This window comes from Ornithodoros turicata, chromosome 1 (assembly GCF_037126465.1).
Source record: "Ornithodoros turicata isolate Travis chromosome 1, ASM3712646v1, whole genome shotgun sequence".
NCBI classification, from domain to species: Eukaryota; Metazoa; Arthropoda; class Arachnida; order Ixodida; family Argasidae; genus Ornithodoros; species Ornithodoros turicata.
In genome coordinates this window covers 204,815,148-204,887,236 of record NC_088201.1, presented here as the reverse complement: position 1 = coordinate 204,887,236, position 72,089 = coordinate 204,815,148, and the positions used below count along the sequence as shown (strand labels likewise).

The 72,089-nt window shown below is 45.0% G+C and overlaps 1 protein-coding gene across 1 annotated transcript; it reads right to left on the bottom strand.

The window, feature by feature from the left end:
• Positions 1–43,752: 43,752 nt before the first annotated feature.
• Positions 43,753–58,051, bottom strand: LOC135375678 (uncharacterized). Its single transcript, XM_064608340.1, has 4 exons — positions 58,006–58,051; positions 47,584–47,799; positions 43,997–47,517; positions 43,753–43,938 (listed from the first exon to the last, which is right to left on the bottom strand). The coding sequence occupies exons 3-4, from the start codon at positions 46,425–46,427 to the stop codon at positions 43,916–43,918; spliced, it is 2,454 nt and encodes an 817-aa protein (XP_064464410.1). The 5' UTR covers positions 46,428–47,517; positions 47,584–47,799; positions 58,006–58,051; the 3' UTR covers positions 43,753–43,915.
• Between the last annotated feature and the right edge of the window lie 14,038 nt (positions 58,052–72,089).

Below are 72,089 nucleotides of genomic sequence, written 5' to 3'. Positions count from 1 at the left end.
ATCGTTTGCGCTTCATGGCATTATCCACGGAATGGTGTGACCGCACCTGATCGTGTGAGCGGGAACGGAGCTTGGACAGGTGTGCTCGCGTTTGGTGTTCAGTGTTTGTTCTTTTACGGGTATGGATCCGTTAAGCAGCTAAAGTTTATTAATTATCTCATTAAGCGGTCTTAATAACGGTAGCACCTCCGACGCGTCCCTTCGAAAGCGGATGCAATCGGTGGCGTGCTAGCGCTGTAACCCTTGGTCTTTTGATTAGGATTTGTCCATTTCTCGCCGTACGAAATGCGATACAACTGACAACGTGAAGGAATGAGATATGCATTAAACTGCTCGAGGTTCAACTTTAATGAAAGGCGATGTCCATAGCATATACATTAGCGACATCATACATTCGATATTATTTACGATAAAAAACGGATGGAACATGAACGGACAGGTAATTGTAGTGAACAAAAGTGTAAACACGACGAGACTCGCGTTTTGAGTTCGAAAGTTCGAGCTCTGGTTATCACATGGTCGTGTTTAAAAACAGTATCTTCGACACCTTTGACAATGTAAGTGTGCTTCTCCGTTCTGTTATGACATGGCCACGTTTTGAAAAGATTCGTTCGCAGGGAACGCTTGTCTCTGGGACGCACAGTATCGTTAAGGTTGGTCCTCACTGATGCGTTTTAACGCATTGGCATGTGTTGCGTTGGCATGTATCCGTCAGCTACCATGGCAACGAGCCGACGGAGAACTACCACGCACGCATGGAACCAAGTTCGCCGCGGTCCAACTTTTCTGGATGGCGAAGCGTTCGACGGAACACTGGCGCATGCGCACGACCGACGGTCCGAATCTTGGGCATGCGCAGTTGCTTGTGGCTTGCTGAGCAGCAATGGCGGTTCCTGCGCCCGCGTCGACCGTGCCAGTTATGTCGTCAAATTCGTTCAGTTCTTCCAGCACAACAATGCAAGAAATGCTCTGCGTGGAAATTGAAAGGTATCCGTGGCTTTACGATAAAAGCAGACCCGAATACAAGGACTCTATAAAGCGTGAAAACGCATGGCAAGCTATTGCTCGAACCCTGACGCTTCACGGTAAGTTAATTTTGTTGTTATCTCGAGAGACGTATGTTTCACAAACATTTAACCTCGTTCTCTGTAATTGATCGCAGTGGAAGAGTGCAAAAAGCAGTGGAGGACCATCAGTGATAGATATGCCCGAGAAAACCGGCATCTAAAAGACGATGGACCAAGAAGTGGTGCCGGCGGTGATGAAGTTGTCACTTCAAGATGGGCCCTGTACAAATACTTGGGGTTCCTCAAGCCCCATTTAAAGAGCAAAAAGTAAGTATTACTGCAGCAATATTCCTCCTGAAACTAATTACAGCCAGCTTGTGTAACTACGTCCCACTTACGCGAGTGATTGTTTAATTTCAACTATGTTACTTGCACAGCAAGAACCGTTCACATTGAGCACAAAGTTATGCGGAATTTCTGTCACAAACTTCTTCCCTACGGAATTACAATGACAAAGTGTAGACTTCACAGCTACCACCTTATAGATGGCATTTGTCGGAAAGTGTACTTTCTTAGGATAACGTAGTAATATTTTCTTTATATAGGACATTTTAATGAAAGTGCTCGACAGTTGAAACATGGTCTCCTTGAAGTTGTGAATACAAACCTTTTTATATAGCAAGCATTAAAAAAAAGTAATCATGTTCTGTGGATAACCAGGCTAATAGAACAGAACACTGTGGACGACGGGAACACTTCGGAGCATCACAGTGGAGCCACTCCAGAAGGTATCTACACAACACAGTGTTAGGTGAAAGTAAGAATGCAGTAAACGATAGATGAGGTTAGATGACTACAGTAATCATATATTTACATTACAAGCAACACATAAAATTATACAATTGCACAAAACTAGTAAGTGTACCTTTGGTAGTTGTCCTGCTTGTATGAGCATGCTTTTGCGCAGAATGTTGGTTTTTCCCATTAGCTGGTATTTCGGAAAAGATGCAAGCGTAAAAGTGCGGAACTAAAAAGTAGATAACTAAGTAATCCATTTTCATATTACTCTCTCAATCATTTGCTGTATGTATTTGCTGTTCCCATGTACCACAACATAATTTTGTACAATGCTTTGTTATGCAGGCATTCTCCTCTCAATGATTCATGAGGAGCCATCTGCTTCACCTGATGAAGCAAGCAACAAAGAGAACACCAGCGAGGTGAGATCTCTCACACATAATTTGCTATGTGATACAGAATACCTATACAATACAATATCGCTGTCCTTCTCCTAGAGGAGCTCAGGCCAAACCTTTGAGGTGTTCGACGCGTTCCGAGGATTGAGAAATCAAGAGGAAAGGAATGAATCTCCCAGCATTCGACCACACAGGCCAACAAAACGGAAAACAGTGTCAGACAGAAGTTACTTGACACAGGCACTGGCCGCAGCAACTAAAGAGATGGCAAGCGGTCGCAGCACACGCCTGCAGATCGATGCAGGTGACTGTGATGCAATGTTTTTACTGAGTTTGAGAGACAGGTTTAAGGCCCTAACGAACAAAAAAAAAAAAAAAGCTCGCACAACTACAAATTCAGAAGACACTCTTCGACTTGGAATTTGGGGAAGATAGTGAGCAGGAACAATAAACTTAGAATTTACTTTCTGGTGATGAGTGATATATCGTGTCCTAATCCAACACTCTTTCGTAATACATGGTACAGCTAAAGACGACCCTCTGTAGACTGTACACGAACAATGCAGCGCTACTATAGTCTTCCAAGGCGAGTTCTGGGCAAACCTTTGAAGAATCTGACACATACACAGGTTTAAAAAATCAGGAAGAAATGAAAAACATCCTACTGTCCCAACACACAGACCGTCTAAACTGAAGGCATCAGGGGATACAAGTCTGACAAACGCCCTGGCTGTGGCTACTGGGACGCACAGCCGATACCTCATGTTAATGCAGATGATGATGACACGAAGTTTTTATTGAACCACAGGGGCAACATGAAAGCACTGTCGAACGAAAAAAAAAGAAGCTCGCGAATACAAGAGGTCCTTTTCGGCCTTGAGTTTGATGACAATGAATGCAATCAATAAATACTGGTTTGAGATACAATATGCAACATCATGGAAACAAGGTTAGACACAGTTTAAGTTAGACACAGATACTCAGTTTATAAGTACTTGACAAAAACAGGACAGGACAAACCTGGCAAGTCTGTCTCCACAAAAGCAACCTCAGTGGAAGAAACGATTAGACTTCTGGCTAACATTAACATAACTAGTACTCAAAGTGTTGCTGCAACACTTTCGGGTGACGAACCATGGAGAACTATCCTGTACTGCCATTCAACTTCACCAGTCTTTGAACAAAAAAAGTTTGCAAATGTGTTTCGAACTTCTCTGGCGTTCCCAGCATACATGTTACTGCCCTGACGTCGTACACTAGCAAGGCTACCATCTTTTCACCATAGTCCATCGTGCACTGTTCCATCCCTCTCTTCATAATTAACATATCCTCGTGGGCAATATGGGCTAGCCCTCTCTTCTATGTCACGTGCCCTTAAGAAATTATGCAGGCACACAGTGGCCCAGACAATATCATTAATCGCCTCCAGCGATGCTTGAATTGGTTGTCTCAAGATCGTCCACCTGGAGACCAATATTCCAAAAATGTTCTCCGCAATGCGACGTGCCCTTGACAAACGGTAGTTAAATACCTTTTTCTGAAGAGGCAGGTTAGTGCCGGGGTATGGCCTCATCAAATTTGTCATGAGCGGAATTGCAGCGTTCCCCACTACAACAAGTGACATTTTGACATCCGACTCTGGGAGCTCTTTGTAAGAAGGAATTGAGAAGCCACCTGACTTCAGCTTCTTTCCCATTTCGCAGTCTCGAAATACCCCACCGTCACTCCAGGACCCACACTCCCCAACGTCTACCATTATAAACCTGTACTTTGCATCGCACAAAGCTAGCAAAATGACACTGTGGCTGCCCTTGTAGTTGAAAAATGCAGAACCCTCATTTGGGGGAGCCTGTATTAAAATGTGCTTGCCGTCTATGGCTCCGATGCAGTTAGGGAAATCCCACAACTGCCAAAAATCTTCAGCAATCGCCGTCCATGTTCGTGCTGTTGGTTCCTGCAGTACACAACAGAGCAATGTTTGACCACTCTCTGTAGCAAGTATGACACACATGGAACTACCACGAAACCTGCTATCTGCTAAAATTTACTCTAATAAGGATGCACGTACCGGCATGTAAATTGGCATCAATACCTTCCTCAAGACCTTACATGTGTCCCTCACAATGGAACTTGCTGCTGTTGTGCTAATTCGGTAATTCTTTGCGATTATCCTCATTGAAGATCCATGAGCCAGGTAGCTGCAACAAGAACGTTTGAAAGGCATATTTAGGAAAAGGCTGAAGCAATGGTAGCCATATCAACACTTTTTCTTTTTTGAAACGGTCTACCCGAATTTAGTGGCGGAATCGGACTGCCATTTCGGTTAAGATTTGATGGCAGTCGCTAGAGATTCAAACAGAGGTGAGGAGAATGCTATAGCCATGGGTTTTGCACACTGGTGATTGGAGGTACGTGGAAGAGTGTCTGACGTTATTACCGTAGTGTGAAAGATAGTCGTTCCTCTGGGGAGATGGACTCGCGGAACTGAGTGTTCTGGCGCCGAATTAGTGGGTCCACCAGGGAACAGATGGTGTCAAACCTGTGAAATTCCAAACGTGCGTTTGCAGTAAGGAGCATAACATTACGGGTGTAGAGACTACTTCAGCTCACTGTGGAACCAAGAAATTGAGAATGACATACCTTTCTTCTGACATCCTATAGTATTCGAAGAAGTCCTTATTACTATCGCGCATGTCTTTCACGAGGTGGTGGTATTCACCGTACGGCTTTCTTTTGCGCAGAATGCTCCCCACCCATGTTCTGGTTTGTTTTAACTTCTGCTGTAGGAGCAAGGCAGCGGAGGTGTACTGCGCTACAGCGGCCCAATTTATGTTGTCGGATGTCTCAATATATGGACCGTGCGACACCTACAGGGGGCGCGCTGCTCCGTCGCGACAGCGCCGCCAGTGGCGGTCTTGGACGTATCCGACGTGATACCACGCCGCCCGTTCTATGCATTCTCAAGTGGAACCGTAGCTTGCGTGGCGACCTCCGTAATTAGAAGGGCAAATTTTTGAAGTGCAAATAATGTGGAACCTTTCTGGGGCGCGAACGAAGAGAATGGAGACAAACTGCACAGAAGCAACCACCGTATTTATAATGCATCTAACAGTACGGAAGTACGGAAACAGCCACTCGCGTCTGCCCGGTCAAAACACCTGTAAGTGATACGTCGAGAGGATGGATATTTGACTCCTCACAAAATGGCTTGCTAGCGAAGGCTATATACGTGTATTCCTCTGACTCCAGCCATTTGTAATATGTTTTTGACTGAGTCTTGTATTCCTTTCGTCGTCTTTGCACACACATAGCTTCGTCACTGAAATTTACATCGTGCGTCCGTTTTATCCATACAAATAAACACGTGGGGTCACAACTTATTGCCTGAACTTGTACTGCAGTTTTTCCAGTATCTTCAGATACAATAACTCTAAAGAGATCCTCAAAGAAGAAAGTATGTGAGTTTTTACCTCAGCTTGCGGGACGAGAGCTGTGAAATGGTCGGTGAGTAAATACTAAACCTTTTGGACAACATAGAACTTCTGTTCTCACTGTGAGACTCGTCATACCGAGAGCAATATCGGCTCTGGGCACTGGCGATGAAACACCTCAATCATTATCTCGAAATAGGTTGCCGTTTGGTCGGTGCATTTGATGGTGATACAGTATCCAGCGGCGTTTCACCGTCACGAAAGTGGCAACTGTAAATCATTGATCATTTTGCAGGTCCTCATTCAGTTTCATTGAAACTAGAACAAAAGAAATAGAATATATTCGCTCATGTTGTGCACACCTCATGCAATGGCCGAACGCGCGTCACAAACGCTATTCGCTGCGAGTCTAGTGACCTCGGTGGTATCGGAAGCGTAGAAATCACGAGAAATGAAACATCTGGTCCCTAATGAAGAGTTCTTTTAGGTGCTGGCACAGTTAGCGATGCTGTGGCAAAAAAGATACCCGCACTTCACATGTAAACAAAGCTGGCTACCCGGCGGCTATCACGCAAGGTACTTTCTCCGGAGGCCGCATCGCGGCGCCACCAGTTTGTCGCACAATCCCTATAGCTCACAAGAAAACCAGCGAAAGCATCACTGAGCGTTTGGCCTTTTATATCTGCCATATCGTGGAGCAACAGAACGCGAAACGCTCGCTGAGCATGCGCAGAAGCAATGTGGGGGCGTTGGTTGTTGTTAATTCGGCCGACGGACGCACGTCCATACGTGCTAGTGTGGACATGCCGACGGATGAACTTACGTCTGCTACGTCGTGGAACGTACGGGCATGTTGCACGCATCGGTGCGCGACGCAACAGTGAGGACCAACCTTTAGGATCACTTGGTACAGGTGTGGATACATGTCTTTCCGTTCCCTCCACCAAGCAAGCGGGTCGCATGATCGAGGGACGAGAGGTTCTTGCGAGTACCTGTCAACCTCTACTATTCCCGCTGCTGTGGCCTTTGCGCTCTGGGTGAGGCTTGACACTTCTGTGCCAAATGAGCATGAACCGCAACCATGAAGATTGATGGTTGTGAGCTTCTCTGCCTGTGTGCGGAAGGGGTGGTGTTCACTGCCACTAGGCGTCCTTCATCAGATCCTGGCAAAAAAAAAAAAAATCGCAAGCTCTACGATAGAGAGACTGCTTCGTAGCTTCCGCCGCCTTGGTGTTTTGAAAGCCGCGAGTGTTGAAACGGAGATCAAGCAGTGTACCTTCGGCCACTCTGCTGTTAACCTCGACATCGATGGATTTTCTTTCCATCTTCTCGCTGAGAACGTCTACCACACGGTTAACGATGTCATTCACATGGTAGCCCTTCAATTGTTTTACAAGTTTTTGTAGTGCTAGACTGAGTAGCGGAACCTTGGACACTGTCACAGCCTTTTCACTGCTTACTTCTTCTGTAACCTCAATGAAGGCTTGGAGCACGTCGCAAACTTTCCGTATCGCGTTCCACTCATTTGTAGTCGGTGCATGAATGTCGCAATTTACCGGTGGCAGAGTTGCTAATACTGCATCCCTGATTTTCTGCGTTCTCATAAACATGTCTCAAGTAGAGTTCCATCTGGTTGGGACATCCTGCTTCAGATTCAGCTCTGGTTGTCCCGTGTGCCTTTGCATGCTTTGAAGCTTGGCTGCTGCATGTGTGCTTGTTTTGAAGTACTGCAGAATTACCTTTACTTTGGAGTGCACCGCGCCTATTTCTTCCACACCGGATTGCACCGCTAAGTTCAACGAATGCGCAAACCACGGGAGATGTCGCCAAAGACACAGTCTCACAGCTGCCATAACATTCGCGGCATTATCCCTCACAGTTGCGGTCACCTTCTCAAAGATGCCCCATTCGGCCAATATTCTCTTCAGTTCGCTTCCTAGGTTCTCAGCAGTATGACGTTCGTCGTGCGATAGGTCATCCGACGAAATCTGTAATTTGCTCTTGGGTCCTGCTAGAGGAAGATGTCGTTGGCAAGATGTCAGCCTGGTGGGCTGGTGCAGGACAGTTTGACAGGAGTTCAGGTGCCGTCACTGCTCGTGGTTCTGCTGATGATGTTGGTGGTGCTCCCAACTCCATGGAGTGATCATCAATGTCATCCGTTACCTCTGGATGACTGGTAGTGGTTAGACTTGACCGTGGGAGCGACAAGGACATGTAGGAGCCTGAGTGCTTGAGGCTTCACGCCTAGGAGCAAGTTTGTTGTAGGTCCATCACGAGTCGAACGGATAGCATTACATATCCCGCATTTCGCCTTGTCAGTGCTGGTTGACATGAACAGTCTCCAGAGCATGCTGTGCCTTTGTGAGCCATAAGGGCAGCAAACAGCCAGCGTCGCAGGCGACTCACCAGCTGGAAATCCTTCCAAGCTTTGGTGCTCGACCACCCGAAGTTGCCCGCACTGCATGAGAAAACTTTAAGAGGTACTTCGCCAGTGAACGTAGTGAAGTTTTCAATGCAGGACAAGTACCTGGACTCCCACTGAATGTAAGAAAATTTCTAAGCAAAGTATCATGCCGCTTCGTTATCAGCTTCACAGTAGTACAGTAAACTTTGACGAAGTAAAATAGTGATTAAAGGTAGTGTCCGGACAAAAACCGCAGTTGAACTGAAGGTACGATCGCAATGCACGTAACCGGAATATTTCGTATTGAAACAGTCGGAGTGATTAGAAAAAGAATTTAATCAGATTCTGTAGCTGGCTACGCGCTCCCGGCGGAATTCGGGCAACAGTGTGCGAGTCGACGTCACTGGACCTTGCATCACTGGTGCGTGCAGCGCGCGCCATACCGGCGCTTGTCTTGTTTTGGTTTGACACGTTTGTGTGATCCTGCGACTATCCAGCTATCGAGTGTTATCCATACCGCAATCTGCAATCATCGTTCATCCCAAGCATGACTGGTACGACTTGTGCTGCTGATGACTGTAAGAGGACATCGGTGAAAGATCCCACTCTCTCATTTTTTCGTTTCCCAAAAAAGGCGGAATTACGCAAAACATGGTTAGATGCTTTAGGGAAATCGCATGACTGGAAGCGTGCGAAGACGGGCAGAATATGTTCTGCGCATTTCTCAAGCGATAGCTTTGAATTAGCTGATCGTTTGAAGTTGGAGTTCGGATTGGGAAAATTTGGGAGAACACTGAAGACTGACGCCGTTCCTGTTCGTAGTAGTGAGCTTTGTCCAGAAGACGAAGGTGTCAGGCTCACAAAACGGAGACGCAAAGAGGTAAGATCGACATTTTTTATGCTTTGTTCTCGAGTTACGACAACTGCCATTATTGCAGCTCGTCGAGAAGGCACTCGTAGACATAACTTGTCTAGCGGTGACGTGGAAATGTCGGAAGACGATGTTCAAACAGGTAAGGTTACGCTTTGTGAAGCTTCAATGCTGATAGGAGTGGATTTGTAGCTTCTGCTTCTGATAGGAGTGACATAGTTCTTCCTGTGTGATCGTACAATATAGCAGTAACAATTTGAAAATATTGTCAGTGACATGAGGAACATGGTATAACAGTAGAGTGACAGACATTGCAACCGGTGTGGTTGCTGTTTGTGTACAGTACAAAAATGGTTATCTTCACTGTAAGAATAAACAATTAGACAAAATTATCTCTCGCTTTCTGCAGTGCTGATGGAAGTACATGCAGGTTAACAGTGGACCGTCAGCAACCCTTCGAGCTGCCAGCCAGTTTGATGACATTGCCCACACAACGGATCTGTCAGGGGGAGAGCATGACAGCAGCTGAGACGTCGCACGTTGCCTTCTTGACTCCTCCAGTACACCCTCCTGTTCAGTGTACTCTTCGAACAGCTGCATCCTTGCCTGCCCCGTGTCACAAATACACATGTGACAAAGGGACACAGACGTATCTCAAGAAAAGGAACAAAGGTATATGAGCCACGGTGTAGTCTTTGCACGAGATGATACTGACATATCTTCCTTTTGTGCATTTCACTGGTACTTATCACCATTAACTCAAGACAAACACATTACGTGTTGGCTATGTGTCATGGAATACTCCCCAGAATTGTTTTGCCCTGGCATGTCGCTCGTGACCAACAGAACACAAAATTCATATAATGAAACTATTTTGTGTAATTTGGTTGTGTATGCTTTAGGCATACAGACTAAGTCATGCACACATCACAAGGAAGTGCACACATGCGACATCCCAGCTGACCCTGTACTCCGAAGCTCAAGGCCTATACCAGCCAATGAATCCTACGACTGGAACGAAGACAGCACAGTAGAGTAGGCTTTTCAGCAGGAACATTATTTACAAATACAACATTTCTATGTCGAAAGTTAGAGGAGCTTATAGTCATAATTCATTTCAGGATACGAGATCTTGATGACACTACATATGAGCCTAACCAAAGTGACCTGAATGCGTATGTTGAGCTCCTGCTTTTCAATTAGGGTTGCCAATGATCAGAAGCTTATTGCAGTTCATGTCCCTATTACAGGACTGCAGACACCTCATTATTTGAAAAGTCTTTCAGTGAACACTACGAGCCAGTCGGGGTTGAGTAAGTATACAAGTGCACTCCTGCTTTTGCTGCATTAGCACTACATTCATTCACACACTCACAATTTCAGGCAGATGGCTGAAAGCAGCCAGGATGCAAGTGCTCAGTCTGGTGGTGATGTTCAGAATGAAAAGTCTACTGAAGATGAGAGGTATGTTTGCGTCCCTAACTGGCCAAGATCATGTATTACACAACAGTTAACAATATCTGTAATTGCAGGTCCAAGGGTAAACACACTGATTTCGGTGGGTTTCGAGAAAACATGTATATGGTGTAAGAGTCCTGCCTCCTGGAGCTACTGAAAACTTGCCCAGAATGTTTGACAGAGAAGACAGTGGCAGAGCTCAACTGCAAGGGCTCATGCCTACGTGTAGCTGTAACGTGCCAGAACGATCACACTAGGGTGTGGTATATAGCCAGCGCTCACATGGAGGAAAACGCATAAGGAACATCTTGATGTGTGCTGCAATACTGTTCTCTGGGTGCAGCCCTACAAAAGTGTTGAGAATGTGGCAGTTTCTGAAGGTTGTAAGCATGAAGAAGACACAGTATTTCAAGATGCAACACTGCTACCTCTTTCCTGCTGTTCGTGAGGCAGGGCAATTCATGTCTATACAGATTATCATTTTTTTAAATTATAGAAAACATGTTATTAAACTGCAGACATCACAGACCATTTGTTGTTCAGAAGAACTGCCATTCAAAGTGTCATTATCTCTTTATGTTCTTCACAACTGTCAAATGATACCTACCCCAGAAAGCAGATATATGACAATAACGTCATGCGTGATATCCACTCTTTTTAGGCATGGAAATCTGAACAAGAAACCCTTGTGTGCAGCCTGGAGGAGAAGCCACTAAACCTAGCAGGTGATGCCAGGTGCGATTCACCGGGACATTGTGCTTTGATGGGGACATACACACTCCTCGAGACTTCGGTTAATAAGATTATCCACTTTGAGCTACTAATGGTAATTCAAGGCGGCATATTTATATTGTATTGTTGAAACAAAAACATCCAGTTTACCAGTACCTCCTACATTACAGTCACCAAAAGTCAGTTCTAGCAACCAAATGGAGAAAAGTAGACTTGAGCAAGCTTTGGACTACCTTGAACAACAACAACTGAAAACTGAAATGCTCATCACCGACAGGCATACTGGGGTAAAGGCATTAATGAAGACAAAGGCCTTAAGCATCGATTTGATGCCTGACACGTTGCAAAAGGCAAGTTCAAGGACGTAAAAAGTGACGTACATACAATAATTTCAAATCTTAACCTTAAGGGATTAAGAAGAAAATTGCTGCTGCAGCACAGACCAAGACACACAAAGTATTAGGCATGTGGTGCGAAAGCATCATAAGGCACTTATACTGGTGTGCGAAGACCAGTTCAGACAATGCTGGGGAGCTGTTGGCTAAATGGACCTCGATCAGGCGGCATGTGGTTAACGTTCATACACACCCCAATGCACTGCACCCAGTATGCTTTCACGGTGACCTCGGGGATAGACTGTGGCTTCATGAAGGTAATTGTAGTGCAGCTAAAGTGTGTCCACGTTCTTCGCTCTTGTCACAGCTACCCCGAATTATGTACCAGGCACTGAAATATTCACCAAGCTCCACAGTATACTCATGTCGAAGCATCTCCTGGCCGACATACCGAAACTGTCCCCACGTGAGCAGACCTACGGACTCGAAGCCTTCCACAGCATTCTCATACATTTTGCTCCGAAGTCTCACACCTTTACATTCGATGGAATGCAAGCAAGGTACTGGAAGTTTGATATCATACCATTTATCATCACCATGAATGCTACTTGCAGTGTTTGCCATTCAGTATTTCCGTTGCTACATGTTTCAAGCAATAATGAATGAGAGTACTGAACCACATGCCCAACCGGACCCAGATTGCTGCACTGCACTGCAATTTTAACAGTGCAAGGGTTGTGCTGAAGAATGACGATGGAACCGACAAATATATACTCAAAGGGTCAAAACCAAAGAAGCAGTGGGTGGTAGTCCCATTGAAAGAAACTGCATCGTATGGTAAGTACACCCAGGGTTTTCCACCTTCTGTGCTTTGTAGAACCGAAAGCTTAAAAAACAAACTTTCATATTTTTCAGGCTATTAGACAAGCTCTTTGTGGAGCTTTTTAAATGCCTTGACAGATGGCCAACATACGAAGATGCCGAGAAAGCAAACCCATACGTGAAACGACAGTCACTGTGCAGCTCTTATGGAGAGAAGCCGGTCATCCTAGAAGCAAGGCGAAATCATTGGAGACGCTTTCAGGACTGAATAGATACCTACGTGTAAGGCAAATGGACATAGGTAAATGGAAATATGATATGCCACTGATAAAATAATATGCTGCCCAACAGGTGAACTTTGAAAAATGCCACCTCACGAACAAAGACAGAGGTGATGTTTTTACTGCTTCAGTCATGAATGCCCACATGTGAGACACCTTGTAAATGGAAATATGATATGCCACTGACGAAATTGTATGGGGAGTTTCATGAGTGATCATGACGGTGGTACTGCCTCAGTTACAGATGTCTATGTGTATGTCATGAAACACACAGGCGATTGTCGGACATGGTTCTTGATGCAAAAGATTAGTATTCCATGATATATGTGGAAATTGATATGTCATACCGCATTGATATGATTATGCATTGTCCAACTTAGGTAAACTGAAAGGACGACACCTTGTAAACAATGCAGGCATCATGATGCTGTTAAGTGTTTTAATCATGGATGTCTACGTATATGATGTATGCCAGGAGCTACGTGGCAGATTGTTGGAGCTGGTTCTTGATACAGAAGATGAGTATTCCATTAAATACTTCTAACTTGAGACAGCATGCGGCATTGATATGATTATGCATTGCCCAATTTAGGTAAACTGAAGGGACGACACCTTGTAAACAATGACAGGCATCATGATGCTGTTAGTGTTTTAATCATGGATGTCTAAATGTATGATGTATCCCAGGAGCTACGTGGCGGATTGTTGGAGCTGGTTCTTGATGCAGAAGATGAGTATTCCATTAAATACTTCTAACTTGGAAACAGCATGTGGCATTGATATGATTATGCATTGCCCAATTTAGGTAAACTGAAGGAACGACACCTTGTAAACAATGACAGGCATCATGATGCTGTTACTGTTTTAATCATGAATGTCTGCATGTATGATGTATGCCAGAAGCTATGTGGGGGATTGTTGGAGCAGGTTCTTGATGCAGAAGATGAGTATTCCATTAAATACTTCTAACTTGAGACAGCATGCAGCATTTATATGATTATGCATTGCCCAATTTAGGTAAACTGAAGGGACGACACCTTGTGAACAATGACAGGTATCATGATGCTGTTAGTGTTTTAATCATGGATGTCTACATGTATGATGTATGCCGGGAGCTACGTAGCGGATTGCTGGAGCTGGTTCTTGATGCAGAAGGTGAGTATTCCATTAAATACTTCTAACTTGAAAGAGCATCCGGCATTGATATGATTATGCGTTGTGCAATATAGCTAAACTGTCAGGAGACAATAGCTGGTGAACAATGACATGGACACAATAAGGGAGTAGATTACATGTGAGGTGAGTGGGCCCATATTTGTGTGGTGATATTCCGCGGGTAGGGCAACGGATAATTTGAACAATTTTTGTTCCTTTGGAGTGCACCAGAAATTTTCAACATAAGACGCTGGAAGCAATCTTTACTTCCCACACGTCGTACAGTCCTCTGAAGAATGAGACGTATGATCACTTTTCTAGTCATGGCTATGTGAATAATGCAAAGAAAGATGTTCATACAAGCAGAACACTATTATGAATGACAAAATCAGAAAATAAGACAGGATATGTGTGTAATATGACAGTGAGTTGATGTATAGTTGATATTGGCAACATATCTCTGAGTCTTTGGGAAAAGACAAATGAACCGAACACTTGAACGCAAGAAATGAATGAACACTTCTTTGTCCTTTCCCCAGACTCTGGGATACCTTGCAAAGGTAAAAAAATATGTTAATTACCTATCATATGTGCTTCCCAATTTGTATTCGTTTGAACATTGTGCCCATCATAATTACATAGCTTCCTGCTTGGATGTTGGTTTGTGAAGGAGTTGCAGATCGAAGTCATTGGAGAAGACAGAGTTCAAAATCCACTGGCAGCTGAACCGAACTATTTGAGAAGAGTATCAAATCACTGTCAAATTCTATTTATATATTATGAGCAATTACAGATTAACAATTCAACCTCAAAACGTGTAAAAAACATTAGTACATTAGAGTTTATAGATTATATGAAGGTTTCTTCAAATATTTGTTACGAGGCCTGGTTTTGGATCCTGAAAAATGAGTGACTTTGTATGTTTACCTGTGTACATGTTGAGAGACCATGCTGCCAAATGTAATGAAGTTCTAGAATAAATTTAAATCGCAGTATGCTTGGATATATCTCTATGAATAATCTGCTATAGCATGCTTTTAGCTTCAAAACAACAACCACCGGCACCGCGGACCACTGGATTGCATCCAGCCGCGGAACAGCGAACACTAGAACGTACGTGGTGTACTGACATGTTTTTGATAGTTGTGAATGACATGCCACATACATGACATCATTTACCACGTTTTTTGCAACAAGCATTGTCTCAGAATTCAAAAGTTGCCTAAAACCAACATCCCCATACTGTATATACACGCACTGTACTGTATTGTATGTGTGTGCGTTGGACGAGGTCCTGCTCCAAACCACGCAAGATATATCATTACGAAAATAATAATATATGTTTGTAAAGAATGAATGTAGTACGATGGAACAAAGGCTCCATTACGTACTCGACGTCTTCTGTGTCAGACAGTGCCCCGACGTAGCGGCAGCATAGTCACTGGTCCGTCTCGGCAGTACTACCAGCAAGCACCCAATTACCTACATAATTGTGAACATTTTTAGAGTCTAAACTGAGTCAAATTGCAGGAAAAAAAACAAGGTGGAGGAGCTGTTTCAAGCTGTTTCGATGATGCAGCTTGGGTGCATATACACGAGTACAAGAAAATGCCTGAGTCGCTGAAGACCACTGCATTAGTGGCAATCTTTATTTGACGTCTTGAATGATAATTGTTGAAAAATGCCTAAAAAATACCGTGAATAGAGATGACAAGAGGGATCAGTGAAAAGAACTGTTATCTACAGTTCTGCATGCTATATACACTGTTTACATCACATTAAGGGAGGAGTAGGAAGTATGAAACAGTAGATGTAGTCCCTGCTAAAGACGCTGCTGTTTACTGCCCTTGCATTTCCGAGACTATGTACTGGGGGTCTACCAACCTGGAAAACCGCAAACTTGCCAGGGAATTTTGATGTTGCTGGAAAAGTAACGGGATTGGCAGGGAATTTGCCAAAAATCAGCTGAAGTTAGGGAAAACCGCAGTGCCCACGCCGCAGTCAGGCGCCGTAGCAACCGCATAACTCCTGTCACGCATGACGGAGTTCGTGAACCTTCCATTTTTCTGCAACCGGTCTGTAGCCTAGATCACTACGTTCACATAATCCCCTCCACACTCTAACAAAGCAGCCATTCACTCCCGCCGTAAAAACCCGCACGGACCTTTCTTCCCTCCGGGCTGTTGAGCCACAATTCGCATGAACCTTTAAACACGTCACACCTAACCCTTTAAATACCATGCCAATGATGAGGACGGTGCCCAGAAGAAGAACAGTCTCTGTTCGAAATATCGGCGGCTTCTGTCCTGAGGCAACTCCCTTCCTACATCTCTACCGGTTCGCTGGATTTCTACCCATCTATGACGGAGTTGTGTTCGTTAGTGGTTCAACGCGTTGATGCCGGGTCGGTTTCGCCGCCACAGGCACAAGCGCCTCTGCGACTTAACTTACTGGTGCCCACCTTGTCGGGTTACACCGATAAGAAGTGTGTTGGCGATTTCCTGGACGACGGTACCTCTCGATGACGAGTATGGGAATTTCAGACGAAGTTCTAACCAACGCATCCTGCAGGTTGCTTTGGTGGGAGACGCCGCCCGCATGGCTTCGGTTGCAATCGGAGTTTAAGTTCCCCCGGATTACGAATACCGTCTCCTAGAGGAATTGCATAAGCGTACTCAACATCCTGAGAAAAGAATATCTGAATTCATTCGGGCATTGCAATATCTGTACAGCAAAGAGGATCCCACTGCTACGGAAGAGGAGCGCGTTGCACGGGCTATCCGTCGGTGCCACCCGCTCTTCCGGCCCCATTTAAGAGCCCATCCCATTACCCATGAGACGTTGGCCCAGGAGGCTTGTTCAATACAAGGCGACCTGCTTGCAGAGCTCGAATACCGGCCCCCTTCGCCCCCGGAGCTTGCGTTGGCACTGCGCTGTGCGTGGTCGGGAGGAGCCGCACCGGTCGAAAGCCTGCATGCAGCAGGTTTGGGTGACAATCCCAGTAATTCATACAATGCGGAGTCATCCCACCGAGCCCTACGTCCCTTCCTCTATGACCAGAGGATGCCTGCAGGAGTGAGCCTTGACAGACTCGTCCCGCCCCAAAGTCGCGGTCAACCTGGCCTTTCCGCTAGCGGAACCCACGGCAGCGGGGCGACATCCTCCTGCGCCCCCGAAGCCACGAGCGCCCAACGGCTGTTGGAATTGCGGCAGCCCTGACCATTTTCGTCAGGAATGCCTGCGACAGCGACCAAACTTCCGTAATGTGCCGTCGGGGGAAACGATCGCAGCCGACGTCCATGAATGCTCGCTCAACGACGTCGGCATTTGCGAAGAAAGTGAGCAAACGGTTACTAACCGTGGCCTTGATCAGTCAAAAACTAGCTTTCCAAGCAGTAAGATAACACAAATAGATGCTTTGGTTCCTCCCAAGCAGCACAACCCAAGCAGCAAAATGTACTGAAAGTCGAGTGCAATAGGGGTGGGCGGGTAGGTGGAAGGCCTTGAAAAAAACTCGTGAAAATACAGAACACTGATAAGACACATACCGTCCACCCCTATTGCACCCGACTTTCAGTACATTGTGCTGCTTGGGAATATACTGATAGTCGAGTGCAATAGGGGTGGATGGGTAGGTGGAAGGCCTTGAACAGGCTCGTGCAACTAAAGAACGTTGATAAGACACATACCGTCCTCCCCTATTGCACTCGACTTTCAGTACACTGTGCTGCTTGGGCTCTCGCTTTTTCTGTCCGAGATTTCATCGAGGATAAGGAACCAAACATCGCCGTTCGAATTTTGGGCAGAGATTACATCGCCGTATTCGACACGGGAAGTACGCTTTCCCTTATCAGGGACATTGTTTACGAACATTGCCTATTAGGGCATGTACTGCTCGCGACACGGTTGTCTGAAATCTGCGAGCGCGTGTCAGGCTGGTGTAGCGAACCGAGGTCGTCAGTTAGCACCGCCTTTGCCTCACTTCCGTGACTAGTAGGGCACCCTAGCGGTGACTACGCTGTGACAACGCCACCAGACGTGAGAGATGGTCTGATAATGTCGCGTCGTCTGCAAGCTTTTCCTCGTGCGCTCTGTTCAGGAGGACATTATCAGACCATCTCTCCCGTCTGGTGGCGTTGTCACAGCGTAGTCACCGCTAGGGTGCCCTACTAGTCACGGAAGTGAGGCGAAGGCGGTGCTAACTGACGACCTCGGTTCGCTACACCAGCCTGACACGCGCTCGCAGATTTCAGACAACCGTGTCGCGAGCAGTACAACTGCAATCCACAAATATGCCACTCTACGTCTTGCTTCCAATGACGCCGTTCCAGCAAAGGCTGCAGTTGTGCTCTGGACACGTTTCGATGGGAGACGACGAAAGCAGCGCTTCGTGCACCTTCCTGGCATGGCAGTTCCTGTTATCGTGGCCAGAGACTTCATCATCCGGGAGAAGTTGGTGCTGGACCTGCCCAATGGACGATATGTTTACCACGACTTGTCGGGATTTTTCTGCCTCGACACAGCACGGGAACGCTGCACAGCACACGAAGCTGTGGCGACTGCCTTGGGGCCATTCCATGGTCTTGAGGAGCAGCGCCGTCACCTTGAACAAGTACTGCGGCAGTTTGACGGAGTCTTTACGGATAAACCGGGTAGGTCGTCTGTGTTGCAGCATTGGATAGACACTAGACATAGACGCTAGACCCTGGCGTTGTAATCCGATACCATTGAGTGTGCATAAGCGTGCCTTGTTATATGCTGCTCTTGACGAAATGCACCAAACTGGTGCAGTACAAAGGTCCCGTAGCCCTTGGGCCTTTCCTGTTGTTCTGGCTCCGAAACGTGATGGTACGGCTAGGTTATGCGTCGACAACCGTCCACTTAACGCAGTAACAGTAAGGGACTCTTACCCCTTCCCGTCCATTAAGTCAATAATGCATTCCCTGGGCAATGCAACTGTGTTTTCAACGCTTGAGTGTAGCAGAGGATTTTTGGAAATCCAAGTTGCCCCGGAGGATGTCCCTAAAATAGCCTTTACGAATCATAGAGGTTTGTTTGAATTTGTACAAATGCCTTTCGGTCTGTCTAATTCACCCGCCAGTTTCCAGCGGTTGATGGATACAGTGTTGGAAGATGCAAAGTAAAATTTCCCAATGGCATACATGGATGATGTCGTAGTGTAGAAAATGTCGTAGAAATTTTCAGGAACACTTGGAACTGGAACACCTTCCTTCCTGGTCAACCGTCCTTGCAAGTGTGAATGAAGGGGGCATTACGATCAATCCCCTCAAGGTGCAGCTGGCATCGTCTAGGATCAGCCTTCTCGGCTTTGTAGTGTACGGAGGCACCACCCGTCCTAACCACGACAAGCTAAAGGCGACAACGGAGTTTCCGGTTCCTGGTAACGTCGAAGCCTTTAGCGCTTTCTAGGTATGGTTGGTTTTTAGAGACAATCCATTCCTAATTGTGCTGAGCTAGCGTAGCCGCTTAACCAGTTGATGCGCAAGGACACGCGCTGGAATTGGGGAAAAGAGCAGGAACGATCATTTCGAGCCCTATCACAAGCAGTCGCTGATACTGCAAGGCTTTATCTGCCCGACCTTAACAAACCATTTGCTGTGCAAACAGATGCAAGCCATTATGGCGTTGGATCAGTTGTCTTGCAGGAGCATGACGCTATTCTTTGTCCAGTGGCTATTGCAAGTCGCACCCTGAATGCGGCAGAACGGAATTACTTCGTGACGGAAAAGGAGTGCTTCCTTTTTTCGCTTTCAGGAAGTTCGACCTCTACCAGGACGGCAGTACCTTCACTGTCTGACTGACCACCAGGCACTTTCCTGACACCCCTCCACCCCTGACACTGCAAGGCTACTCCTTCAACGTGGAGTACAGGCGGGGCTCGCGGAGAACGCGGTAGCAGAAGCGCTATCCCGCGCGCCTCTACCGGAGGGGAAAGACGAAGGCACCGAGGCGCCTTCTCAACTCCTGGCAGCAGCACAAGTGGCACGAGACACATCTTGGTCTTGGGGCACGGCCGTGAGCAGAGACGCTCAGAGAACGAACGGCCTTTGTCACCGGGTGTATGCAATGGATAGCTGAGCAAATCTCGGCGGACATCGGAACGACTGACGGACAGCACGACTCCTATCTGCTGGGAAAAGATGGCATCCTGTTCAGATACGTACCCCAGGCGGTGACGACGACGGCTCATCTCCGTTCAGAGTCGTGTTGCTACGGATGTTGCGTAAGTCTTTCATACGTTACTTTCATGATTCGGCCTTGGCAGGTCACAGCAGCTTCAGGAAAACTTATGAAAAGTTGTGTCCTGTTGCGACATGGCCAGGAATGAGGCAGACCGTAACAAAGTATGTTGGCACTTGTCCCGGACGCCAGAGAGCAAAACCTCATGGTGGTTTACCGCCTGGGCGCTCTCAACCTGTTCAGAGCAATAGACTGCAGCAGATAGTTGCTCCTGATGTGATGCGACCATTTCCCCGAATTCCTAGAGGTAACCAGTATTTGTGCTCGGGGGCTTTCTGCCCCAGTTGCTCAGCGGAACCCATTCCTATCCTTATCACTAGTTTCCGGGCGCTCAGTTCTGCAGATCGCTGAAGAGTACTGCGCACGTCTCACGCTCTCAGCCTCTGCGCTGTCCTCTGCACGTGATATCCATATCATGCTGGATTCATCTTCAGACCCTGCCTTGGACGTACCTTTCTCGCTTGTTGGCTTGAATCTGCCCTGAGGAATTCCCCCCAACACACCTCGCCTGGAGCTGACCAAGTGACGTACAAAGCCCTCCGGAATCTCCCCTTATGTGGGCGTCGGCTCCTCTTGAGGCTCTTTAACAGAACCTGGCGGACAGGTGAAGTTCCAGGCGGATGGAAAACTGCAATGGTTGTTCCTCTCCTGAAACCAGGCAGGTTGGGGCATAATATTGATTCCTTTCGCCCGATTGCCCTCACAAGCTACGTTGCGAAGACAATGGAGCGCATGGTTTTCCGCCGCTTGAACTGGTACCTGGAAAGCACGCGCTTTTTCCCTGAGGTGATGGCAGGCTTTCGTCAGGGACGTTCAGCAATTGGCAACGTACTCGATCTCGTCGCTGAAGTCCAACAAGCAAAGGCTGAAGGCAACCTCACCGGTGCAGTTTTTCTCGACGTAGAGAAAGCTTATGACAACGTGTTGCACAGCACCATCGTCGCGACGCTACAAGAGGCGGAAATAGGAGGTTGCGCCGCCTCATGGATCCAGGGCTTTCTAGCTGACCGACGCATCTTCGTGCGCACAATGGAAGGTGACACTGTTTTCCATCCAGTCCGTCGTGGTGTCCCACAGGGAAGTGTATTGAGCCCTCTCCTCTTTAATGTTATAATGGCTTCGCTTCCCGCCCAGCTTCGTGATCATACCCGCATCACTTTGTACGCAGACGACATCTGCATATGGACATCTGCCACCCGTCGAGACACCATCCAACGCCGGTTACAATGCGCCTTGGATTCTATTGTAGAATACCTTGCCGACCGAGGCTTATCGGTCTCTCCTGCTAAGACCGTTGCCATGGCTTTCACCCGACGCTCATTCCAGAGGTATCCACTGTTCGTCAGTGGGACACTGCTGGACTTTGTGCCTCATTGCAAGTACCTTGGCGTGATATTAGACAGAGGCATGACGTGGCCCCGGCACGTGAAAACAATAGCCACCAAGACCAGCGGTTTTGTAAATGCTCTACGTTGCATTGCTGGATCGTCGTGGGGCCCTTCATGCGCTGACCTCCGTCACGTGCACACAGCGTTGATTCTGAGCACATTGCGGTACAGCCTGCCTATTCTACACGGCCTCAGCATATCCGGAGAGCGTGAGCTTCTCAATATTCAGGCCCGAAGCCTCCGCGTCTGTTTGGGAGTTCCTAGAACGACAGTGACCTATTCTGTCCTGGCAGAGGCACGCGAAACACCAGCAGGCGTCCTACGAGACGTGGAAATACTCCGGATATATGCGCGGTACCTCACACAACATCCTTACCATCATCTTCGGCTCATTGATATTGACTGTCCGGACTCCAGCATTGGTATTGCTGTTGACCGCCTGAAAGTGCACCTCCCCACCACACCATCAGTGCTTTCCTATGCCCCGCCGATGTGGACTCTTCGCAGGCCTCCTGTATGTGATCACATTCCTGGTCTTCTGAAGAAAAACTCTCTACCTCCCGTTGTTGCTCACCAACTTACACTGGAGCACCTTAACTGAGCGTACTCTCAACGACTCCCTGTGTACACTGACGGATCAGTGTCTCAAGGCGGATCTACTGCAGCCTTTTATATGCCAAATGAAAGCCTTGAAGTGACGCACAAGCTCACCTACGAAACGTCATCTACCGAGTCCGAGCTCTTCGCCATACTGACCGCGTTGAGCCACATAGCGGTATCACCGCCTGGCGCTTGGGTTGTGTTCACGGACAGTAAGGTGGCGCTAGAAGTTCTAGCAAATCATTGTTCCAGAACAATCGGCGGCCTAGACACCATGATAGTCGCAATATACAACCGACTTCTATCTTTGGGTCATAGCCTGCGTTTCCAATGGGTACCCAGTCACACCGGCCTGCACGGAAACACCCGCGCAGACCACTGATCTCGATTGTAAAAGGCTGGATCGGGGATTGGGAGCGCGAGCGTGAAGAAACCGGCCGCCATCTTACTGTACCCACAACAGTTGCCGCAGCGATCATGGCAACTTCTTGCAATTACGGTCGTACCAACCGTACTGGCAAGGTTACAGGGCCTAAATTTGTACAGGTGAGTCACTCTTCATCAAGGAATAAATAGGCGTCCATTCTGTATATTTAGTTGACCATTATGAAGTGTTTTTTTGCCCAAAACCAGCACTGGATGCAGGTTGCTTGATCGCTCTTCCGACGTTCAATCGAGCACACTTGCATTTTACCCGCCGGCAAATACAGTTTGAGTGCATAATATGCTTGAAAGAACATGTTACACTACACAGGTAGTGTTGTCATCAATATATGTGCAAGCACTCGAGCGCTTTTTTGCATGCATTGCTAGCATGGTACACGGTGTTCTCTGCGGAAGCAAGTGCCACATTCATTTCTTTGAATTACCTTCGCGCACAAGTTCGGTATTACGTCATAATGAGACCAAGATTGTCACCTTTTTTCATGTATTGGTATTGTTTTGTGCCTTGGTTTGATTTGTGACAAAGAATCCTACGTAACCGTGGTGTGGCGCGACTTGAATAACGCCTTTGTGTCTGAGCTGTATCGTCAGCTTGTTACGATAGTAATAATCTGTAGCGTGTCGTGCTATTTGTAGCAGTTTTTAAGGCAAAAGTGGTCTCTCAATACAGGTTTCGTCATGAGGGCTACCCAGTGAATAATCTGTGCAGTGTGATACGGCTGGGTGTACAGGTAAGTATCACGTTCCTCATCCACTGGTTTCTACTTTATAGGGAGGAACAACCTCAGTGCACGCACTGTGGTTAGCCTCTCTCAGTTTTGCATATTTTCTTACATGTTCACATCAGAAACACACCTTAGACTTTAGGCTCCTTCACCCAGCAATATAATAATTAGAGATTATCAATTCTTTTTAGAAGAGTTCCCCATATTCTTTTTAGAATATTTTTTAATCTTTTTAATTTTTAGAAGATACAGGGATTGTAAACCATGTTTTAAACTGATGTTTTAACATTTGTCCAATGCATTTATTAAACAACATATTCATTTTTAACTGGTTGCACCCAAACCAATGTTCTGATGTATTATTTCCTTTGTTGTCGATGCACCATCATCAATGCAGGTTACTTCACAGCTGCCTCGACATACTCAAGAAATGGGTGCATAACCTGCGTAATGCCCACAAACTTTGACTACCACAGCACCTCCAGAAAGTAAAGGCATATGTGTCACATGGGATTTTTAAAGGCATTCACAGTATATACACTCTTACCTGAGTTACTTCTATTGTTACTTTTAGACCGTTGTTACGTGTATTTTGTAGTAACATCGGCTCAAAGGAAGAGGTAACACAGGAAATTGCGAATTTTAGAAGTAAATTGGGTCTCGAAGAGCTGGGGCAGAGGTAACCTGTGGGGAAAACCCCTGTCTTCTCCTGGTTACTTGTACGTGTTACTTCTAGTGGGAGTCCGTTACTTCTACGTCGTAATGCGTTCGCAAACAATCACAGCCGCTTTTGATCGCTTTTGGTCGCTTATCTGGCAACAGATTACAGTATCACACGAGAAGGGACACTACATCGCGTCCTCGTGTTTTGTCGGTTGCATCTTTTGAAATGTGACGCCTCTGTGGCTGACAAGTTAAATCACGCTCGTGGTTGTAGATGTGTTGTGAACTGCTTCCAAATGACGTTTACAAACAAGGACTTCTGGGGAGTGCCGAGAGGCAGATGCAAAGAGTGCGAGGACTGCAAGAAATACACAGTGGAGTCCGGCAGTCGTCATCTAAAATATGAATACTGTGCGCACAGCCCGGTTTCACATAACAGGATACGTGAAATAGGTAAGTGCGTATTTCATCATGATCTTTCTAAGTAGATTCGCTGTTGGTTTCTGTCGTATGGTAAGTCATACATGATGTGCTGTCTGCGCATATGTAAGCTGTTGGTCGCAGTGTCAACGCTCGGCCTTAGCGCATTCTGCTTTCTCTTGCCAGCTTTGCTCTCTACATCGACTTTACTTTGTATCTCTCCGTGTCGCCTTCTTGTCCCAGCATCCTTCATACGCTGAAAGGTATATGATACCTATAGATCCATTTTGACATTGGGTTTTGTGTAATGAAATTTAACTACGAGCAAATTGTTTCCATTCAGCGTTGAAGAAGAGTGATACGCGCTATAGTCTGTGTGTCGTAGCAATTACAAAGAAGAGAAACTGAATTTTTCGTAGTACATTGTTCTGAGAAGTATTTAGTTCTCTTATCGTGGGGTTCTATTTTTCATTTCGTTTTTTTTTTTCTGACGGACTTAATCGATTTTGGTGTATGGGCTAATTGCTAAAAAACTAAAGCCTATAGTCGACTCACTAACGAAACGATGTGCGATATGGAATTCCTCATGAATAGGCAACTAATTGACCACTACAGTAATTTTATGATTGCGTTTCTTTATGCCCAGGTGTGTGTGTGTGGGCGATTAGTACTTTCTTTACTTCTTGATACGGCTTGATTTTGATTTGTTCAGGGTCGTGTTGTCAATGACAGGTTATTTCGTCGTCTTACTGGCTGGTTGATGAATTGACTCAGCCATTTTCTGGCTGATTGCCTTCCTAAATTTCACTGACTTCGTGGTGAATAGGTCGACTGATGACTTGAGCCACTGTGATTGGTCGATGTGGTTAATTGACCGGAATGGTTGCCCACATTGATGCCTTAAGTGGTTGTTATAAGTGGTTTGCTATTACAACTGACCACCAGATAGCATCTCGCGAATTATACCAATGAAGAAAGTCAAGACAATCAGTCAATCAATAACACCGACTAGTCAGTAAACTGTAAAAAAAATAAGAAATCGATCACATCTGCTACTGAATTACATTCAGATAAATTTATCTACCAGGCAACCTAAATCGCCATCCCGATGAGTCAGGCAGTGGAGGAGCGGGTGGGCTGGTGGTAATTAATACGTCAAGGGCCTGCAAACTAATGCCGACTGATTTCCCTCAGGTGGTGAAGGACATGTTCAGGACGTGAACTTGCAGCCACGGGAGGAAACAGGACATGGCTGTAACGTTTTCCATGGTATTTATTTTCTTGCATAACGACCTGCCATTCACAAAATATTTTGCCATCTGTGTTTGTTGGAAGTTAACATTTCAGTACTCTCTTCTTTTTATGTGCATGTACCGCTGGCCTCACAATTATGCTGCATTACACCTTGCTTTGAGTAAGTTCAATGTGAACTCCATACTGTGGCTGGTTTCATCACTGCCACTACATGTACAAATATGGAAGTTCGTGAATTGGAAAATCCCCCGTTTTCGGCAAACGACGCTACGATACCGAACACCGAGTCTTCCAACATATCAGGTATCCACATTTTTTTATTCATTACTCGTGTTTGCACAAGTGTAATTAAGGTCTGCTTTTGCTATTAATGATGTACCCAAACAACGTGAGAATGATAAATAAGGAGTGCCCATTCCATTTTAGATATTTATGGTGGGGAAAGCGGCACCGTCCCCACAGCAACAAGCAAGAATGAGGACAAGGTCCGTGTGCATGGATGCTGCCACTGCAATTTTACAACACAATATTTCATGCGATTCTGTGAACATATAAAAGCCCCTTTGGAGCTGTGTTTGTGTTCATTATACATAGTCTCACATATGCCACCACATTGAGAAACTATATCTTCGTTATCTTACGTTGCCAATGCTGGGTTGTGTTTTCCTGATATTCACAATAAAATACGTGCCCAGGAAAGCCCATGGTCATTGTATTTTGGTATGTCACCCGTGTCGTGTTTCGTGTGTGCCTGCATGCAATTTGCTGCATGTATGCACGGACGCGAGGATCGAGCGCGTGCAGCCCCGGAGCCCCGTGAACGGAGTTACTTCTAAGTACACGATGCATCTGGTTACTTTTAGAGAGGTAACCTCGGCAGAGGTAACGCTGTACCCATCTAGTGTACAGATAACAATATTGCAATTTTTTTACCTTTAGTAGAAGTAACCGGGCTAAGAGTGTAATACCTTGTATGAACTGTTGTAGATCTAAGCAGTCTCTACAGTACACTCTGAGAAATTAAAACTTGTCAGGGAACTGTGATAATTGTTTCAGTTAATAGGCATGCACATATACGCTATAAGAAGAAAATTATTTATCGTGAATGCACTTCTCTGGCTACTCATGTTGTTTACATCTACTGTTGATCACATTCATTTATCAAATATTATATTCTTATATATTATTATTATATTATCACCTATTCGATCACATTAAATTTAAAATTTAGCATATATGAGAAAATATCAGGAGGGAAGTTGCTATTCATTGCTCATTCCAACCTAAAATTGAGTGCTACAAATTTAGAGAGTGTACCTGACCATTGTCATTCCTAAAATATACATTGCCATTGTAGCAAGGTCTCAAAACAATAAATGTAGTCTTTTGCGACCTGCCTGCACGTTCATTGTATCCTGAAACGCATAAGTGCAAGAAATAAATCTTGAACTTGAATAAACTTGATGTTGTATAAACTTGACATAAAATGTTGAATAATATAATGAATGATATAAAATATTGAATAAACTTGAACTCGTATATTCTCTTTATTTATTCTCTTTCATTACAAAAGCATATCGTGTTAGACTTAGACTTTTTTGTTTGCGTTTCACAGACTGGGTACACGAGGGCCAAAATGACAAAATCACAACTGTTTCAAGCTCCAAATAGTCCTGTTGCAACTTGAAGACCATATGTGGAGCTGCATTTTTTGGAACATGCTCCACATAACAAGCATGACAAAGTCAGCACTGGATAGCAGGACCCCGTCCCCAAGCAGCTTTTCTCACGCTGCAGTTGTATTCAACAAAAGCATGTGAGTGCTCGAGAAGGACATTCAGTTTGGCACAACCGCGCCTGCAAATAATCAGAACAAATAAAGGAAGAAGCAAACAAACATAGAAGGGCTGTACTTCAAAAAGAGATAAGTCCTGTGTCTCAAGGAGGTGTTACCACTTTCTAAGTAACTTAATTGATTAAGCTTATATCACTACCTGATTAACTGTCCTAACGAGTGTGATCTAACTGCGTGAAGTAATTATTTGCGCTGCTTCGGTGTGTCCATATTTGCGAGGCAAAGAACCGCTGTCGTTTACTAAAAGGCTCTTTCTGCGGCGATGCTTGATATAAATCATACTAAACGCATACACGGCTAAAACAACGGCTGTGATTCTACAGAACGATCTCTTTCTGCCATGCGAGTATATCTTTTCCCGGACCGTTCTTTATGGAACAATTTTTGTCCAGAACGCAGTACGTGATATTATATACATGGTTGTTGTTAACCTCAAGTCGTTTCTTATTGAAATATTGGCTGGGAAACGTGCTGTAGTACAATCCCCAGCACTGCACTGCAGTGACGGTCTAGTTTCGGAATGCAAAACATAACGTAACTAAGAATCGAACGGCAGGACACCTATGAAACACTCTTAGGATACATCAGTATACTGGCACCTTACACAATTGTGTGATGACAAACAACGACCAATGCTTGCAGCGCAATAAATACTCACAATCTCTGTTGCCTCCCATTGTTTTCTATGGGCAGACACAGCACTTTAGGGCCCACCAACATGGCGGACCGAAGGCACGCCTCTCCCCAACGAGCCCCTCTCCCATGCGCGATCCAGCCTTTATACATAGAGATCAGTGGCGCAGACGCCTTAGCACGTCGGGCACATGGGGACGGCACCTCCAATAACTGTCTCCTACCACTTTCAGCCTCATCGTGTCGGTTACAGACACAGGGACTCCGTAATAACGGCACTCGGCAGTTTCAAGAGGACGCTGTCCGACTGAACGACCATCTCCGGTCTATCGACCCGTCGATGGCTTTCGTTGCCACACACCACTGCTCGCGTCAAGAAACGTCCATTCTACACCGACTACGTCTTAATGCCGCCAGGACACCTCTACTTCTCTGTAAAATGGGTCTTCTCCAGTCGCCCAAATGCCCCACTTGCGCTGTTGAAGCTGATGTGCCACACCTTCTTCTCGACTGTCACAGATTCGACACCCCTCGAGCCACGCTGAGACGACGCCTACTCGAGCTGCGGTGCACAGACTTTTCTCTGGCCACTCTGCTCGGCCCAGTACGAGATCACACACAGCGGTCTGTGACCAAAGCAGTTCTGACTTTCTTGAGAGATTCAGGTCTTATGAACAGCCTGTGAACTCAGTCGTGCTATCTCCATTCTTCTGTGCCCCACTCTCACCCTCAACGCATTAACCTCATGCTTTCCATTTAAAGTCATCTTCTGTGATCCATCTCATCATTCTTTCACCGTTTGTTAGTCATCTTTTTTTTGTCATCGTTGTCTTTAATCTACCTCATCCTTCTTTCATCATTTGTTAGTTTTTCGTTATTTCCTCATTCTTTTTCTTTTTCTTTATTTCCTATTTCTTAATTTTCTTTATTTATTTATTTCTTACTCCTTCCTATTTCTTTCTTTCTTTAATTCTTATCTTTTCTTTTTATTTATTTATTATTATTTCTTTTTTCTGGAATAGCAAGCCGACGTCCCGTTTGGCTGACCTTTCCCCGTTTTTTTTTCCTTTTCGTCTAAAAATATATATAAATATTTATATATAAATATGAATAAATATATTCCCCCCCCCAGTATTTGTTTGTGTAACTGATCATTTCACCAAATGGGATGAGCTGTGTTCTCTCAGGACGCTGACTTCCCAGAGTGTGGGAAAGACTACTCGACAACTTTTGCCAGTTCGGTTTCCCGCACAGCTGATCACCGACAATGCAACCTACTTTACAAGTAACGTGTGCTCAGATTCTTGCGCTGTCTTAGGCATTCAGCACAAGAAGACTTCCCCGTATCACCGTCAGGCTAACATTACCGAACCTGTTAATCGGAACGTGAAAATGATGTTGGTTGCTTTTACTAGTCAGCGCCACAGCGACTGGGATCTTCGCCTGGCTGAGCTCGCGTTCCCTAGACGGACGATGGTCAACAGATCTACAGGATTCACGCCGGCGTTCCTAAACTTGGGTCGAGAGGCCCCTGTTCCAGTAGAGAATGCTTTGGGCCTCCGGGATGGTGCTACCCGGCCTCCGTATTCAAAGTTTGCTGAGGGCCTCCGGAGTCAACTGGACGTTGCAGCTCGGACGGCTCGGGAGGACCTGGACATCGCTAGGTTGGAGCGCGCTCACCAGAACAACCATGGACGTCGGAACCTCACCTACAGTGTTGGTGACCTCGTCCTTCGACGGGCTCACCCGCTAAGTGATGCGTCACGAGGCTTTGCAGCTTCAGCCGCCGATATGTGGAACGGCCCCTTCAAGATAAGTGCGCGCTCCTCCGGCCTCCTTTACAGGCTTCGGCGCTGCGACACGGGCGAAGAATTTGGGCCAGTACACATCTCGGACTTGAAGTCTTACCACCTCCGAGACCCTGACGGGGAGGAATCCGATTTGCAACCTGCCTTGGTAACAGTACATCATAATAAACGGAAAGCAGCCAGGGACAAGGACGAGTAAGCGCACAAACGAACTGCTGACTCTCAACTAACAGAAATTTGATTGCTACACACGTTTAAATACAAAACAAGACACCGGGAATGTGACAACAAAATCTTGTCACAATAGGAAAACAGAAAGCTAGATGCACAACACACGATGGTGGCGATCCGGGGACGTCCCAAGATATTCCATTTCGGCTGATAAGAGAGACAAAGAAGGTGTGCTCACACAGTGATCTCACTCTGACGTTGTGATTTAAAAAGTTTCCAGAACTTCTCGAGCAACGCGCCCTTTGACGCGTCTTTTCTGGCAAATCGGGTGTTAAGCATCTAGTTTTTTGTTTTCCTATTGTGATAAGGCTGTGTGGCGATGAAACTCCCCACTCTCCAAGGTCGAAAATAAAGTTGTTGTTGTTTGTCACATTCCCGATGTGTTGTTTTGCATTTAAACGGGTGTAGCAATGAAATTTCTGTGAGTAGAGTCAGCAGTTCGTTTGTGCGCTTACTCGTCCGTGTCCCTGGCTGCTTTCCGTTTATCATGATCTCTGTCCTCAGTGTCAAGTGCCCGAGTTGCACAGGGGGACCCACCGAAGAGGCGCTTCGCCACAAGCCCGCCTCGAAGCAGCCCGCACAGTTCCCGTTGTTACCACCGCCACTGCTACGTTACGCCGCCTTCGTCCCGAACTGTTGGTGGAATCCCCACCTGCCAGGCCGCCCGCACCACAATCGGTTCTTCCGGTATCCGACGACGCCATTCTCGACATCACCGACGATCTGATGGCCCTTTAAGGGGGGAGGAGTGTGGTCGGGCACCTCAAAGCATTCAACTCAAGCACCTGGATGGCACTTCAGCATGAGTGCCTCGTTCAGTACGGCCGATAAGGGGGGTGAGCCGTGGAAGGGATAAAAGGCATGGTGCGACAGGTCAAAGGAGGTGTTATTTTGTCGGAGATACTCGCCTTGGCGGATTACGTACTATGGCGTAGAAGGTAAATAAACCCAGTTGCATTGATTCTGTTGTTATGCCGCTTGTTCGCGTGCGGACCTGACGGGCTGACGTCCTGGGGTTGTGTGAACTCAGGTTTCCACAGCGCTCAGCAACAGTCACTGCTTTTTCCTGTTTTTTCTCTATTTCATGGTACGTGTACATAATCGCGTTACGTCATGCCTGGCTTTGCACGTCACGTTAGGTCAGAGACTCCTATAATGTTGACATGACGCGAAATGCATTTCGTGGACTTTTTCGACGTTAAAGAAAAAAGTATCAGCAAACCAGCAGCAGGTGCAAAGGATTCACAACAGATTGCGGGAATCATGGCAATATTTTAATCGACAATTATGCAGTGTTCAACAACACACATGACACCCAGTGATGTAGCTGTCGCACGCCGACACATTAAGTTCACCCGCAGAGTAACGATGTGCATGAATGCTACAAATGCACTTGAAGGTGACTAGGTGAATTGCACAACGAAGTACATGTTTACGGAGAAAGTTGGACATAAAGTGCAGTGCTTCAGAAAGTATATCTACAGCCGTATTCTCGCTACAGCCGGAGCCATGCTCCAAGAGCGTCGGCAGTTTCCTGCACGCGTGGCGAAGTCGTGCCCAATGAGTACTGAAAGCTACAGAAATGAGAATAGAATAGCACGATATAGAATGAGCAGGGTGTGACCCACTAATTAGGCTTACTACGCAAGACGAGGAAGCCTTCGATGTACGAAGCGTATCTTTCTCACCATGCGCCATCTGGCAACCCTTATTGCACGAACCGTAGCGCCATTCCAACGGTTGAATATCACTTCAGCCGAAAAGACAATGGACAGCACAATGCCAGCTGCCCACAGTAAAAAAAAGTGGCCGTAAATCGCTCACGCTTAGTGCTTCCTGTTCTAGTCCCCGTTGCAACTTGCCGTTGTCATGTTGCTGCGACACTCTGAGCATTTCCAAGTTGCGTTCCCTTACATATAATACGGACTCTACACCCTGAGCAACAATCTTGCGAGGACTGTGAAGGTACGGGGAAGTAATAGTCGTCACTGGACCAACGTTCATGGTTTCCATGACTTCTTCAACCTTTATGTAGCCAGTTTGCAGGAGTTCATTGTGCAGGTAAACAATGTTTTCAAAGTTATAACCTGGTATTAAGTACGTATCCTTCCCGTCAGTTCCCCGCTTAATCGACCCATCTGCGTTGAGGCAAACGCATCCAGTCTCGATTGGAGGTGAGGGTTCCTCGCATGTGTTATTTTTCTGCAACGTGCATCCTCTGTAGCCTTGTTTGAAAAATACGTCCTGATCGAATTTCTCGATTTCTTTTTCCATCAGCATGTATCTTAAGTACGACGTTAGCAATCCTTGAAAACTAGTTGATACAACCATCCCGACAATGACCCAAAATCCAAAAATTATTCGTAAAGGTAGATGTTTGAGAAAGACCGTTGTATCCACTAGCCGGTTTCACGTCAGTTCAGGCAGGGAGTCCCATCGACCTCTTGGATTTTCACTATTTTTTTATATTTAGAAGCTCATCGTACATGATGACCAACGGCGGTAAAATGAATAATTTCTACGGAATAGTTTTCGCGCAAAAAAAAATCCAGAAAATCCGGCCCTGAATTCGAGTGTTTCAGTTTTGCCGTATTTGCACGCGTATATCTCCCGAGTCTTAAAAGATACTGCAGTGAATTTTTTTACGCTTTAGTATGCCTACAGGCCAGCAGTCCGAGCGCAAATTTTGGCACGCAGGAGCAATGCTCTGTGATATAAAAAATGGTGAACACCCTCTCTCGTGCGGTTTTGTTCCAACTTCGACGCGTGATTTCTCTGACTGTAGATATTTCTCGTTACCCTATTTGGTATCACTTCACTCAGCTTTCAATGCTCTCTCATCTGGTATATATATCGTGCGTATACCCCTACAGGTATCTGCTGAAACAGGCAAATGTTAACGTATGTTTCGAAAAAACAAGGGTTTTGAGCGTCCGTTTCTCGAAAAGGCCCCTTTTTATTTCATTTATATTTTGCCAGGACACGGCCCGATGTTAGACCTTTCATCTTTCGTAAAAAATTTCTGCTTCAAAAGACGTACACTGGCGATTAGCCCGTTAAAACGCGGCCCTATACTGCGTGCGTACTTGTCGGAGCCCGGCTGCCTGTACCGCGGGATGGCGGGCCTCCTGTCGATGTCGTGCAAGAAAGGAAGAACTTTCTGTAATCAAAAGTGGTAGTTTATGTCGATATATTTACAAGACTGCAAAAAAGCAGCATTTTGCGATGACAGCGACACATGATTTCACTCACTTTCTATGAAAACGTCACTCTTCTGCACTCACTGTCCACGGTACTAGCTTTTCTCGGCCTAGACTTTCCGGTGTCTTGCTTTGTCACGCATGCGAACGCTGTATGCCGCTTTGATGCTGTATAGGTTTACCCATTGCTTTTTCTTTTGCATTCTAAAAGAAGCCACGTCCTCAGCCCGTACATGGAGTAACTGGACGCGCGTTAGGTGTTTTGGCAAGCACGTTATCATACCTTGTGACACAAAGATGACGTCTTGCTCGAGTGAACGCAAGCTAGGTGTCGTGGCATGGTGCTTGATTCCTGTCACAGAGATCCTGTGAGCCGATCCTGCCACACGCACTTTTGTCGTGACCTGTTCTCGAACAGCCATCCCAAGCAGCACAATGTACTGAAAGTCGAGTGCAATAGGGGTGGACGGTATGTGTCTTATCGATGTTCCTTAGTTTCACGAGTCTGTTCAAGGCCTTCCACCTACCCATCCACCCCTACTGCACCTGACTTAATGTACATTTTGCATGTCGCGCTCGCAAAAGTAGATTTGGAGAGCTCATAGAGCCTATGCCGATTTTTAAACTGGCTCGCCGCTCCATCTGACACGTAAATCATTAGCTGGAAGAGGAACATTCTGGTCAAGACATTCTTCAATAGCTATGGAAGCTAACAGTGACTGTGCTGAATCGTGACAGAAGTCTTCGCTCACCACACCAAAACTGTGCGTTTCCGTGCCAGCTGTTACCACACATGTGAATATGGAAAGCTGTTTTCCGCAGTGGCATGCTTGTATTTCGCTAGGCATGGCTACTGTCCAGTTTTGAGCGACATCTAAGTGCATTAGGTGCGTCTCCCGTATGGCTCTGCTCTGAACGTATCTAATGTAACTATGCCAAATGCGAGAACCGGCCCACTTCCCTAGTTCTAAGACGAAATGTACTGCTGCAAGTTCAGCAGAGAACACGCATTTTGTGCTAAAACCCATCTGCATAACTTAAAAATATCGTAAAATGAAGCAAATCAAGTTTGCGGGAACCCTGGAGAAAGCAATTCCTAACTCGACATTTATTTGTACAGTGTTGGTATCACCGTGTACGGAGCTTGCAAGAGTGAGGTTTTACCATCGCTGACCATTAAGTTTGACCTAGTCTTTGAAATACGGCTTCACGGCAACGTAGGATTTCATTCTGATGCTTTGTTGGAAATCACTAACTCCCAGAAGTGAATTATTTCTTCCGCAGGAAAAGTCAAAAGTTTGCCGACAAATAGCTCAGGTAAGGCTAAGGCCAGACAACCTTGCTCAAACAAAGGGAGCATCGACACGGGGCCCTCCATCCCGCGGTACAGGCAGCCGGGCTCCGACAAGTACGCACGCAGTATAGGGCCGCGTTTTAACGGGCTAATCGCCAGTGTACGTCTTTTGAAGCAGAAATTTTTTTACGAAAGATAAAAAGTCTAACATCGGGCCGTGTCCTGGCAAAATATAAATGAAATAAAAAGGGGCCTTTTCGAGAAACAGACGCTCAGAATCCTTGTTTTTTCGAAATATACCTTAATATTTGCCTGTTTCGGCAGATACCTGTAGGGGGTATAGGCACGATATATATACCAGATGAAAGAGCATTAAAATCTGAGTGAAGTGATACCAAATAGGGTAGCGAGCAATATCTACAGTCAGAGAAATCACGTGTCGAAGTTTGAACAAAACCGCACGAGAGAGCATGTTCGCCATTTTTTATATCACATAGCGTTGCTCCAGCGCGCCAAAATTTGCGCTCGGACTGCGGGCCTGTAGGCATATTAAAAATAATAAAAATAATAATAAAAAGCATAAGAAATTTCACTGCAGTATATTTTAAGACTCGGGAGATGCACGCGTGCAAACACGGCAAAACTGAAACACTCGATGAAACACTGGATTTTCTTGCGCAAAAACTATTCCGTAGAAATTATTCATTTTACCGCCGTTGGTCATCATGTACGAGGAGCTTCTAAATATATATTTAAAAAAAACGGAAATCCAAGAGGTCGATGGGACCTCCCTGCCTGAACTGACGTGAAACCGGCCCACTGTGCCTTGTCCCACAAGGGTTCTGATAAGTTATCCAGCGACATCCACAAAGTGTGATTTCCTACCACGCTTTATGTGAAGGTAACAGGCACTGATAGGCGCAGACGCGATAAATGAATACAGCGGAGATATCCACACTTGCCAGCTGAACGGAATGAACAGAACCATTTCCTTGGGCAATTGTTCCGGTTGCTTAGGACAAAACGAAAAACCCACTGAATCAAAATATCCCGCGAACGCAATCTTCTCCTTGCTGTCAAAGGGCGAATGGATGTCTTGTCCTGAAATACCGTTGCCTTTGTACGCAATCGCTAAGGCTTCAGTCAAGAATTTGTGAATGTCACTTTTTCTGCAGTCAAGCTCAAGCACAGTGATTTTTATGTTGCAGTGTGCGCATTACCGTCTTCACATTCGGATGTCTGCATCGGATGTCTCTCCTCGTTGGATCAGCGGTTCCTGGTAGATGATATAGATCCAATGTGTCGTGTCGGAAATCCTCGAAAAAGTCGAGCATCAAGAAATCGTTCAAAGTGCAAATTATGTGGAAAATTCGTCCCTCAAGCATCGCGAGTTCCCAGTTCCTTCACGAAGAAGGAATAAAGAACCCCATATCTGTCCACATAGTAATAGGAACGTTAATGTTTCGAAGCAACATGACCATATGCTGAGAGTAAGTGTCGACACACCCAATCGATACTGTGATGTCCACTGGCCTGTTTGCTGGAAAACACTAATAAGCTGATGAAGAACGTCAGATGCCACCAAGTCTTCCATAGAACGAAACGTCATAGGACATGCTGTTATGTGGAATAGGCATGCAATTGCAATTGTTGAAATACGCATCCTGAAGATGGCTCGTGGAACTGATTGTATCAACTCCGCTAAGCTCCTCCCAGTCTGGTTCTGTACCTGGATATGCGTACCCATTTCTCCTGGAGCGGTATTATTTCCGCATTACACAAAACTGGGACGCCGGTCGATTTTAATCTGCAAAATTGTGCGAGGCGTCTTGAGTTTGTCTCAAGTTCGCGCGCGCTATCCAAGTAGAGCTGGACATTCAATTCAGTCGGTGCGGGCACGTCAACATCAACAGAGAAGTAAGTAATCAGCTAATATATATAGTTTAGAAGAAGGCAAAAATGCTGGAGGTATACGATAATGTAATTTTGCAAAAAGGCGAAAGGATCGACTGAACGCGCGTATTCTTTGTATAGAGGTAGATGATATGCGTCGTTGACAGGCAATATCGCGCACGATGCTTGCTTTAAGCTAATAAAATTCCATTCTCGGCTTGACTGAGATGGCGCTTTTTACCAGATCTGCCCCTGCTAGATGCTTCGCTTAATGCGAATGTTACATGGCATTGTGTAACATCCACAATACCCAGGAAACGTGCAACCGAACATTTTGCTCTTGGTGTGGGATGTTTGAAATGTTTGACATCTTTTTATTCATCGGTGGAAGCTAAACACTATGAAATCTGCCCGTACTAATCACATTGTAAATCACGTCCCCCGCCCGTGCGTCCTGGTGCGATTTGTGAAAAATAGTGTCGCTGCGGCCACGTTTTCAGACTGCGTGCTCGGGACATTCAATGAAAACGATTTGCACATTTGCTTAACACAATCAATGCCTTTTGGAGCTACTGGCTGCACAGGCGTCTCACTGAATACCATTTTCAAAGCAGCATAGATTTTTGCTACGAATTACTTTGACTCGATCACCAAAACTAGACACTGATCCACACCATCGCCTTTGGAAATATCTGTGGCATTTATGGATTCTTCTATGAACCTTGCATCGTGCTTGGCAGGGGAGGATTCAGAATAGTTTCGTAATAGTAAATATAAATACAGGGTGTCCCAGCTAAGTGTATACAGATTTTTTAAAAAAATATCTAACACTTTTTCCAATATGAAATCAATTGCAATATAGCATATACTGAAGGGCACTCCCTAGGAGGGCATTAGCAAAGTCCAAAGGCAATGTCGTAATTAACTTTCATTAATTAACTTGTTAATTATAAAAGCTACAAAGTTGTCCCAGTGAGAACATCTGTTCCTTTCGGTCACCTGATATCGTAGCTGTTTCCAGAACAAAAATCCCTTCGATGGATCGCCCGCAAAAAATTCGTGAAGGAACGCCATTTTTTTTTCTTTATTTTGTTCATTGCGCTTCTTAGAAGACGCGTCTTTCCTTCATCCCCAATGTGAGAGGGAGAAAGAGCACACTATCGGCTCTCGCGTCCTGGAAAAAGATTAAAAGAAAACAGAACATGCAACCCAAGATAAAGCCAGTTCTGATAGAGTCACCAGATACATTTGTTGTTGTTTTGTTTCCGCAAGTTAAAGCTCGTCTTCGACGCATGAGGCGGCACTGTGCTCCTTCCCCCTCTCACGTTGGGGATGAAGGAAATACGCGTCTGCGAAGATGCGCGACGAACAAAATAAAGAAAAAAATGGCGTTCCTTCACTAATTTTTTGCGGGCGATCTATGGAACGGATTTTTGTTCTAAAAACGGCTACGATATCAGGTAACCGAAAGGAACAGATGTTCTCATTGGGACAGCTTTGTAGCTTTTATAATTAACAAATTAATTAATGAAAGTTAATTAAGACATTGCCTTTGGACTTTGCTAATGCCCTCCTAGGGAGTGCCCTTCAGCATATGCTATATTGCAATTGATTTCATCTTGGAAAAAGTGTTATATATTTAAAAAAAAACTGTATACACTTAGCTGGGACACCCTGTATATTGAAGCATGAAATATTAAACTAATACATATTAATACATATCAAGTGTATCTGTAATTCTGTGACAAAACTTTCACGTCGCTTGAGGCTGAATTACAACTCCAATGTAGTCTTGCACTGTCGGCACGATCCGCATAAAATAAAGGCTACAACTAGGTCTGCTACTAAACCAAGCGAACAGGGAAGAATACTGCTAAGGCGTGCGTGTTTAATTAATTATCTATGCGACAGTTTTCATAAACACTTTTGTGTCAGTGGGTAATGATCCGGTGTTCGGTTTTCGCGAGGTATAATTGTCCTCTCCTGTAAGTTTCACGACGCAGTCTGTGGCTAGTTTTAGTTTTTACTTTTCCGATGTCATTATAACTGTTTCTGATGTCATTACCAGTTTCCGCGGGTGACGTCACAAGGCCGGTGTGGGCAAAACAAATTAACAGAGAGTCCGGGACAATGAGAATAATGTGACACAGTTTGCCAGAAATTACCATTCGACAACACCTGAATCAATCTGCAATTACATACGGCAGTCAGGTGTCGCGTTCGTGTGATTGCCCACACAACAATGGCGTCTTCTGTTTCTAAACGGAAAGAGGCCTGTAGGCAGAGAGTCGAACCGAAACGTTTAACGGTCCGGTTCGGGTTTAGGTTCGGCGATAAGGGTTCGGATCTGGTTCAGGTCCAGAAGGCAATTACAATGGTTCAAACCGGTTCTATCCAAACGGTTCGGTTCCCGAACCGGTTCAGGAACGACGGGTGCGAATGAAGCACAACAGGCAGGTTAAAAGAAGCTTCTGTGCGTGTGTGTTACAGTGTTTGAAGTGGGCAGGAAAGCGTCAGTGGTCATGCAGGATTTTCAAAGAGTTTGTGCGACATGAAAGACAAGATTAGTAGAGGTTACAAGAAGAGCATACCCATGAATTACTGGTTTGGGGTGACTTTCCCCGCACGTAGCTCAAGCCGCGGGGTTGTTAGCGGAATCTCACCAGGAATGTCTGTCAACCAAGCCTGCTACCTTTGCCTAAGTCATTTAAGTAATTGAAATTATTCGTTACCAGTCAGGAGCGCGAATACACGTTAATCAAATAACGACGCTTCATGGTATGTTGTTGGATTGGAATGGTGCGATCGTGAGCTCGGGGACTTTATGTGTAAAGGGCACGTTATTGTGTCAGCACTGACCGCCGCCGTGCTCGGCGTTAGCGTGAAGTGTCTGTGTAACAAAGACAAAGCAAGTGCAAACAGAGAGTTCGACTCATTTTAGACCCACTGGCGAGTTTTAGATACTGTGTCAGTGTGGTCGTTTTTGCTTCTTTTATTCTAAATCCACGAAGAAAACCAACTTGGCATGTTCTTTTCAATCTGACCAGCATGAGCATCGCCGGTGCTTTACTTTCTAGTACCCTAGGCAAACTTAAGGCTTTAAACGGAATGACAGTAACTTCACCTCCTGAGCAGCCATCGTCCCGAATGACTGCGTTTTTTCAACACGCCCCGGCTTTCAACAAGCCAAGAGAGAACGACGCCACACAAGATTATAGTTGGTGAGGAGGTGAACTTACCGCCGTTCCGTTTCATTAAGTGTGGCTAGCGTATAAGGGGCTTATGTAAGTTCACACGCGCACACGTTGGGAATTATGCTGCAGCGTTGTATGCACGAATACGTGCTAGAGCTGAGCTCAGGTAGTTTGCTTTCGCAATGCCTTATGTGCAAGAGAACAGAAGAAGAAAAAGGAAAAAAAAAACGAAGGGGAGAATATTTGAAAGACCGAAGCTCGCACAGCCGACGACATATACGTCGGTTGGTCCGCGTATTGGTATTTATATATAGGATGCCTGCGATAACGGTAGAGATGATCTCGAAGACGTAGCGCTGTCAAAGAAAAACTGGCAGGTTTTTGTTGCAAACGGACTGATCTTGAAATGCAGTGCCAGGACACCCTGTGTACAGCTGACTCTGACTAGTATATTATTATAATATGTCACTTAGCGACCACTACCCAAAACTGTCCCTAATGTCCTGTTGACCTTTAATTATTATATTTCCTTCAATTCTTTCATGCGTATGTCTTATACATTAGCAGTCCTGGCAGTTTTCAGTTACTATCTGTTGCTATTTCGTGACTCGAGAAGATCCAAATCATTGTTGCAGGGCACGACTTTTTCGGCAAGAAAGACGATGTCTACGAAGCTAATAAATGAAGAAAAAATACGAAAAATGGTGTTGGTGTTCATGCACAACATCCAAAGTTTCGCACATAATTCCGTGTGAACCGTTATTTGAACCGGAAACCGGTATTTTTTACCGGTTTAGCTCCGGGTCAGCTCCAAGATGGCGTCGACTCTTTCGGTTCGGTTCAGTTCCGGTTCGGCCAAAAATAACGGTTAATAACGGTTTTCGGTTCGGGTTCGGTTCGACTCTCTGCCTGTAGGCTCGAGAGTACTACAGCCCCCTCTACGGGCTTTTGAGATTTGAGAATACGACGTGTATTCTCAAATCGTTGTCCGCCTGTTTTTCACAAGATTGCGGGTTCAAGTCCGTCCGAGAAGGGCGGCAGCCCGGTGGAAGGGTGCAGGTTGCTCAGACCACGACCTATTAGATTATAACGACCATGTCACAATCAGCAAACCCTATGAGGTGCCTGTCCGCACGATCCGCCAGGGGCGCTACTGACGCGCCCTGGCAGACTGGCGCACGATTGGACGATGGAAATTTGAATTCTGAACTCGCAGAAGCGTATGTACGACAACCGTAGCAGACGACAGCGATAGCTCCTATGAAAACGCGTAGAATGATGATAATAATCAACCTCACAATTAAACATCTGTGGAAGTCCACAGCTTGTACAGAAATACTAAGGTAAGCTGAAGTACAAAGTATTGTAGAAGTTGAGGAAGCAATAACAAGGACGATCAGAAGCGCCACCGCTGCCTTCCAAAAATGCGGCGCATGGGAGGGGTGCGCCTAACGTGGTCGTTATAATCTAGTAGGTCGTGGCTCAGACCCGCCGTCTTCCGCGAGGAGCGATCAATGTGGTGTGCTCTACAACGAGATTTCGCGCACGTTAGAAAACCTTCAGGTGGGCAAAATTAATCACGGAGCCACAACTGTGGCCTCGCTCATGATCACAGTTAATGTAAAGCCCCGAACTGGTCTTAATATTATTACCTTTAATAGTGCGCTCACGTTTTAGCCGCATTGCCACATGCGAAATTATTCATCATGCTTTTCAGCAATATTCTATCCTGACTGCCTCAAAGTAGCGCGGGTTGTTCCCATAAAAAAATAATTAAAGAACAAAAAAACGTCAGGAAACTCTACTCGAATATAATAGACGAGGTCATTTAGGGACAATTGCTCCCGCGTGGGGGTGATCGCGTCATTCGAAGGGAGAGACACTCGTTGAGCAGAGGACGTTTCCGCGGGACTGCGTGTTTTCCGAGAAAATTTCATCAGCTACCGTTTTAACGTTTTAGTTCAGGTTCAGAGCGGAAAGAATTAATTCTCGTACGTGTTCATGATCTGAGTCGGCACATTTCAGTTCAGTCAACGTAAATTGATAGATCTGCCGTGTAATTGCAACGTCTTCGTCTTTATCTTATCTTGTTTCTCGTCTTTTTTTCTGGAACGCAAAACTGCAAATTTGCTCTCCCTTACACAGTCAGTGAAGGTCGGGAAAGGAATTAGGGCATTTTCTGAGACAATCAGGCAAACCTGTGATATAATATAAGGCAATGACGCTTTCGGAAGTCATTGCGTCAGCGCGAAATTTTCCAAACGCGTGATTTTCTTGTTTTACTCGTAACAGTTTTTTGTAACTTGAACAGAGGAAAAAGCTATTTGAGCGCAGTCAGATTAGTCTCCACAAGAAGCGCTTATTTTATTAATCTGAGAATCTCTGGTGGTATGAGTGCGCGGGATACACCTGCTGTAAATCTTATGGCTCCATCGTTTTCGCTGAATAAATAAACTTATTTTGATGTCGTGGAGTACCCCGCACAAGGTGGCAATAATTATACTATAATACGAGGGGTGTTCAAGTCAAACATATTTACTTTCTCACCGTTTATTAATATGTCATTAATTTCACATGGTTAGCTTTCCGTGATATTTCTTATTGCTTTCCATGCCATGGCGAAATTTTTGACATCACTAAGTATATTTTTAAAATAAGCTGACTTGGCTGTCTTGACCGCCGCTGGTACGCTGTTACGGAAATATTTGAATTCCTTTAGGGCATCAATGTCTCTTGACTGTCTTGTAGAGCTGTTTTTTTAGATGTTAAGGGGGAATCACTTCTGCGCAAGACAATAGAGAACGCACAGCGCCCCGAAACGGCGTAAAATATCGTCAAAACAGAAGCACTGGCGTGTTCTCCTTGCTTTGCCCTTATCAATAACACATTTTGTAGAATTCCAGGATTATCCGTTGATTTGTATTGACCCCGAATTGCCAAATATTTTAGTGTGTGACACTCTATCGAGATGGCAGCACAAGTTGGAGATGCACCAAACTTTAATGTATTAAAAATCAACGGCTCAACCTCGTCCTTTAAAAACTACGTCATTGACTAGAGAAAAGCTAAGAGAACATGCCAGTACCAATCTTAAGACGATAGTTTAGCGCGTGTCTTGTGCGAACGAAAATCACCCATAGATTTCCGAAGAACTGATTCCGCCCTAAGCCCAGCAATTCAGGTGTGGCCAAGGGCTTGCGTATGCGGCGCTTGAATTTGCGTAAGCGTATTGGAAAACTCGTATCGTAGGCATGCTGAAACTTGGGAAGGAAAGCACAATAACCTTCATTTACACAGTGCTGCATGAACACTGGGCTCCAGTCAATGTGTTCGATATCATTCCGAAACCCTTTAAGAGTTTCTTCAGTGATCAGCAGTAGTATAGAGCCGTTACGCACAACGACATCCTTTTTCTAATCCAGTTCTAGGAATTTCTAATCCACCACCCATTTCTAATCCAAGTCAAGCCAGGTCTAATCCAGGCTCCACCACTTCATGGTGATCCATCCAATTTCTATGTGATTGGCTACCCTTCATTGCCACATTTGCTCACTCGCTCATAAACACCAAAATTATCTATTCTATTCAATTCTAAGTTGGTTCACGGGCTTTCAAATCGCTCTTTTTTCTAATCCATTTCAAGGAATTTCTAATCTACCAGCCAATTCTAATCCAGGTCAAGCCACTTCTAAGTCCTCTGGTTGGTTGGTCACAGCTCCACCCCTTCATCCATCTAATTTCTATGTGATTGGCTACCATTAATTGCCACAACATGTGCTCACTCGCTCGTAGACACCAAAATGACCTATTCTATTCAATTCTAAGTCATAGGCTTCTAAATCGCTCACCTGTCTATTGGTCCGGGGGTGGTCACTTCCATTCATTTCTAAAACCTAGTGATTGTCCTATTGGCTGCCTCTCATACATGCTCGATAGACTCATTTGTCATTTCCACTCTCTAGTTACTCGGCCACAGTCTTTCAACTGCATATTGCTTCATAATTTCAACCGCAGCATAGACAACCGCTCATTGATCAATTCCATTCATTTCTGGGCCAGCTCACAGGCCCCCCAAATTGCATATTGGCTTGGGATGCTTTCTAGTTAAGCCAGGACAACGCTTCGGGACAGTAGGGACGTAGAAAAACACGGGAAATAGTTTTCAATGTTTATTGAGTACATCATGGCAGGCTCAGAGAGATTGTAGTTCTCTCTGGGGCACTTCCAGGCACACTGGACATTTCCATTAACATCCATGGCGTTTTTCGCATAAGTACCATGTGGATCACCCAGGCGTTCGTCCTTCTCCATCCACGGCTCAGTCCCAGACCGCACACGAGAACAGCATGTCACAGAAGTATCAGTTCTCTTCCTGCACATCTTCTGGAGCAAAAAAAGAATGTTATGAGCTTCACTATTTACATCATCCATTTAAACTTACCATATTCACAGCTTCCGTAAGGGTAGGATTCGATGTCATTGCAGAGGTATCGCTTGTCGTCATATGCCATCAGACTTCTTTTGACATTTCTGATGGTGTACATGCACTGTTTCTTTCCAACTATTGACACTTGCTCATTCGATACGCTCGTGTGATTGAACAAGGTATCGTGGTATGTCTCATGGAGGAGGTGCTTGCGTACAATATTTTTCTTTACCCCTTTAGCTCTTGCAATTTGCTTTTCTCCAGCTAGTTTGATAGAGTACATTTTAGCTTTCAAGCATATTACTTCTTTGATAGGTACACTACCAGTTTCGCTTTTGAATGCCCCAAGTCTTCCACGATTCTTTTCACTGTACAGTGGATGATCCCGATCAAAGGAAGACAAATCTAAGTGGTCGTCGGCGATCGCTCGTAACTGATCTTCGTAGTCCTTGCAGAATAGGCCAAGGATCAGAGAATCCGTGTCAAAGTAACAGGTAATCACCGGACAAGTGAGCTTGCTCAGCAAGGTTTCATAGTAGAATGAGTACATGGTTAATTTACCGAGTTCTAAAATCGTAAACCCAATCTGGAGTGGGAAATCGCATCGCACTTTTCTTTTGCGCATTTCGTACATGACACAATCTGGGGACAAAATTTCCATCCTCACGCATTCTGCCCGACTCCCGAGGCGACTCGCCGGCTCCTCATCGAAGGCTACTCGAATGTCCCGCATGTTAAATTTATTTAAAAGCATTCTCCCGAATACCGCATTATTTGAGAGTTTATAGAAATTTTTTTCGAACGTTGTGCTCGAGGCAACGCGCCTGGCAACATTGTCCTCAATATAGGGTCGCAGGAATGGTGCCTGGCGAAATTTTAGGATTCGGTGAATTTTTGTCACCCTCATGCCCAATCTACAGTAGAGTGCGAGCACTGCGTAATGAACGACGTACTCGACCTTGTCCTTGCACGTGAGCAGCAGCTTTTTGCTGTTAGCTGGCTGATACATTAATTCTTCGAGAAGCCCTCGCTGGAATGGCGAAAGCCATTCCTCCGGGACCACCGCCTTCTCGGGAGCCAGGGGGAAGTATCGCGTTAGAGCGTGGATAGATTTTGGATACTCCAAGTCGCACACATACACGTACCCCACATCAGAATCCGTGGGGTGACGCATAAAATCCACGGAGCTAAAATCCTCGACCCATTCGAAATCACCGACGGGGAGGTGCTTTATCATACTAAATCCATAAAGATTGTTGCAATCTATGTATGATATGTACACCTCCTCTTTATCGGGATCATAGCCACTACACAGAGGGTTGTTAGCCTGCAAATGACGCCTGCTCGCCTGACAGAGCCCACCTCTAACGCCTGATTCGATGGTTCTGTACATGTCCTCTTCGGTGATCAATTCCAATTTTGCCTGCGTGTAATTTAGGGCGCATTGCCACGAATATGATGCCAGAGAAACACAATGAAGCAATTCCAATCCGCGCGTGCTGTAGCACAGACGTCGGAAGTGCTGCATCACGTCTGCATGTAATATGGCATCCGTTTTCAGGTACAAAGCATTATAATCCCTCAAATTTGAGCACCCAAAATGTTCAAATACGAGCAATGCATACTGGTAGTCCTCCTCACTTATATCCTCCCCCGTGAGATCGTTTCGAAAGAAGGATTTTTCTGGCAAGGTCAATTCATCGTAAACTGCGAAAGAACTGACATAGCCGTACGGGAATACACCTTTACGAAGTAAAATTTCGTAGTCCTTTCCAAATACCTGCTTCAAGCATTGGAATGCCTCGGCTCCCCCCATGGATTTGACGGTTTCCACGAGGTCCCCCAATGACGAATTTAGGTACTGCATGGTATCTCTGAAGATGAAGGTACCAATTTCAAACGAACGAATTTTTTCCATGGAGCTGGCCACAATGAATGGAGGTCGCTTCCACCCGAGAACGTGAAATTCCCGTAACAGTCCAGCCAGATCATAAGACAAATTGTGGACCATGATCGGCAATTTTTCTCTGGTAGTGCACGCGACGTTACAGGGGTTGCACAGTGTCGTGATATAATTTGTCTCACCAGCAGTACAATGCTTCGAATGATCATGATGCCGGACACGAGGTAGGTCTTTCGCGAATTCCCGTTTACAATATGCACAGTGGGTAGCAGCTCTGTGCTTGGCCTGTTGTTCATCGCTCAACACCATTGCAGCGGGGCAGGCGTTCAAGGCAATCATTTCATCACGCATTTCCATGAGTGCCTTCACACACTGCTTTGCCGCATCTTCCCCATGGTGTGTTCTAATGCGCATCACCTTTGAGTCATGGGTACGCACGAGCACAGCACAGAAGCTAGAGGTAATGTGACGTTGCATGCCAACACCACTGGGTGCGAGTACGCTCTCAGTGTCCAAGGCAACGACATAGTTGTACTGTTGCATGTACTGTATTTAGTAAACTCTACAAAATTTTTTCCCGGCTCGCAAAATTCCAACAGGATTTCGTTTATGTCCGTGCAAAGGCGTCGATGTTTCGCCATGCTCTCTTCCTTCACGAAAGAGCGTGTGCAGCGTTCGCATACAAAATGGTTACTTCTTGTTGTCAACAAGCGTTCGAGGGACTTTATTCCAAAAAAATGCTCATCAACCTCCAAAAGATGAATTTTCTTTTCGAATTCCGGTTTTGCGGGTCGCGACACGTGCACTCCCTGATCGACATAGGCGTAAACATACACGGATATCTCGTTTTGGACTTCAAATTCATCCAGATCAGAGAATGAAACAGGGAAGCGGCTTGGCCACCAGTAATCTGCTGCATAATTTTCACATTTTTTCCACGAATTCCTTTCCTGTGGATGCAGGAGAGCGAGTGTATTGTATTTAAAACATTCACCCTCCTTGCGTGCTGGTAAATGGATATTCATTAACACGTTCCTGCGTTTAGCCAAATTTGTGGGAAGTACCCCATCGCATCCAAACTTTTTAGTTCTCACAGCGGAAATACACATTTGAACTTTTTGGACGTCGGTGGATACAAACCCACTACACTCACGCTGGTAATTTTCAATGCGCCCGGTGGACTCCTGAATCACGTCCATCAAAGTATTTGCAATAGCTCCGTCGCTGTGGACTTCGCGAGCAAGCGCCATAAAATGAGCTATGTGTGCAGTTATATCCCCTCGATTTTCTTTCATCATTAGAACGTCAGAACAAATGCAAAGTCTAAAGGGTATTCTTTGCGCTCGCAAAATAGCAATTATATTGTGGAGGTGGTTCATTAAATATTGTCGCAAGTCCTCTACTCCCTGATGGTGAACAGATGCCAATAGCACAAACGCTTTGACGGTACCTCGAAATGCGCTATCAGTTTGAAAGAAAGGCAGGAAGGAAATGTCCACATAGGGATGTGATCGCTCGACGTGAGCATGCAATGTGCCAGGTGAAATGTCTGGAGAAGATGGTGAATTCTCTTCCAATGGCTCATCATCACCGATATCATGAGGATCAAAAAAGCAGAACACGCATCTAGGCACTGAAAAAAAAAAAGAAGCAACACTAAGAAAACGTGCGCCACAGAGCGTGGATGAAAAATACTTACTTTTGAAGCGAGCTCCGCACACTCCCGAAGCGATGCGAAAACTGCTGCCTCTTTACACATCCTCTCCACTTATATAGCCGCGACCTCGCTGCATGCCCCAACATGCACGGGTGCGAGGAGTCGTCATAGCCTAAAAATAACTTGCTCTGCATGTTCAAGGTCGCAGCTTGCCCTTGGCTTCACGTAATGCTCCGTCCGCCTACACCATTGCCGCACCTGAGCGCAAAGTTCGCTATCATCACGTGTCATTCCGATATGCAAGTTGCTTCCATGAGCAGACGCACAACCATCCCTTTTTGTTCACAGTGGCTGTGGAATTTCAATAATATTACTTAAATGAAACAAGTTGCAGTGAAATGCAGATTCATCTCAGACAGGAATTTCTACCCTCAGCGTTAAACCCTCAGATACCATCATTTCTGCTCAAATGGCAAAATAGCTATGACTACAAAAATTAAACACATGCTAACAAACTGCCATCAACTGACAAAACACCCATTTCTGCTGTCAGATAATTATTGCATAATGCTACATGCACAGCCGCATCGTCGTAAAGAAACCACAAGACAAGGGTACACAAATTCACTTAAGCGGTGAGGGAAAAGGCTTAAGACCTCAGGAATAATCGCAGAGTCACCACACATCGCTACGCGTCTAGCACAAGATAACAACAAGATACTAATGGCGGGTAAAATCGTAACACTGCTAAACAAGCCCCAACATGCCATGATGACGTCACAAACCGGGAAAAAAGCACACACGCGCGCGCACACAGCAGCTCAGGAATGCACAAGGAGAGGTGCTTTATTGGAATTTCTACTCCTGGCTCAGACTGCTCAAATACCCATAACTGCACGATTAAGCACTGCTTACTTCATCGAGCACCCAACAAAATCTAACAAACAAACAAACAAAAACAAACAAACCCACTTTCCATGATAGAACACTATTCAGCTTTACCAAGTGATTTTCTTCTGCTTTAGCAGTGAAAGAAGAAAAGAGCCATGAAAAATTACACGTACTTTTGCTTGAATAGCTATAACTGCAAAAAAAAAGAAAAGAAGAAAAAGCGAAGCACATGCTAATAAACGGGGGAAAAGGCACTCATTTCTGCTATCAGATGATTATTGCATAATGCTACATACACAGTCGCGTTGTCCCTGTGTAAAGAAAGCACAGGACAAGGGTACACAAATCGAATTGCGAAAATCACTTCTACTCGCGCGGCATAATACGATATACGCTGATTTTTTTTTTACGGGCGAAAATTGCAATAAGAAGCCACTGCTACGCAAGTGCAACAACCCTTATTTTTAAACCAACATTTCATGCAATACCACATAAATTTATCACTCGAGTCACACGAAAAGGCGTACACAATGTACTTACTGGTTAAGTGGGGTCACAGTTGCACACACACACACACACACAACACACAGACACAACGAGCGACAGTGAAAAATAAGAAATTACACGCACTTCTGCACGAATAGCAAAGTGTCAAGCATGACAAAACACATTTTCTACCACCAGAAAATTATTAAACAGAATAATACAATATTCGCAAAAACTAAGCTTGTATGGCAAACACACAACCTGAGGAACACACCCATTCACATCTGCTTTCTGAATTTGTTATACAGGCGTGAGCGATTCGATAAGAATATAAAGCACGCTGCTTGGAGAAAGCATATTTCATGTGCAGCTCAATCTACTCTATTGAAAATGCGATAAACCTTATTTTTCAAACAAACAAAAAACAAATCACAGTCGGCATAATATACGGCAATATCGGCAATATCACTGAAGTCAAACACATTGAACTTACTTGTCAAGTGGGGTCCCAGTTGCACAAACGCGCACGCACACTCACACATTTTTAGTGCCTCACAACGAGCAAAAACCCGAGGTCTATTCACAGCCACATAAATTCATATTATTCCTCACGTCAATAATTATCCAACCATCGTCAAAACGGGGAACACGCATATGCCAATGCGAAACAATAGGCCTTCCCGCCGGATGTAATACGATATCGCCAGTCGACCGTCCCGAAGCAGAAAAGAAACACAGCATCTCAGGAATGCATGTTGCCTATACATCCAAGAACAGCGTGCAGCAATTATAATACAGAATAGGATTCATTTCTTTGTACTTTTGTTTGCTTGCATATAAATATTTCACAAGAAATATTACAGAGTGTAAAAGGAGAACTGCATTCGCTACGCCCTGTAGCTCTTATCATTTTTAAACAAACCAGTTTTCATATGTTCATAACCTAACTACCATTCACTAAATAGGGGAGTCACTAACGATTCAAATAAGATAAAATATCATTCCATCATCATTGATTGCAAACTTCACGCAAGAATAAGCACCTGCTGCGCGTCGTATTTTTCTTATAAGAAACACCAAATAGACTCAATCTCGCCGCGTTAAACACCAACAGCAACGAAGACTAGGCAATTTTGTATTTATTTTTGTCGTTTCCAGCAGCTCATTACTTTGTGCGAGTCATCAAAAATTAAAAATTTCTGATCTGCTGCTGTTAAAGTGATAAAACAGTGTGCCCGCACGGGGAAACGATAACGGAGCGCGCGTCATTGCGTCAAGCGTGTCCTAACTGCGTGAATGGGCCCGCATGCGGCTCGCGTGGGGAGCGGTTCAGGCGCAGTGTTTTATCACTTTAACAGCAGCAGATCAGAATTTTTTTATTTTTGATGACTCGCACAAAGTAATGAGCTGCTGGAAACGACAAAAATAAATACAAAATTGCCTAGTCTTCGTTGCTGTTGGTGTTTAACGCGGCGAGATTGAGTCTATTTGGTGTTTCTTATAAGAAAAATACGACGCGCAGCAGGTGCTTATTCTTGCGTGAAGTTTGCAATCAATGATGATGGAATGATATTTTATCTTATTTGAATCGTTAGTGACTCCCCTATTTAGTGAATGGTAGTGTGGTTATGAACATATGAAAACTGGTTTGTTTAAAAATGATAAGAGCTACAGGGTGTAGCGAATGCAGTTCTCCTTTTACACTCTGTAATATTTCTTGTGAAATATTTATATGCAAGCAAACAAAAGTACAAAGAAATGAATCCTATTCTGTATTATAATTGCTGCACGCTGTTCTTGGATGTATAGGCAACATGCATTCCTGAGATGCTGTGTTTCTTTTCTGCTTCGGGACGGTCGACTGGCGATATCGTATTACATCCGGCGGGAAGGCCTATTGTTTCGCATTGGCATATGCGTGTTCCCCGTTTTGACGATGGTTGGATAATTATTGACGTGAGGAATAATATGAATTTATGTGGCTGTGAATAGACCTTGGGTTTTTGCTCGTTGTGAGGCACTAAAAATGTGTGAGTGTGCGTGCGCGTTTGTGCAACTGGGACCCCACTTGACAAGTAAGTTCAATGTGTTTGACTTCATTGATATTGCCGATATTGCCGTATATTATGCCGACTGTGATTTGTTTTTTGTTTGTTTGAAAAATAAGGTTTATCGCATTTTCAATAGAGTAGATTGAGCTGCACATGAAATATGCTTTCTCCAAGCAGCGTGCTTTATATTCTTATCGAATCGCTCACGCCTGTATAACAAATTCAGAAAGCAGATGTGAATGGGTGTGTTCCTCAGGTTGTGTGTTTGCCATACAAGCTTAGTTTTTGCGAATATTGTATTATTCTGTTTAATAATTTTCTGGTGGTAGAAAATGTGTTTTGTCATGCTTGACACTTTGCTATTCGTGCAGAAGTGCGTGTAATTTCTTATTTTTCACTGCCGGTCGTTGTGTCTGTGTTGTGTGTTTGTGTGTGTGTGTGCAACTGTGACCCCACTTAACCAGTAAGTACATTGTGTACGCCTTTTCGTGTGACTCGAGTGATAAATTTATGTGGTATTGCATGAAATGTTGGTTTAAAAATAAGGGTTGTTGCACTTGCGTAGCAGTGGCTTCTTATTGCAATTTTCGCCCGTAAAAAAAAAAATCAGCGTATATCGTATTATGCTGCGCGAGTAGAAGTGATTTTCCCAATTCGATTTGTGTACCCTTGTCCTGTGGCAGGTATTTGGAAAGGACTACGAAATTTTACTTCGTAAAGGTGTATTCCCGTACAGCTATGTCAGTTCTTTCGCAGTTTACGATGAATTGACCTTGCCAGAGAAATCCTTCTTTCGAAACGATCTCACGGGAGAGGATATAAGTGAGGAGGACTACCAGTATGCATTGCTCGTATTTGAACATTTTGGGTGCTCAAATTTGAGGGATTATAATGCATTGTACCTGAAAACGGATGCCATATTACATGCAGACGTGATGCAGCACTTCCGACGTCTGTGCTACAGCGCGCGCGGATTGAATTGCTTCATTGTGTTTCTCTGGCATCATATTCGTGGCAATGCGCCCTAAATTACACGCAGGCAAAATTGGAATTGATCACCGAAGAGGACATGTACAGAACCATCGAATCAGGCATTAGAGGTGGGCTCTGTCAGGCGAGCAGGCGTCATTTGCAGGCTAACAACCCTCTGTGTAGTGGCTATGATCCCGATAAAGAGGAGGTGTGCATATCATACATAGATTGCAACAATCTTTATGGATTTAGTATGATAAAGCACCTCCCCGTCGGTGATTTCGAATGGGTCGAGGATTTTAGCTCCGTAGATTTTATGCGTCACCCCACGGATTCTGATGTGGGGTACGTGTATGTGTGCGACTTGGAGTATCCAAAATCTATCCACGCTCTAACGCGATACTTCCCCCTGGCTCCCGAGAAGGCGGTGGTCCCGGAGGAATGGCTTTCGCCATTCCAGCGAGGGCTTCTCGAAGAATTAATGTATCAGCCAGCTAACAGCAAAAAGCTGCTGCTCACGTGCAAGGACAAGGTCGAGTACGTCGTTCATTACGCACTGCTCGCACTCTACTGTAGATTGGGCATGAGGGTGACAAAAATTCACCGAATCCTAAAATTTCGCTGAAATGACAGAAGAAGGGACTGTAGCGAGAAATGCTCGTATCATGAGTTTCCTGCGGATCAGGCATGCACCATTCCTGCGTCCCTATATTGAGGACAATGTTACCAGGCGCGTTGCCTCGAGCACAACGTTCGAAAAAAATTTCTATAAACTCTCAAATAATGCGGTATTCGGGAGAACGCTTTTAGATAAATTTAACATGCGGGACATTCGAGTAGCCTTCGATGAGGAGACGGCGAGTCGCCTCGGGAGTCGGGCAGAATGCGTGAGGATGGAAATTTTGTCCCCGGATTGTGTCATGTACGAAATGCGCAAAAGAAAAGTGCGATGCGATTTCCCGCTCCAGGTTGGGTTTACAATTTTAGAACTCAGTAAATTAACCATGTACTGATTCTACTATGAAACCTTGCTGAGCAAGCTCACTTGTCCGGTGATTACCTGTTATTTTGACACGGATTCTCTGATCCTTGGCCTATTCTGCAAGGACTACGAAGATCAGTTACGAGCGATCGCCGACGACCACTTAGATTTGTCTTCCTTTGATCGGGAGCATCCACTGTACAGTGAAAAGAATCGTGGAAGACTTGGGGCATTCAAAAGCGAAACTGGCAGTGTACCTATCAAAGAAGTAATATGCTTGAAAGCTAAAATGTACTCTATCAAACTAGCTGGAGAAAAGCAAATTGCAAGAGCTAAAGGGGTAAAGAAAAATATTGTACGCAAGCACCTCCTCCATGAGACATACTACGATACTTTGTTCAATCACACGAGCGTATCGAATGAGCAAGTGTCAATAGTTGGAAAGAAACAGTGCATGTACACCATAAGAAATGTCAAAAGAAGTCTGATGGCATATGACGACAAGCGATACCTCTGCAATGACATCGAATCCTACCCTTACGGAAGTTGTGAATATGGTAAGTTTAAATGGATGATGTAAATAGTGAAGCTCATAACATTCTTTTTTCGCTCCAGAAGATGTGCAGGAAGAGAACTGATACTTCTGTGACATGCTGTTCTCGCGTGCGGTCTGGGACTGAGCCGTGGATGGAGAAGGACGAACGCCTGGGTGATCCACATGGTACTTATGCGAAAAACGCCATGGATGTTAATGGAAATGTCCAGTGTGCCTGGAAGTGCCCCAGAGAGAACTACAATCTCTCTGAGACTGCCATGATGTACTCAATAAACATTGAAAACTATTTCCCGTGTTTTTCTACGTCCCTACTGTCCCGAAGCGTTGTCCTGGCTTAACTAGAAAGCATCCCAAGCCAATATTCAATTTGGGGGGCCTGTGAGCTGGCCCAGAAATGAATGGAATTGATCAATGAGCGGTTGTCTATGCTGCGGTTGAAATTATGAAGCAATATGCAGTTGAAAGACTGTGGCCGAGTAACTAGAGAGTGGAAATGACAAATGAGTCTATCGAGCATGTATGAGAGGCAGCCAATAGGACAATCACTAGGTTTTAGAAATGAATGGAAGTGACCACCCCCGGACCAATAGACACCCTGTTGAAAAAACTCATATAACTTTCTATGTGTAAAGAAATGAGCAATATGTGTAAAGAAATGAGCAATATGTGAAAGGCAATGAGCAATATGTGAAAGGCAATGAGCAATATGTGAAAGGCAATGAGCAGTATGAGCAGCGCTATGGGCAGTATGAGCAATGGTATGAACCGCACGGCAAGGCCAACGACGCGCTATGTGCGCAGATATAAGCAATACGAGAAAAGCAATGAGCAGTATGAGCAACGTTATGCGCAGTATGAGCTGCATTTCGAGTAGTATGAGAAAGATATGAGCAGTATGAGCAGTATGAAAAAGGTTGACCGTTTAGTTAACCAATTATTCACCTAGAAGTGCTGGCGCCACAGCGTCTGGTGATGGTCTTTCAAGAGACGCTCGTCACAGTCGGAGGGCCGTAACGGTCGCAGCTCCATTTCCTTTCGTCCGATTCTGTTCAAATTTTAGGTGCATATTTCCCGTTCCGATCGTGTCCTACATTCTCTTTGGCTCCTGGATTCTCATCCAAGCCGTTGCGAGTGCCATCTCAGTGCTTGGACGCTTACTTGCTTATTCTACCCTGCTTCTCGGAGCCGTCTGGACGTATTTCGCTCCGCTCTGCGTGGGACTCACATTTTCGTCGCCGTCTCCATGCTGTGACAGTGTCTTTGTACCGTTTCAGTGATCACTGAAGATGTTTTGTGTGTGTACCTTAGAATCAAACTACAGAAGCCGTGGCAGGTGTGTGCGCATTACAGGTACGTTGCAGTCCCGTTTTTCCGTTATCGCCCTTTATGTCTGTCGGGTTAGCTGTCTGCAACTACCATATTCGTGCTTTTTTTTACTTTTTGTGGAAAGCCGGTTCGCTGATAGCCTTTGCATGTGTGTATAGAGTGTTTAAAATAAAGTCGTGCACCAGGGCATACCGAAATCGCACGTTAGCATGCAAAAAAAAATGTGTATTTGGATGCCCCAAAGTGAAGCAAGCCACGAACACTCTGTGTCAGTAACCCGTTGCTGCGCGAACAAGTACAGGTCCCGACAAAAGTTTACGGAACACTGGAGTGGTGTATATAGTCATCTGAGCGACATGGTTGCGGCAAACAGGAGCAGATAGACTTACAAACAGGTGACCGGGAACTCGACGCACCTCCCAGTAAGTGTGTCCACTCCCGTTCGCCACTAAGGTGTCGCTGAGATCAAGAAATACGTCGCTCTGGTGTTCCGTAAACTTTTGTCGGGAACTGTACATGCACTCAGTTTTGCAACCACAACGCAAACATACTCAGATGTTTCAGAACCGCGTTCATTGGACATCACCAGCATTAGAGGAAGGTTACGTTAAATTTTAATCGGCAAAATGACCTCGTGCGTTATTCCGACTGACTAAATACAACTTAATGCTTTGAAGGTGTGATCTACGCGTTGGGATGAGAAACAGGCCCCAGTCATGTTCAGTTCAGCATAAACCCATACGGCTGTATAAGTTGTGGGAACTGGAATACTTGTAGGCGCAGAAATTTAGCGCAGTTCTAATTTTGTTCGTTCTTTTCAACAGATACCTTCGTCAAATATGCAGAAAACGGTAAACTATCGACATCAAAGGTGCCTGTACAGAAACGAAAAAAGCTCATCAAAAGCATTTGGCAAGCTTTCTGAGGAACCTAAGTCGCGCCAGTACCTGAATAAACCGGTATTTTGTAATCACGTGTTGTCATTTTAGCCTAATCACGCCATGTTGCACGGTTGTTCAGACGGTTGTGCATTCATGTACATGAATACGCTGTATGAGAGTGCTCATATAGCTCATACGCTGTTTGAGAGAGTGCTCATATAGTTCATACATGCTCATATAGCTCATACATGCTCATATAGCTCATACATGCTCGTATAGCTCATATGATTGCTCATACAATAAACACATATATGAGCCTCATATGATTGCTCATACAGATGGCTGTATGGTTTTTTTCGACAGGGCAGGTGAGCGATTTGGAAGCCTATGACTTAAGATTGAATAGAATAGATCATTTTGGTGTCTACGAGCGAGTGAGCAGATGTTGTGGCAATTAATGGTAGCCAATCACATAGAAATTAGATGGATGAAGTGGTGGAGCTGTGACCAACCAACCAGAGGACTTAGAAGTGGCTTGACCTGGATTAGAATTGGCTGGTGGATTAGAAATTCCTTGAAATTGATTAGAAAAAAGAGCGATTTGAAAGCCTATGAACCAACTTAGAATTGAATAGAATAGATAATTTTGGTGTCTATGAGCGAGTGAGCAAATGTGGCAATGAGGGGTAGCCAATCACATAGAAATTGGATGGATCACCATGAAGTGGTGGAGCCTGGATTAGACCTGGCTTGACTTGGATTAGAAATGGGTGGTGGATTAGAAATTCCTAGAACTGGATTAGAAAAAGGATGTCATTGTGCGTAACGGCTCTGTACTACTATCAGCTGTGACGTACAGTGTAGTGATTATTTTTCATGTTTTCATCCTACATTAATAAAAGTGTATATCGGGAGATGATCGCTGATGTCGCAAGACAAAACACCGCCACCAGTGACACTACGTTCGTCCTTATCAGTCACAAAAATGTCAGGCATTGTGGATGAGCTCTCTGTAGTTCGTGCAGGCACATTAACAACATTGGAAAAGCCGTAGGCTTCAATTAACGAGGTTATTTCTGTAGAAGCGGTCGAGTCACTACGTATGGATTGATGTTTACATCCTCTCCCAGGTATAGTGTGTATCGGTTATCTGATAGTTTTTCGATGAACCTAATAAACTCTGAAACATTTCCAGAAGGAGGGTGGTAAACAACTCCAAAGACACGGATATCAATCTTTATACACAACATATCGAAATCTCGTGGGGTACATGAGAACTCCGGTATTTGCTCATAATTACAACCGTTCTTTATAACTTGAAGTGACCCCCTCCTCCTCTTCTATCGTTTCTGTTAAGTCAGTAACCCTGCTAGCCTGGTACAACAAATGTGTCATCCGCAAAAAGCCATGTTTCAGATAACATCGTGACACCAAATTTTGAATTCAAACGTTTCAAGAAATAACATTATGTCATCAGTGTTACTCGCAATTGAACGAGGATGTTAAAAAAACACACAGTGAGCTACAATGCTTGATCACACATTCAGGAAGTGAGTACATGGTGACATACATGTTGCACATTTATCCAGAGATTTCAAGCACATCATCAGCATGGTAGGCGGCTGGGCTCATCTCACTTTTACGAATATACACTTTTCCATTTTCAACTCAGAGGAAAGCTAGTTTCGACTCTTTCCGTTTTGCAATGACAAGGCCCAGGACACGCTTTAAAACCCGGCATAAGTGTTCATATACTGAAACCACTTTTGTTGCCATGCATTCTAAAGCCGGAGGTTGTGATGCGCCTTTTATTGCACTTGTGCAGAACTGCATCACGAGTTTGTGTATGCTTAAACTGCACAATGATGTTCGCTACATTCGAGTTGGGGGTGGGGCACAGAATGCGTAATATCAATCTGTTCCACAAGTGCAGGTACATGAATGATACTCTCAAGTCTTTCTGCTTATTTGGTGGTACGCCTTTGAGATTTCGATATTCCGGTTTTGCATGTATTGCTCGCATTCAGTGAGATTCTTATCTGTTGCCTTCACAGCTCGTTTAAGCCGAGCATTTTCATTATGGGGCGTGTCATTTTTTTTTTTTTTTGCTCTGCAAGTAGTTCTATGAATTGTCTGCTCATATCATCGAAATTTCACTCATTTCCTTTCTATAGTGTCTTTCTAGAGCATCTTGCACTTCTCTGAACCCACTCTTCATTGCACGTTTAAGGTCATTTCCCTGGTAAAGTCTTTCGCCATTTCACAGCAATGTCAGCAACGGCAAGAGTGAGAGAAAGAAAAATCCAACTATATTCTCACCTTTAGAAGTGCAACTGTTAAGAGTCACGCTGTGCACAACAATCACTCTGCCACTACTGACACCGAGTGTGGCACTTGAAGATAGCGATGAGCTTTTAAGGCGGTGAACGGTGTTGACGACAGCGCCGTCTGGGCGATCTCCGTGCGTAGCTTTGTCGATAGCGCGTAGGACTGATGTGTGTCGGTAGTCTTGATCGTAGTCTGGTAGCTAGAAGTACAACTTTTAAGATTCACGCTGTGCACAAGAATTACTCTGCCACTCCTGACACCGAGTGTCAGCAGTACAGCATTCAGTAATTACAACCCCACGGCCAGCATCACTGCTATATGAGTAGAGCTCGGATTCCTGGCAAATGGCTATTGTTTTCGTGTGGTTCTAATACGCGAAGTACCTTGTCAATACTGGAGCAAGAATTGGTTGCTCAGAAACCTCCTCTATCGTTTTGATAGCGCCGTTATCAAAACCGCCGTATAAAAACGCCGTATAAATGCGGACGTTAGTGCATGTTTTCGCGTGGGTGCATAAAACTCGGATTAAACATCGAAAAATACCTATAGTGGCACATTTGAGCAGCGACGCTACACCGTTGTGCAGGCGAAATTGTCGCCGAAATTCGCCGATCGATCACCGAAAAGAGTAACAAAGCGGCCATTCATTCCGGCCGTAAAAAGAGAGGACAAATTAAAGTTTTAACCACGGAGGAAAAGTGTCGCGCCTCTTGCCAAAATGCATGCACAACCAATGTGAAACCAATCTGCAGTTCATGATCGACCACCTCAATTGATTCGTGGGCGTTTTGTTGCCGTCCTACACGTTATTAGACAAGGCAAAAGCAGTAGACAGAATATTCCTCTCCCTGTTTGTAAAGAAATGACGTCATAATGTTCAACAGCGCCACCGATTTGGTACACTTGAACTACGCTCGAAACAAGGGGGGCGATCGCCCCTGAAAGCCACGGTCTTGAGTGGATTACGATGGTCTCTGAAAGGGACGCGGCCTTCGGTCCTACTTTTCTTGCAATAGGAGGCAGCGAAGAGGTGCTGGGCTGTTCGAGGAACCTAGCCCTCCCCTTCCGATTTGTTTCGCTTTCACTTTATCAACCTAGAGATGCAAAATTTCCGGAAATTTTGAATCGCTCGAAAAAAAAGTTTTCTTTTTTTTTTCGAAAAATAAAAAAAAGGAAACAAACGCGGTTACTGCTGAGACGAAGCATTGCCGGACAAGCCACAGCTTACAATGAGCTAGAAACTTTAGTAGTGTTCATCCTCTAGGCAAAAATACAGAGCAGAGCATCCCATGAGACTGCTGTCTACTCACTGGTAGGTAATTGGAACAACCCGTCCACTCCGACCAGAACTCCGACATTATGTGAACGCGTTGGCGATCGCTTAGAGCAGCTAGACGGAGCTCAAAGTTGGTGGTTGTTGGCGGATTAGAGGCACCTAAGGCACTGTTGGCATCACAAGTCGCCAGTTGCCAACACAAATCGCGATGTGCTGGCGCTGTTGTTATCACCTTAATTCGTTTATTTAATAACCGTGACGATTCTGGACGAGCGAATTCACAATATTACGTTTTCAGCAATGAGGAATCGAATGGTACGCTTTGTAGATGGGCCAGGGTGTACGCGACCGTCCCTTTAAGGCTTGTTGCAAACGGCGCTGAATAGCTGGTCGTGACTTGCCTACTGTCCAAAGGGCAACGTCATAGGCATACACGGAGAATGCTACCTTGCGAGGAATTATCCATTTTAGTCCTGCCATTACCACATTAAAGAGTGTAGGATTGAGAATGCTTCCTTGGGGTACACCTTGATGAACAGGGTGCTTCGGGCTTTGGCCGTGGATGTGCGGACAGCGACAGTTCGGTCCGTAAGGAAATCGTGGAGCCAGGTGAAGAGTCGACCAGATACTCCAAAAAACCGCAAGGCGTGGAGCACACTGATGTGCGAGGCGGTATCAGATGCGCGCTTAATGTCCAGGAAGACCAGTACAACGATCCGCCGGTGAGCACGAGCATATTGTACTGTAGAGACTAAGGTCGAGAACTGGATCCATGGAGCTTCGGTGGCGACGAAATCCAGCCATTTCTTGAGTGAACGCACCTTGTTCTTCGGGCCACCAGTCGAGGCGATGCAAAACCATTCTGACCATTAGTTTTCCCATGCAGCTTGTCAGGCTCACAGGGCGAAAGGAGGATATGGCATTTGGGAGTTTGCCTGATTTGAGGATGGGAACAACTAATGCCTCCTTCCAGGTAGATAAGGAAGGATCCCTGTCGCCAAGACGTATTATAAACATGAAGCACAGCTTGGAGTGACCGCTCGTCAAGGTTTCGCAGTGCGGCACAGGTGATTTTATCTGGTCTTGGGGACGATAGCACATTCACGAGTTTAAACGCAGTCTTCAGCTCGATTAGAGTAAAGTCGCAGTCGATAACCTCCGGTGGACGGGGCCAGTCTGGGTGAATTTCTATTGTCACGCTCTGGACAAAACAGTTGTGTACCGCAGACGTTGAGGGAGCCGCTGGTGTCGTTAGGACGACGGATGAATGTGTCGCTAGCGTGATTTCGTACACACCCTTAACGATAGGCAATGCCGTGAGATGATTCTTTTGTGGGGACGCATCCTTCAGAGCTCGAATTGTCCTCCAGGCCTTTGTGGCCTTTGTACCCTGGCGGTAAATCTTTTTATTCCAGCGCCAGCAGAATGTATTCAGAAAAGGCTTCGGGTGTGTAAGGTCAGCCCAAGGTGTGTTGATGGGAGCACACTGCTCTGTTGGGTCTCTATAGTATTCTTGCAAAATATATGGGTGCAAGAAAATAAAAGGAAAACGAAGAAGACAATTCACTCCTGTATGATGATCGCTGCGTAGAAGCACGGCACCGTTTTCTTCGTGGTGGTATAGCGAACGTGCATTCCTTTCTTTCTTTCTTGTTTGGTTCGCGTCGGTCGAGTGGCGATATCCTATTACATCCGGAACGAGGACCTATCGCTTTGCGATCGCATACAAGAGTGAGCCATCTTTTGACGATGGTAGGATAATTATTGACCTGAGGAATAATATGGATTTATGTGGTTGTGAGAATAGACTTTGTGTTTGTGAGTGTGAAAATGTGAGTGTGTGTCTGTGTGTGCGCGCGGGCGCGCGCGCTTTTCTGAACCAGGGATCCCACTTGACAAGTAAGTTCTTTGTGTGTGCCTTTTCATGTGACACGAGTGATACATTTATGTACTATTGCGTGGAATAGTGGTTTAAAAAATAAGGGTAGCAGCGCTTGCATTGCTATCTGCAGGATAGACCGAGAGCGTTTTTAATGGAATTGCCTCGCGAACCTGGTGAAGTCTTCGTTTTGGGCAGGTTATTTTATGAGAGCCGGTCCTGCTGCGATGCATTTGATACGCTTTCCTGAAGCAGTGTGCTTTGTTCTTGTAGTGTGGTTTACGCATTCATCAATAGAAATGAATAGAAGTATTTGTTTGTTTGTTCGTTTGTGCGTTCGTTCGTTTGTTTGTTTGTTTGTTTGTTTCACCTTCGTAGCGCTGTTCAAGCTTTATTTTCTTTGCAAAAATTCAGACTTTATGGTATTAAGCTGTTCGAGTACAAGTGACTTTCCCTGCTCGCTTAAGATAAATTGTGTATCCCTGTCCTGTGCTTTCTTCACGCAGGGACAATGCAAATGAGTATTTAGCATTTTGCAATAATTATCTGATAGCAGAAATAGGTGTCTTTGTCACAGTTTATTAGAGTGTGCGTCGTCATTTTATTTATTTATTTTTTCTCTCTCTTATAGCTATGCGAGCAAAAGTGCGTGTAATTTTTTGCTGCTCTTTTCTTATTTTCTCTACTTTTATGTAGAAGAAAGCCTCCTGCGTAAAAGCAGAATAGTGTTCTATCAGTGGAAGTGGGGTTGTTTGTTTGATTTTGTTGGGTGTTCGATATCTTGACAAAGTAAGCAGTGCTTAATTTTGCAGGTTTTTGAGCAGATATGCTGGTATCTGAGCACGGAATAGAAATTTCTATATTTCTCTGCTCCCTAAGAAAATTTGCACGTCGTTTTCCAAGCAGACCGCGTTTAGTTTACGCAAAATAGAAAAATGAAGTTGTGTATGCTGTAGGATGATCCGCCGCAGGCTTAGGCCTTTTCCCCGATGAGCAATGTTTTGTATGCGATGTCGCACGTCTGGACTTGTTCAGTAGTGTTGCAATTTTTACCCTTCGCTAATATCTTGTTGCTGTCGTCTTGTGTTAGACGTTGACCTTCGTAGCGATGTGCGGTAACGCTACCATTATTCCTGAGCGCTCCGTGTGTTTAATGCGTTGTCCTCTGTGCGTGCGTGCGTGTGCTTTTTTCCTGATTTGTGACGTCATCATGGCATGTCTGGTCTTGTTTAGCAGTGTTGCAGTTCTTCCCGCTGCTAGTATCTTGTCGGTGTCAGTAGTAGTGTATCAGCTCAAGAAGCCGGCAAGTCACATCTTCGTCTGGACGCCATTAATTAGCAATTAGAGCTAATTGGGACCCCCCACATTAATCAGGACCCACCAGGGAGTCATTACACTAATTGGGGATCATCTAAGACACGTCCAGACCACTGTGTGAGTTGCCGGCTACTTGAGCTGATAAAAAATAAAAAAATAGGTAGAAAATAAAATAAAAAGATAGAGATAGAGTGGAGAGAAGGAGTTTAGTTGAAGATCAACGACGTCATCTTGAAGAAAGCGGCCCGGAACGGCCGCTGACCGTCGCTGGGCGACGGAGCACAGAGGCAGGTTGCAAAGCATCGCAGCACCAGTTCCGCACATCCTGTGACGTCAGCTGTGACGTCATCATGGCATGTCTGGGCAAGTTAGGACAGCTCTGGACATGCAAGGAGAAAAACACTCGTAATGCAGAGGCTGGGAAAGCAAGAGTATGCAAACCATCAATAGCTAACAAGAAAAAACAATTAGTTACACAACAAATGAGCCCACCAGAACAGGAGCGCAGAACCATGCGACTGCTCCATCCGAGAGGCAGGCAGAAACTGACTCGTAATGCTTTTTTGTCCTGTATAAAGCCCCGCAGCTGCACCCCCTAGCGGTTACTTTCTCAACTAATCTCACAACAAAATTATTAAGAATCACGTCAGCGCTACTCCCGGTCCCAAGGCAGAAGATGATAGAAAATGGCGGGAATGCCCGGACAACAGCAACCAGCACGAAAATCGCAAACAAAGCGGGAACAAAGTTGACGAAAGCATTAGTTACGCAACAAATCACCTCACCGACACATCGCAGACCGATGCGACTGCTCTCGTCGACAGCCAGGGATCAAGTGACGACGGAGCGAACGACCGCACGTCTTCTCCCAACGAGAGCCACAGGTGGACTGACGTAAGCGCCACTCTACGGGTGCTACGCATCCGCGCGCTCGTTGCGCCCTCTGCGCGCTCCTACCGCCACCTGCGAGAGGCTAAGAGAGAAGAGCATTCCTGCGCCCCCTGCTGGCCGTTCTCATTGGTCGTGAGGCTAAGTGAGAAGAGCATTCCTGCGCCCCCTGCTGGCAGTTCTCATTGGTCCAGACATCATCCTATTGTCTCAGGGCTACACTGTTTTTTTCCACTAATGCTCCTTTGGTCAATCTGCAGTGAAGCCACGGTATGACGTCATCATGCACCTGCGTGGCTCAAGGACGCGTGCGCTCTAGACAGGGGACCTATTATTTATTGAATCACTATCCCAAGATTATTTCCTTTATTCTTCTATAACGATTGCATAGGAAACTATTGCAGAAGAGCACCATGCATGAAAACTGATCGTAGGAATTCCAAAGTCTTACTAAATGAGACTTGCAAAAGAACAAAACATCCTAACATGTAACTCCATCAATGGCTAATAAGAGGACTAGGCACTCAACAAATCAACGCGCGCAGAACTCGGGGCAGCACTATCGTCAAGACGACAATGTTCCTTGTCAAAAAAGAAAAAAATACTAAGCGTCAACAAAGGAAAGCATGCATATCGGGGCATATCAGGACACGTCAGGACAAATCGTACGACTGCTGGGCAACAGAGGAAAACAAACACTTGAACAGAGTGAAAAAAGCACTCACCATCATTTTTCCCGTTCACAGCATTCCCTCATTGTAAATCCGCTCGTCACAAAATCCACCTGCATCGTCGAACACCATTCACCAGTGACGAACCACACATCCGCACCCCATCAGAGGCAGACAGAACCCCACCGAAGCTACGCTCTTCCACTGACGGCCAACGCCAGGAGCAGAATTTGCGTGTCGAGACCCGTCAGTGTCCAAGAGAGAAGTGAATCCTTGCGCCCCCTGCAGGCCGTTCTCATTGGTCGTAACGTCATCCTATTGTCTCAGGGCTACACAGTTTTTTTCCACTAATGCTCCTTTGGTCAACCTGAAACAATAGTCTCTCGGTATGCGGTCATCATGCAGGTGCGTGGCTCAAGGACGCGTACGCTCTAGACAGGGCACCTGTTATTTATTGAATCACTATCCCTAGATTATTTCCTTTATTCTACTATAAGGATTGCGTAGGGAACTATTGCAGAAAAACACCATAGACAAGAGGAGATTGTAGCATTTCATTCCCAAAGTCTTACTGTACAGGAAAAAAAAAAAGGTTCAGCAAGACATAAAGTCACACACCTGTCCCCCTCGCGGTTACTCTCTGAACTAAATGAATCGCAAAATTATTAAGAATAGCTCTACTCCCATTCAAGGCAGCACTATCGTCAAGAATATGCCTTGTACAAAAAGAAAAAAACTACATGCAGAAGGAAAGCATGTCAGAACAAGCCCAGGCATGTCAGCACATGTTTGTCAGACAAGGGGGGAAAAAGCGAAAAGAAACAAAGAAGGAAACCAGCATCAAACTATTTCTAAGCACACGCACTCCTCTTATTCAAAAACAGTGCTCATCATAAATCTGTCCAGGGGAATACACACCATTTTGCTACACTTTTTTCAGTAACAGTCAACGCATTGCTACAGACTGCGTGACGTCATCACATCCTGTCTGAAGAAGAAGACACCGGCAAAGACTCCTATTATGTATTGAATCGCAAGATTATTTCCTTTGTTCTACTCTTAATGACATTGATTCTCTCATTAAAATTCAACAAAAAAGCACCCCGCATATTAACGATTTTCACCCCAAAGGCTCATCATGGTCATTAGAATTACAGTAAACTGCCACTGCTCTTTTAAAATAATAAGTGAGACCACTCAACATCACCTCCAGGCTTATGTAATACATGACCCTTTCTATGCTCATACATTCGTTGTCTGAGGCTACACCTGCGAGCAAAAAAGGCGCGGAAGCCGGGTGGGCAAAGTTCCATTCGCGCATTGCGAGCATAAAGGCGGGAAAGCACAAGACAGAACGCCTTTACGGGAACACGATAGCATTCCTATACTATATTAATGATTATTGCATCGCAGTTTAGAAAAACTACAACTAAACTATAATTTTAGGAGCCCAACTTTCTATGAAAACTATAATTGCCCTATTACTTGGATCGCTACTAATGAAGCGCTCCAATTTTTTTCTCTCTTCCCATTTCAGCCTTGTCATGCAGGGAAGCAGACTCATATCCAAAATAATTAATTTACACTGAGGGTGCCGTGCTTCAGGAATTCCTATCCTGCGCTCAGATGCAAGCATTTCTTCACGGATACCTTTAACAGCTGACTTCCTCAACATATCGAACACCCAACAAAATCAAACAAACAATCAGAGAAACCCTCTTCTCAGCTGTTCCATGCGACTGTCTTCTTCGTAAAATCGGTGATCTGAGGAAGAGAGCAGCGAAAAATTGCGCGCACTTGTGCTTGATTTAAAAAGCCTGAAGCATATGCCAATAAACCAAGAAAAAGACACTCATGTCTGGTATCTGATAGTGCCACATACACAGACGCATTGTCGCAAAGAAAGCACAGGACAGGGATACACAAATTTCCTTAGGTGAGCAGGGAAAAGGCTTAAGACCTCAGGAATAATAGCAGAGTCACCGGACATCGCTACGCGGCTAACACAAGATAACAACAACAACAAGATAATAGCGGCGGGTAAAATTGCAACACTGCTAAACAAGCCCCAACATGCCATCATGACGTCGCAAACCAGGAAAAAGAAGCACGCGCGCACACACACAGCAGCTCAGGAATGCACAAGGAGAGGTGCTTTATAGGAATTTCTGCTCCACACTCAGATACCAGCATTTCTGCACAAATACCTATAACGGCTGACTTCCTCAACATATCGAGGAAAGCGAATACCGACACTCAACATATAACAAAAAACAAACAAATTCCATTCTCATGAACTCTCTCCTCTGCCGAGCGGCTTTCTCCTGCTCTACCTGGATGCTGACTGTTTCCCCTCATCTACATTCTGAGTAAAAGCCGTGAAAGGAGAAAAGAACCGCGAAAAATTACACGCATTTGTGGTCCAATAGCTGTAACCGCAAGAAACCGTAGCGCACACCAATACACTGAGAAAAAGACACCCGTTTCTGCCACCAGATAATTCTTGCATAATGCCACATACGCAGCCGCATTGCCCTTGCGTAAAGAAAGCACAGGACAGGGATACACAAATTTCCTTAGGTGAGCAGGGAAAAGGCTGAAGACCTCAGGTCACCACACATCGCCACGCGGCTAGCACAACATGACAGCAACAACATACTAGCAGCGGGAAGAACTGCAACACTGCTAAACAAGTCCAGACATGCCACGATGACGTCACAAATCAGGGGAAAAAGCACACGCATGCACGCACAGAGGACAACGCATTAAACACACGGAGCGCTCAGGAATAATCGTAGCGTTACCGCACATCGCTACGAAGTTCAACGTCTAACGCAAGACGGCAGCAACAAGATATTAGCGAAGGGTAAAAATTGCAACACTACTGAACAAGTCTAGACATGCGGCATCGAATGCGAAAACACTGGTGATCGGGGAAAAGGCCTAAGCCTGCGGCGGATCATCATAAAGCATACACAACTTCATTTTTCTATTTTGCGTAAACTAAACGCGGTCTGCTTGGAAAACGACGTACAAATTTTCTTAGGGAGCAGAGAAATATAGAAATTTCTACTCCGTGCTCAGATACCAGCATTTCTGCTCAAAAACCTGCAAAATTAAGCACTGATTACTTCGTCAAGATATCGAACACCCAACAAAATCAAACAAACAACCGCACTTCCACTGGTAGAACACTATTCAGCTTTTACGCCGGAGGCTTTCTTCTACATAAGAGTAGAGAAAATAAGAAAAAGAGCAGCGAAATATTACACGCATTTTTGCTTGACTTAAAAAACCTGAAGCATATGCCAATAAACCAAGAAAAAGACACTCATGTCTGGTATATGATAGTGCCACATACACAGACGCATTACCCTTGCGTAAAGAAAGCACAGGACAGGGATACACAAATTTCCTTCAGTGAGCAGGGAAAAGGCTTAAGCCGTACCGCCTAGGAATAATCGGAGAATCACCGCTTATCGCTACGCGGCTAGCACAACATGACAGCAACAAGATATCAGCGAAGGGTAAAAATTGCAACACTACTGAACAAGTCTAGACATGCGACATCGAATGCCAAAACACTGGTGATCGGGGAAAAGGGCTAAGCCTGCGGCGGATCATCATAGAGCATAAGTTCATTTCGCGTAAACTAAACGCGGTCTGCTTGGAAAACGACGTACAAATTTTCTTAGGGAGCAGAGAAATATAGAAATTTGTACTCCGTGCTCAGATACCAGCATTTCTGCTCAAAAACCTGCAAAATTAAGCACTGCTTACTTCGTCAAGATATCGAACACCCAACAAAATCAAACAAACAACCCCACTTCCACTGGTAGAACACTATTCAGCTTTTACGCAGGAGGCTTTCTTCTACATAAAAAGTAGAGAAAATAAGAAAAGAGCAGCGAAATATTACACACACTTTTGCTCGCATAGCTATAAGAGAAAAAAATAAATAAAAGAACGACGCACACGCTAATAAACTGTGACAAAGACACCCATTTCTGCTATCAGATAATTATTGCATAATGCTAAATACTCATTTGCATTGGCCCTGCGTGAAGAAAGCACAGGACAGGGATACACAATCTATCTTAAGCGAGCACGGAAAGTCACTTCTACTCGAACAGCTTAATACCATAAAGTCTTAATTTTTGCAAAGAAAATAAAGCTTGAACAACGCTACGAAGGTGACAGACACATACTAACAAAAAACAAACAAATTCCATTCTCATGAACTCTCCTCTGCCGAGCGGCTTTCTCCTGCTCTACCTGGATGCTGACTTTTTCCCCCCTCACCTACATTCTGAGTAAAAGCAGTGACAGAAGAAAAGAACCGCGAAAATTACACGCATTTGTGTCACAGGACAGGGATACACAAATTTCCTTAAGTGAGCAGGGAAAAGGCTTAAGTCGTACCGCTCAGGAATAATCGGAGAATCACCGCTTATCGCTACGCGGCTAGCGCCTGAACAGCGCTACGAACGTGACAGATACATACTAACAAACAAACAAACAACAGCAGGACCGGCGTCGGGCACTCATAAAATACCCTGCCCAAAACAAAGACTTCACCAGGTTCGCGAGGCAATTCCATTAAAAACGCTCGTCCTATCCTACAGATAGCAATGCAAACGCGACTGCCCTTATTTTTTAAAACCACTATTTCACGCAATAGTACATAAATGTATCACTCGTGCCACACGAAAAGGCAAACACTTACTTGTCAAGTGGGGTCCCAGCGCGTGCGCGCGCGCACACACACTAACATTTTCACACTCACAAACACAAAGTCTATTTTCACAACCACATAAATCCATATTATTCCTCAGGTCAATAATTATCCTGCCATCGTCAAAAGACGGCACAGACATGTATGCTTACGCAAGACAATCGGTCCTCGTTCCGGATGTAATAGGATATCGTCACTCGGCCGGCGCGAACCAATAAAGAAAGAAAGGAATGCACGTTCGCTATACGAAGAAAACGGTGCCGTGCTTCTACGCAGCGATCATTATACAGACGCGTAAATGTGAACATCATTCGCTACACACTGTAGCTCTCATCATTTTTAAACCAAACCGTGTTCATAGGTCTTCACTAAATAGGTGAGCCGATAATGACTCCAAATAAAATAAAATAAAATAATCATTCCAGCATCGCTGGCTGCAAGCTTGGGTACCCAACAGAGCAGCGCGCTCCTATCAACACGCCTTGGACTGACCTTACACACCCGAAGCCTTTTCTGAATGCATTCTGCCGGCGCTGGAATAAAAGATTTATCGCGAGGGTACTACGATGTCAGCTCTGTTGCTGTTTAAGTGATAAAACAGTGCGCTTACTCGGGCAATCGCGCGCGTCCAAACCGCGAGACCGGGTCCGCGCGCGCGCTTCGCGGTTCGGGCGCACTGTTTTATCACTTAAACAGCAACAGAGCTGACATCGTAGTACCCTCGCGATAAATCTTTTATTCCAGCGCCGGCAGAATGCATTCAGAAAAGGCTTCGGGTGTGTAAGGTCAGCCCAAGGCGTGTTGATAGGAGCGCGCTGCTCTGTTGGGTACCCAAGCTTGCAGCCAGCGATGCTGGAATGATTATTTTATTTTATTTTATTTTGAGTCATTATCGGCTCACCTATTTAGTGAAGACCTATGAACACGGTTTGGTTTAAAAATGATGAGAGCTACAGTGTGTAGCGAATGATGTTCACATTTACGCGTCTGTATAATGATCGCTGCGTAGAAGCACGGCACCGTTTTCTTCGTATAGCGAACGTGCATTCCTTTCTTTCTTTATTGGTTCGCGCCGGCCGAGTGACGATATCCTATTACATCCGGAACGAGGACCGATTGTCTTGCGTAAGCATTCATGTCTGTGCCGTCTTTTGACGATGGCAGGATAATTATTGACCTGAGGAATAATATGGATTTATGTGGTTGTGAAAATAGACTTTGTGTTTGTGAGTGTGAAAATGTTAGTGTGTGTGCGCGCGTGCACGCGCTGGGACCCCACTTGACAAGTAAGTGTTTGCCTTTTCGTGTGGCACGAGTGATACATTTATGTACTATTGCGTGAAATAGCGGTTTTAAAAAATAAGGGCAGTCGCGTTTGCATTGCTATCTGTAGGATAGGACGAGCGTTTTTAATGGAATTGCCTCGCGAACCTGGTGAAGTCTTTGTTTTGGGCAGGGTATTTTATGAGTGCCCGACGCCGGTCCTGCTGTTGTTTGTTTGTTTGTTAGTATGTATCTGTCACGTTCGTAGCGCTGTTCAGGCGCTAGCCGCGTAGCGATAAGCGGTGATTCTCCGATTATTCCTGAGCGGTACGACTTAAGCCTTTTCCCTGCTCACTTAAGGAAATTTGTGTATCCCTGTCCTGTGACACAAATGCGTGTAATTTTCGTGGTTCTTTTCTTCTGTCACTGCTTTTACTCAGAATGTAGGTGAGGGGGGAAAAAGTCAGCATCCAGGTAGAGCAGGAGAAAGCCGCTCGGCAGAGGAGAGTTCATGAGAATGGAATTTGTTTGTTTTTTGTTAGTATGTGTCTGTCACCTTCGTAGCGTTGTTCAAGCTTTATTTTCTTTGCAAAAATTAAGACTTAATGGTATTAAGCTGTTCGAGTAGAAGTGACTTTCCGTGCTCGCTTAAGATAGATTGTGTATCCCTGTCCTGTGCTTTCTTCACGCAGGGCCAATGCAAATGAGTATTTAGCATTATGCAATAATTATCTGATAGCAGAAATGGGTGTCTTTGTCACAGTTTATTAGCGTGTGCGTCGTTCTTTTATTTATTTTTTTCTCTTATAGCTATGCGAGCAAAAGTGCGTGTAATATTTCGCTGCTCTTTTCTTATTTTCTCTACTTTTTATGTAGAAGAAAGCCTCCTGCGTAAAAGCTGAATAGTGTTCTACCAGTGGAAGTGGGGTTGTTTGTTTGATTTTGTTGGGTGTTCGATATCTTGACGAAGTAAACAGTGCTTAATTTTGCAGGTTTTTGAGCAGAAATGCTGGTATCTGAGCACGGAGTACAAATTTCTATATTTCTCTGCTCCCTAAGAAAATTTGTACGTCGTTTTCCAAGCAGACCGCGTTTAGTTTACGCGAAATGAACTTATGCTCTATGATGATCCGCCGCAGGCTTAGCCCTTTTCCCCGATCACCAGTGTTTTGGCATTCGATGTCGCATGTCTAGACTTGTTCAGTAGTGTTGCAATTTTTACCCTTCGCTGATATCTTGTTGCTGTCATGTTGTGCTAGCCGCGTAGCGATAAGCGGTGATTCTCCGATTATTCCTAGGCGGTACGGCTTAAGCCTTTTCCCTGCTCACTGAAGGAAATTTGTGTATCCCTGTCCTGTGCTTTCTTTACGCAAGGGTAATGCGTCTGTGTATGTGGCACTATCATATACCAGACATGAGTGTCTTTTTCTTGGTTTATTGGCATATGCTTCAGGTTTTTTAAGTCAAGCAAAAATGCGTGTAATATTTCGCTGCTCTTTTTCTTATTTTCTCTACTCTTATGTAGAAGAAAGCCTCCGGCGTAAAAGCTGAATAGTGTTCTACCAGTGGAAGTGCGGTTGTTTGTTTGATTTTGTTGGGTGTTCGATATCTTGACGAAGTAATCAGTGCTTAATTTTGCAGGTTTTTGAGCAGAAATGCTGGTATCTGAGCACGGAGTAGAAATTTCTATATTTCTCTGCTCCCTAAGAAAATTTGTACGTCGTTTTCCAAGCAGACCGCGTTTAGTTTACGCAAAATAGAAAAATGAAGTTGTGTATGCTCTATGATGATCCGCCGCAGGCTTAGGCCTTTTCCCCGATCACCAGTGTTTTCGCATTCGATGCCGCATGTCTAGACTTGTTCAGTAGTGTTGCAATTTTTACCCTTCGCTAATATCTTGTTGCTGCCGTCTTGCGTTAGACGTTGAACTTCGTAGCGATGTGCGGTAACGCTACGATTATTCCTGAGCGCTCCGTGTGTTTAATGCGTTGTCCTCTGTGCGTGCATGCGTGTGCTTTTTCCCCTGATTTGTGACGTCATCGTGGC

Excerpts from the sequence above, each read along its gene's own strand:
- LOC135375678 (XM_064608340.1), bottom strand. The coding sequence starts at position 46,427 with ATGCAACAGTACAACTATGTCGTTGCCTTGGACACTGAGAGCGTACTC. Across the intron at positions 43,939-43,996 it reads TTACGGAAGCTGTGAATATG|AAGATGTGCAGGAAGAGAAC; the intron begins GTAAGTTTAAAT and ends TTTTTGCTCCAG.